Source organism: Juglans microcarpa x Juglans regia, chromosome 7D (genome assembly GCF_004785595.1).
Source record: "Juglans microcarpa x Juglans regia isolate MS1-56 chromosome 7D, Jm3101_v1.0, whole genome shotgun sequence".
Classification (NCBI taxonomy): domain Eukaryota; kingdom Viridiplantae; phylum Streptophyta; class Magnoliopsida; order Fagales; family Juglandaceae; genus Juglans; species Juglans microcarpa x Juglans regia.
Window position 1 is genome coordinate 22,159,033 of NC_054606.1, and position 72,089 is coordinate 22,231,121.

Below are 72,089 nucleotides of genomic sequence, written 5' to 3' on the forward strand. Positions count from 1 at the left end.
TACTGACATCGAGAAAGCTTCAGTTCCTATATGCTAGTTTTCATGGAACACAACGTCCCTACTTCTAACAATTCTCTTTGTCACTGGATCCCATAATTTGTATCAGAATTCTTCATCTCCATATCCAACAAAGATACGTGGAGTTGACTTGACATCGAACTTCTATCTCAGCTCCTTGGATACGTGGGCAAAGGCTTTGCACCCAAACACTCTCAGGTGAGAGTAAGAGACATCTTTTCCAGACCAAACCTTCTCAGGAACTTCAAATTCTAGTGGTGCGGAAGGTGATCTATTGATCAGGTAACAGGCAGCACGAACAACTTCACTCTAGAATGGCTTTGGTAACTTAGCCATATTGAGCATGCATCTTGTTCTTTCAATGATGGTCCGATTCATTCTTTCGACTACACCATTGTGCTGAGGGGTATATGGGACCGTCTTCTCATGTCGAATACCGCAATCAGCGCAGTATGCAGGGAACCTTTTGGAAACATATTCTCCTCCATTGTCTGTTCGCAAGCACTTCAACTCGTTTCCCATCTCTCTTTCCACTAGGGTGTGGAAATTCTTGAAGTGCTCGAAGACCTGATCCTTTGACTTCAAAACATATACCCAGACCTTTCGTGAAGCATCATCAATGAATGTCACGAAATATCTGTTACCTCCCAATGACTCTTCTTCCATGGGACCACATACATCAGAGTGTACCAGACTCAACAACTCTGATCTTCTCTTCGTAGAAGAAATGAATGAGACTCTGCGTTGTTTGCCAAACAAACAGTACTCACAAGGGTTTAACGCTATTCCTTTGGCAACCTTGATGAGTACCTTCTTCGCAAGCGTATCCAACCCTTTCTCACCCATATGTCCGAGTCTCTTGTGCCACAGATTCGGTGATGCCTCGTCTTCCGCTGCATTGAGGCTATCAGTATCAATCTTCACATGGGTCTTGTACAACGTACCGCAAAAATGTCCTCGGGCGACAACCATGGCACCTTGTGACAGCTTCCAAGTGCCATTGCTGAAGTAGCTGTCATAGCCCTGTCGATCAAGGGCTGTTCCCAAAATCAGGTTGAGCTGAAGGTCAGGAATGTGTCGAACATCTTTCAACACCATGGTACAACCAACGTTGATTTTTATCTGCACTTCGCCAACTCCCACGATCTTTGAGGAACTGGCGTTCCCCATCCTTACCGTACCAAAGTCTTCTGCTTTGTACGTAGTGAAAAATTCACTATGGGAAGTGGCATGGTATGATGCTGCTGTGTCTACCACCCACTCAACATCATGGCTTGCAATGTGCAGACACGTCTCGTCACTAGTGGAGAGTATTGCCACATCTCCCGAAAGAGTGACAAGGGTTTCACCATCTTCTTTCTTCAGCTTATTGCTTTGACCTTACTCCCTTAAAAACTTGCGGCAGTTTTTCCTTATGTAGCCTTCTTTGCTACAATGGTAACATTTCATGTTACCCGTCTACTGGTTCCTACTACTGCTGGACCTTCCACGTGGTTGAGACTTCCCTCTGTTTCTGCCTCCACTTCTCCCTCTATCATCACCTCGAGGCCTTTCTCTACTCTCAGTGACAAGGACATGAGTTTGATTCATGCTTGTCTCTTTTCATCTGGCCTCCTCATTAAATAGGGCATCCTTAACCATCGTCATGGTAAGTTTGCCATCTGGAGTAGAGTTACTGAGGGAGACCACCAGCGTCTCCCAACTATCTGGTAACGAACTGAGAAGTAGCAGGGCTTGTTCTTCATCGCCAAGATTCAGGTTGACGGATCCGAGCTGGTTAACTAGGTTTTGAAACTCACTAGTGTACTCGGCAACAGAGGTGTCGCTCTTCAACTTCAAGTTAACAAGCCGTCTCATCAAGAGGGCCTTGTTTCGAGCAGTCTTAGCTTGATACATATCCTCTAACTTTTTCCAGAGGCTATATGCATCTGTCTCCTGGGCCACGTGGTGAAAAACACTATGGTCAATCCATTGTCTGATCTGACCGATAGTCTTCTTGTGCATCTTTCTCCACACTTGATCCATAACTTCATCTGGCTTCTTCCCTTCATCTTCCAAAGGGTCAGACAGATCTTTACAGTTCAATAGATCCTCCATCCGAGGTCTCCAAAGACTATAGTTTGAGGCAGTCAGCTTTATCATGGCGCCTGATGCTGAATCCTCCATGGATTTAAACTGATTCTAAATACAAAATGCAAGTACAAGATCTTTGAAGTGGAATATCGCAAAACGGACAGCACCGTTGTGTCCGGAATGCTTGACTTTGTTGGAAACGAGTCTTGTTTTGTCAAAATCGGACTCAGATAGCACAAGGAATGAGCAAAAGAACCAAAACAGGAACACTATCGCGCGTGTAGCACGTGGCGCGACTAACAGCGCGTAGGAGCGTGTTCTTCACGCACCAGAACCTCACTGGAGCGTGTGGAACGAGTAGGCGCGTGTATCTAACGAGCCTCCTAGATTCAAGTGCGCGTGGACTTAACGCGCAAGACTCTCTCAGGAGCGCGTGTGGCGCATTCCGAGAGTGGGTTTCACGCACTCGTGCCTCTCCTGGGCGTGTGCGGCGCGTGTCGAGAGTGGGCTCACTCTCCGATATTCAGACGGCGCGTGGGGGAGCGTGCGGCGTTCGTCCGGACTCTGATTTTCACTACTTTTCTTGTCTCGATGAGACGAATACAGTGGTATTCTCAAATCCAAAAACTGAGCTGCACACTAAAAACGAGTTTTCTGTAAAAAAAAAAAACTCTTCCCAACAATTGCTCTGATATCACTTGTTAGGGAAATCAACACAGGGGAATGGATAAAAACGGTAATAAAAGAGTATACTCTACGCACTCAGTGACACCAAGAATTTAACGTGGTTCGGCAACTGCCTACATCCACAGAAAAGAGCTTCGCTATTAAATAGTGGTACACAATAAAATATTACAGAGGAGGAGGATCACACTCCACTCAACTCAACTCTCTTCTTTTCTCTCAGAGCTCTCCAGGCTCTCTCTCTTTTCTCTTCTTGGGTATGTCTAAAGCTCTCGCATGGAGTTTCAATTTATAAGCGAATATATATCGCATTATCGTATGAATGCATATAATATGCATTCAATAGACAGTTGGGCGTTGGGCGCTGCGCGCTGGAGGTTGAGAAGCAAGCAGTCATTGTTGACTGCTTGCTTGGGGTAGAGACTTCAACAATTATTTGGAAAACTAATGGAGAAGGAGACAAAATTCCTTTAGGGGGTATTCTGCAATTCGGCCGAAGCTAGATATGATTATATTTTGCCGGACCACACAACCAAAAGCCAGAAACGATAGCAGAAGGAAAGGGAAAAGATTCTTTGCCGCTATGTTTGACCGTTTTAGTTGACCGTTAGCCAATTTTTTTTTTTTTATTTAGTAATTAAATAAGTGATTTTAAATATATTAGTTTATTTTTTTTTAAAAAAAATATTTAAATATATTAAAAAAATATTAAAATATATATATATATATATATTTATTTATTGGACGGTAGCCTTACCCTTTTGGAAATGAGCCCAATTCGCTAAAGAAAGTTTTCCAGGTGGCCCACCACAAACTATCAAAATCGTACCAACCCAAAAAGAAGAAGAAAAGGCACATATAAGCCTACAAGTCATTAATATCACGGATCCAACCCTTTATATGGATTGGAATCTACTTCGCACGAGCCGTCCATAGTAGATACTTTTTTGTTCAAGTTGAGCCCCACCACGTATTAGATCTATAGTTCCCATTAGAGTACGGTCCCCACACTGAACAAAAACTTTCATTCGATGCGGCATCATGATCCCCAAATATTTCTTTTTTCAAATGATATATATATTTTTTAAAGAAATAATATATACAGTTTTAATATGTGTGCAACACTCATTTAGGAAAAAAAAAAAAGGTAAATTTATGATCTACATAAAAAATAATAATTTTTTTAATAGTAAACTCTTTTTTTTTTTTAAACGAGTAAGAGGAGTTTGAATCTAAGATTGTATCTAGTAGCATTAACTTTTTTTTTTTTTTAATTAAACATATTTTGAGTAGGAAAAGAAGTGTACCCTCGGTAAAAAACGCTACTAATTTAATTATTTTATTAATTATCAATTGTGTTATGTTTTTTATAATTTTCACCTAATTTCTGAATCGATGTCAACAAATAACAGGTTATAGAATATCCAACTTTTAGCACTTAGTTAAGCAATATAAATTTATCTCAAAATTCCCTGAAAAAATATACATATATACAATACATAATAATCTCTCATTGATTCTTTCCAATTTTTCGTTTAGAATGAATAGTCTAATTTAGAGATAGACAGAGACATCATTATTTTGTGAATCAACTCGACCCGCACCATGACTATTGAATGCTATTGAATCATCTCCCGCCATCAGGTATTGAATCCTCCGACGGTCATGATTTCTTATAACCAAAGAAAACTAATGACTCTTCTATGAAATTGCACCCTAATACTTCAGCTCGATTTGAGAATGAGTTCATGATCACACAATCCATCAAGTTTCCTTAATACCAAATATATAACTTAGATTAATGCTAATTAAAAGAAATTAATAGTGTGATTAGAGAGAGAGAGAGAGAGAGGAAAATGCGGTCAGTACCCGAAAGTAGCAAGCTGAGCCAGAAAGAAGGGGTAATGCTTCAGAGGAACCAGGGCCAGCTTATACAACACCCGATTCCCGACTCCCAGCACCACCGTGGATGCCGCTGCTACCGCCACCTTCACTGTCCGATCCCTACTGGCACTATCTCCATCCTCCTCGACCCTCTGATCCTCACTCCTACTCTTCTCCGCCAAATCTCCCACTGCTTACGAGCACGGGCTCACCTCCTTCTCCTCCCCATACCACGTACGTCCCTCCTGTCCCCACCGCTCCCACCACCAACAGCCGCGATCTCAGCACCATCCCCGGCCGCTATTGATTCACGTAGTTGAGAGGCAGCAGCGAAATATCTGCCGACCGTGATGACTGCCGCAACCATATCGACCGGTCCAAATCTCGCGCCCCGGCGGTTATCTGGCGACAATATAAAGCCATAATTTGTAATTTTCAACAATTTATGGAACAGATTTTGAAACTTTTCTCTACACAGAGAGGGGGGAGGGGGGCGCGGAGAGAGAGCCAAAAAATATGCAACGTTGTCTCCATAATTTGAGTCTCGATATGCAACGTTGTCTCGATAATGTGTGGAGATCAGATGCGCCCAGTTCTAGCGGGAGTGACGATTCGATTGACGTTGGGCACTTGCTTGAAAACCAATAAGGGGGCGCAGACTGATGAGCACGTGCCAGGATGATGGAGCTCACGTGGTTAAAGAAGAATAATGTTACTATGCCGCCTCATTTTGCCTCTTCATTTTGACCGTTCATATATTTATTTTTTTTTATTTTTTTCTTTTACTTACTGATTAAGAAAGTGATTATTTGTGTATTGGTGTATTTTTTTATTTTTTAAAATATTTAAATATGTTAAAAAATGTATAGAAAAAAAATAAAATGTAAAATTTATACTAATGGGCACGCCCAGCGGTCAAAGCTAAGTGGCACACTAGCACTACCCTTTAATAACAAATGTTAGGCACAAGTCAATATAAATTTCAAAAATTCTAAGTATAGTCAGTTTTGCATTTTTCTTGCGCACTTCACTAATATAATTGGTTACGGCATTTTTTTAACATAAAATAATTTCTTTAACTAAACACATAAGTAGAGTGCGCAAGAAGTATACAAAAGTGACTGTATATAACAGAGCTCTATAAATTTTGCATAAAAGTTTTTATAAAAAAATTGAACCCACCAATAAAAAGTTAATTTTATATTTTTCATGGTGGAATCTACATTTTTCTAAATAGCTTTTAAAAAATTTGTGTATTTAAAATTTGAGAAAAGCTTGGGCCGAATGAGTGCCAAAATAATTTTCACACATGCCAATAAAAGATAGCCACGTAGGCACTCCAGAAAAATTAGAGATGAGCGTACATGCACAGAACAAACGCTCTCCCTCTCATTTTTTCTTCTCAAAATTGTTGCGGCAAACACCTCACAATTTCTGGGGAATCAATATTATTTTAGGCCCGCACGCGCCGACGGGGGAGGCGAGAGAGGCACGTTGATCAACCCCAGAACAGAGAGCGAGGGGACGTGGAAGGCGAGAGCCGAGCAGAGATTTTGCACCGTAGCATTCGAGGTCGGTTTTGGGGGTGTTGGCTTCACCTTGGAGCTACATTCGGACCTTGAGCAAGTCCAGAGGGTGGGTGGAACAGCCTGTAACAATTGAAGCTATGCCTCCTTCAACAAAACCTTTCGGACCCATGATCTCGAAACTAAAAAATGTTCTATTTTTTTCCCGAGAAACAAATACAAAGAATAAAATAAAAGGAGGATTAATTTCAGAGTACTTAAGGGAAAAGCTTGAGAAATGGGAATAAAAAGATTTCAACTAATGAAAATTGCAACACCAATAGGAGTTAGGGTTTATATCACTAGACACAAGAAGGTGGGAATGGAGGCCAAAGGCTATGGTGGAAGAGTGAGCAACGCTGGGCCTCTAAGACATGCTAACAGAGAAAAGGGTTTGTTTGGTTGAGAAAACGAGAAGGAATGAATCGAAGGAGAGGGAGAGCGTTTGTTCTGTGCATGCGGGTTCATCTCTGATTTTTCTAGAGTGCCTAAGTGGCTATTTCTTATTGGTCCATGTGAAAATTATTTTGGCACCCATCCAACCCTCTGGTTGTGTGAATTTGATGTGAAATTGGAAGGAAGGGTAAAAAACAAATTTTAGACCAATGGATTAGATAAAAACATATTTGATTTTAGTTTGATTTTGGATAAAGAAAATGTGTTTTATGGATTGGTCTCTGACTTGTAGCGTTGTTGGTTATCTGATTGTATGTAATAAATGACTAGAGTAGTGAGGAGGAATATTTTTGGTTGAATAGCTCGATGGGCGAAGAGGATGATAAGGCATAGGGGTATAATGCTACTAGATACAATCTTAAGTTAATGCTACTAGACCAATGGATTAGATAAAAACATATTTGATTTTAGTTTGATTTTGGATAAAGAAAATGTGTTTTATGGATTGGTCTCTGACTTGTAGCGTTGTTGGTTATCTGATTGTATGTAATAAATGACTAGAGTAGTGAGGAGGAATATTTTTGGTTGAATAGCTCGATGGGCGAAGAGGATGATAAGGCATAGGGGTATAATGCTACTAGATACAATCTTAAGTTAATGCTACTAGACCAATGGATTAGATAAAAACATATTTGATTTTAGTTTGATTTTGGATAAAGAAAATGTGTTTTATGGATTGGTCTCTGACTTGTAGCGTTGTTGGTTATCTGATTGTATGTAATAAATGACTAGAGTAGTGAGGAGGAATATTTTTGGTTGAATAGCTCGATGGGCGAAGAGGATGATAAGGCATAGGGGTATAATGGTATTATCCAACCATTTGGGTCATATAGCACGGGTACATCCAAGTCCCTATTCTTGAACATGATGGGCCATTTACTCGATGTAAAAGACCAATGTCATGACGTAATGTATGAACCAAGGCCTTCAACACAAATAGTTCCCACTAATAGAAGTGCAGATAAGGGTAAAAAAGTTCTCAGTCCGAATATTGTAAGAGGTAAAGGAAGGTCGTCAACATATCGAAAAGTTTCCATAGTTGAAAATTTTGTAAAAAAGAAGGAAAAAAAAAGTAAGAAACAAAATGCTTGAAGCTTTCTTTATGATTTTTAGTTTACTTTGTTACTAGTGTATATATTTTGTTATATTGATACACTTTTAATTTCTACCAGCCCATCCAATTAAGTGGATCAAATGAAATACGACCAACCCCTCCAACTCAAGTTAGCACAGTTTATACGGTATGCTTTTCTATGCTTCTATACTCCTTATTAATAAATTTTTCCTTCAACTATATATGCAAGAAGAATGTTTAACACCCACTAGTGCCTAGTGGAGTAGGTTCTATATATATATAATATATATATATATATATATTTTGTTCTATATTTTTTCCTTCAATTAGTAGAAAATACTTCTTTTTCACCTATTGGGCTGGATAGTGAGTTCATAAATTGAGCACAGAATTGCATGGATTGCTACATGGATGAAAGCAAACGTGTTCTACATTGTTGACTTAAAAAAAATTCTTTGTTTTCTTAGGTTGTGCCTACCTCTAAGGGTCAAGCTCTTGCTAATGAGTATGGCATCAAGTTTTTGAAATTGTAAGTGGGCAACAGGCTATCAAGATATGGAGGAGGTTTTCTTCTCAATAGTAAGGGATATTAAGCGTAGGCTTGCAGAGACTGATTCAACACCTAGCGTAGATCGCCCCTCTACTTTTTCCAATCACTTGGATGGCTTTTGATTGTCCCATTGGAGTTTGTATTTGACAATAAAAAGCTTGTTATTTGAGAACTGGAATTTGTATTGAAAAATTATTTAAACATGAAGGTTTTTGATGAAACAGTTTTTGAAAGTCTGATGTAACATAAGCATGGTTTTTTTTTTTCTTTTTTTTTTTGCTTATACGGCTAGAGCAGCTTATGAACGTTGGTTTATTGGTGTTTGTCTTAGAGTTTAATATAACCTGAAACTTTAGGAAATCACCACTCCATGTATGAAAAAAGTTTTGTGGCTTTAGAAAAGAAAGGAAAAATACCACAAAAAAAAAAAAGAACCGAAAAGAAGTTGAACGAGCAATAGTCATGAAAACAAAAGTGCAATGATTGTTTGAAACTGATGAATCCTCATTCTGAAACTGATTAGTACAAAATATGCCTAATACAATACATTAATTAGCACTTTCTACAGTGATGAGAATGATCATAGTCCTAGGTCTGAAACTGATTAGTACAAAATATGCCTAATACAATACATTAATTAGCACTTTCTACTTCTCTCTTCAACTTTTGTCATCCATTTTATGAAGCTCTCTCTTCAAGACTTGCCTTTCAACTCAATAGGTAGCCCGTGACAATCCCAACCAGGTACAAAATTCACTTTGGAATATTTGCTCAAAGACAAAGAATAAAATGAGAAGAATGAACTGAAATTTATTTTCTTAACATAACATGAGGTTCATAAGAAATAAACTAAATCTACAAACTTAGTGTGTCAAATAAAGGTCATTTTGTCATTATTACTTAGGAGGTTGAAATGATGCGATACTGGTATGGGAAAAAAAAAACAAACAAACAGACAAACAAGAACTCTCATCATGTCAAATAAAGTTTAGCTTTGGCTCGATGGCATATCCTTCCATCGTAAGAACAAGGTGTAGTGTGAAATCAAGTGCAAATTGCTGAGTGTTTATGCTAAAAACAATAAAGTGACAAGTGCTACATATAAGAAGGGCAAAACATAATCTTCTCCCATGAACTTTTATATATATCCTCGAAGAGGATAAAGATTGTTAAGATATAAAATAAATAATAAAAATCTATCTCTTCTCATCAGCTTAAGCTTTTGGGACAAGTGGTAATTTCACAAGTTAAGATATAAAATAAATAATAAAAATCTACCTCTTCCTATTAACTTAAGCTTTTGGGACAACAGATGATTTCACATGGTATCAGAGCAGAGGTCCTGAGTTCAAACCCTGACTCTACATTCTATCCCATTTAATTAAACATTTCACGTGTTGGGTCACCCATTGAGGGAGAGTCTGCACGTGAGGAAGAGTGTTAAGATATAAAATAAATAATTAAAATCTATCTCTTTCTATCAGCTTAAGCTTTTGGGACAGCAGATGATCACAAAGATCAACGTCAAAAAGTTTTCATGTACTTTGATGCACACACCTCAATTATCAGGAACAATAACAACTACGATTGTGATAGAATCCAAACAGAGCCACCACAAATAAACACAATAGCAACAATGATATATTATGCAGAAAACTAACCGAACATCAAATGGACCTGTACATGGTCCCAATAAAACAAAAAATAGAAAAGACATTCAAACTCACATTTATATCCTTAAAAACGAGCTTTTTCTACCCAATAATTTAAAGACTAAAACGGAAAAACCTATAGTGATGAAAAAAATTGATCTGACAAATTTACAAAAATAAATAAAACAAGACAAAATAAACCAACAGGATTCACGTCTCATCTAAAGAACTCGATAAAACAAAAAAAAACACATGATCAATTCGCATTATCAATTTCATCATTAACTTATTTATTTACACATCCCTACCAAATTCACATCTAGATAAAAATTAGGTTAAAGCTAAAATTTTCTCTAATTTCTCCAAGGCCGCTTGATTTTCCAGGAAAATGTTTGTTGAAAACACATGTATCATGTATATGTGTACTCATAAACACATAGAGATCAGGAGAAATTCTAGAATTAAATAGAAGAGCGAAAAATGAGAGGATTCAGCACACACACACACAAATGAATAAGGCTGTAAAAAAAAGGAAAAGATTGAAGTACCTGAAGAAGTAGGGGAGCTAGTAGGGGAGGTAGAGCTTTGATTTTGTGGGTGCAAAAACAGAGCAGATGTGGGTGCAATAGACATGGTCGAGAAGGGTCTGATGCTCATGGGTGAGAAATGCGACTGATGCTCGTGGGTGAGGACGGTTTGAAAACACATGAAGTTTTGTTTTAAAGGAGGGTCAATTGGAAATTTCATATGTGCTGATGTGGAATGTGTGCCATTTCGTGTTTTATAAGTGGAGTGTGTTCTAGCATTTTGCTTCATGCAATTATTCAATTAGAACATCCTTAATATAAGATAAATCAATTGTATAACATAGAAATTGATAATGAAGGAAAATTCTTTAAAGAATTTTTTAAAGGTAAAACCCTACGAGGCAGCCTACTTAAAAAAGTCAATCTACTATTTGAAAATCGTTTACAAGCAACTTTTAATTATAAACATTTTTCAATTGATACTCTTACTTGACCAGACAAACGACCCGTTTGTCTCTACTATAGTAATAGCCAGAACTTCTGATGATCTTCAAATATTGACTTCTCTATTGGAACTCCAGTGGTTGAACCTATTACACTATCTGGACTTCGGATCACGATTATACTCTTTGAGAGAAACAATATGAAAACTATCACCAAAATAAGCATTGGAAAGTACTCTCAAAATCTCCAAAATTGAATCTCTACAGTACTAATTAGTAGGATAATTTAAATATATTTCTGGAAGTTGTCTCCAAGTCCCAATGAAATTCTATTGATGGATTTGTTAACAGTTTGTTGACAAATGGAACTATCTTCACAACACGATTTCAAATTCAAACTCTTCACTGGATAAGATAAGGACCTTAAAACTCGGATTTACATGTTTTGACTTAAAACACTTAATTACAGACTCTAGATAAATTAAAGTATTTTACATTCAACAACTCACAAATTCAAACTAAAGATGATATATATCATCTTAGTTTACCTAATCCTAGCCAAACCCTTGAAATTTACATTTTCAGTATATATCATTAATCTTTAATAATATTAGACTGAGTCATAATGTCTGTCTGAAACCAACAAGTTGAGAATTTATTAACAATGAAATCAACGACCAAAGATGTTATTATGGTGATCAGAGGCTAGGTGGAGAGAATCATGAAGTACGCGAGAAATGCATCGAAGTCACTTCTTCAAAAGAATCAACCACATGCAAGGAGAATATAATAGGCAAAATCCGTATTTAGAGGATCAATTAAGAACAATAAAATCTACATGAGATTAAGCCATGCATTAAGATAAAAACATTAGCATCCTTTCGAGCATTGCCCCTTCCTCATAATATATTGCATCACATTTTTTCCATACAACAGGATGGCCGATATTGGAGTTACAAACTCGACTAATATGATCTCGTTACAATAAATATAGCCATGCACACTCGAATTGCATCACATGAATTAACCTCATGTTCATCATGTCCTTATAAGTGGCGATTGAGAATAACCACAGTAAATTCGCAAACACTTAGCCAAGTCATTACTTCTAGACATTACAGCCACCAATAACTAATTATCTTCCATGCATCTTCTTTCTCCAATCTTGAAATTCAGAAAAGTACTCTTAGTTGGGTGGTCATATGAGGAAAAAAGCTAGTCCCAAAGAATTCCTCTTTTTATCTTCCGATCTCCCAATCAAGGGGTAGGGAAGGAGCCATTCTTCCAAATATCACCCAAAAAGGCAAACAGATTGCAAGATCAGGGATTGTCTCAATTCATCATATATCTCCGTTGCAGGCCTAAACATCGGATAATGTTGTTAAGATATAAAATTAATTATAAAATCTATCTTTTTTCATAAGTTTAAATTTTTGAACAAATAGTGATTTCACATGATATCATAGTATAGGCCATGAGTTCGAACTCTAATTATGTACTTCACTTCATTAATTGAATATTTCACGTATTGGACCCATTAATTGAGGATGAGTTTAGCCCACATGTAAGGAAGAGTATCAATTAAGATATAAAACTAATTATAGGTATATATATACGTATTCCTATCAGCTTAAACATTTGAGAAAAGTAATGATTTCACAAATAGCAAGTAATTCATTTCTCTTTTTCATCTGTTTTAAGATCAACTTTGTGATAACAGGTCGTGACATGTAAAAACACCTAGCTAGCGCCATGTACAAGTATTTACAGTAAATAGCCCAAATGAAAAGTCCAAAGAAGATGAGAAATAAGGAAGAAAGAGAAGAAGTAGCCAAGAAAGAATAGAAACGAACCAGTGTAAGGAAAGAGATCAAGGAAATGTGACCGAGTTTACCATCCAAAGAAGAAAGGAAGAGAGGAGAAAATATCTCCCCAAATTTTATTCCATTAGAATCTGTAACTTCTCTATTGAAGTACAACAGATCAGACAATTTACAAATAAAAACTTATAAATTGGGAGATTTGATTTGTTATGCATCGTGTAATACTCATCGTAGAGATCTTGTTCTTCTTTGGACGATTGAAGAGAAAGCACCATAGTCAAGAGCTAGCAATGATGAGGATGAGAGTGTTGGTAATGAAGAAGCAAAACTTGGTGGTGTTGAAGAGGGTGGAAGGAGACAATTAAGTTGAAGATCATATAAAATACAGAAATGTAAACAAAAGTGGAGAGAAGAAAGGCAAAGAAGGACATGTTCCCTTGGCTTTTTGAGGAAATATATATGATGATCCTTCAGAAGATTATAGACAATAAATGTCTCTCACAAACTGCTAATTGGCTTCAATTACTTGCCATATATGTAAAATGTCTATAATTTGCACATTATTTTTATTTAAGAATTCATTATAAAGCATATATGATCCACAAAAAAGCACTAAATAATTTGCACGAATCTTTAAAAAAGCATATATGTAAATAGATAAACAAATTAATTAACCAGACCATTAATCCATATGATCTATCAACGTCATTGGATATGATCACAATATGGCTTACCGTACCCAGCCAGCAGCTAGGCCATGCAATTCAGGTTCAGGTAACTAAAGAAGCCATATACACAAAAAATCAAACTTTGGAAGTTAAAAAGAATAGTAAACTTAAAAGCATATTATAATGTATATTAATTATATAGTAGTCTTGTATATATGTCCTGATCCCCCACCAACTTTATTTATTATCTAATATAATATAATAATTAATAGCTGCTGGTTGGTTGATTAATATTCATGGCTGCACAACATTGTCTGTCCACAACCTCAATGAGCTTGTTTGCTATGGAACTCGCGTACACAGAAGATCCTTCATATATCTGCACCCAAATGGCCCAATCAATCAAACCACAAACTATACCCTTCTTATACATAATGTATGCATATGATCGATGCAGGTTTTACCGACCTTGGTGTTGAACAAGAAGCTGTAGAAATCGCCACATTGGCCGCCGGCGACATGATGGAGATCCAGCTGAAGCTCGTCGAGGGCTTTGGATACAAACAGCAAGCAATTGTTCTTCCGCTGAACGAGCTTGATGGTCACCTCGTCGTCGATGATACGAACATCGACCTCGGTGTCTTTAGATTTCCTCTGGAGCCATGAGCTCCTCAAGGATCCATTGTAGGATTGGCCATCATGAGAGTCACCAACATGCTTCGTGTTGTAGTTCTCCACATCCCCTGCCGCGTCTTCTCCTTCAGTCTTTTGCCTCTTCCCCCTCTCTCTCCCACATCTCTTTTTCTCCACCAGCAACTTCAGCTCATTCACTGTCCTCAGAAGCTCTTTGATGTATTCTATTGCATCCCCCACCACAGATGCCCTATCAGTCTTTTTAGTTTTGATTGTCCACCCAAAACAAACGCAGACCCAAGAATCAAATATCGTCATCGAAAGAAAACCAATTACTGCAAATCATTTATCTTTCATCAAATTAAATCAGATAAATGTGGAACATTGATACCTTAGTAGGGTTAGGGACAAGGCTTCTCAAGGCATTGTATTTGTCATTCCAGCTTTGTCTCCTTTCGCGCTCAGTGGTAAGGTGTTTGGTTTCACCATCCCTGCCTTTTCTAATGCAGCCCATGTCCCTGCTGAACTCCAGCACTCCATTCTCAAACTGCCTCACATCCCCATCTTGGTACACACCCTCATTTCCCTCTCTTTCATCCCCTCCCGTGCCAAACAAGGAACCATTCCTTGAGCCTGGCAAGCTGTAGCCATTGGGTAGAGACTGGCCGAACAATTGCCTGAACAAAGGAGGCTGCGGAGGCAGGTTTAGATGGAATAGTGGGTCGTATAAAACGGAGGCGCCAGAGGCGCTGTCCTCCCCAGTTGGAATGTCTCCCAGATGGGAGCTCTGATAACTAGCGGTAGTCTTCTGTCCCGGGTTCGAGAAGGAGATTGATGAATTGGGGGGTAAAGAGGTGGCTGAGCATCTGGGCAAGTGGAAGAGATTGAGGAGGTCCGGTGTTGGGGGGTAAGGGCTGTTTGGTAGTGAAGAATAATCGTAGCTTTGGTGGCCATTTTGAATGTCAATGTGCTGCAACTGTTGCTGATCTTGATGGTGGTGATGATGGTTGAAAGGATCCATCTCTTGCATCTCATGGACACCGTAAGAGCTATCCACGAGATGGGTATTGCTGTGGATGTGGCCGTTGTAGGAGCTGTCCATGTTGAATGCCAGATGCTGCTGGAGTTCAATCTCCATGGCAGCAGCAGCAGCAGCATCCTGATCATGAATAGAAGTCTGGTTGCGGTTGTGGTGCTGGTAGGAGAGCTCCTCCATGGAAAGTCTCAGATTGTCTTCGAAACTGTTGTGGGTGCAATTTGGGACCGTTTGGGAAAACCCATCCTCTGCTACCGCTACAGCAACAGCAACTGCATCCTCCGACATGGGGTTGGGATCAAAGCAGCCAGTCTCCTCGTACATTTTTTGGACCAGACTCTGATATTTTGTCTCCTTCCTTTCTGGGTCCCTGTCTGCATCAATCAAAGCAAAAAAAGCCAAAAAGAGAATGATAAGTACAAGGATGTTGAAGAACAGCTCTTGAAAGCTCTTGAATTTGGATGAACAAGAATGATAAGTACGCAAAACAATTAAAAGCTCTTGAATTTGGATGAACAATGATAAACAAGGAGAACTCACTCAAGCAGAAATTTGCAATCAATTTAAGAGCTTACAGGGAAAACCCAGATGAAATCACCAATTTGGGAATATGAACTAAAGAGATCAAGAAAGAGAGAGGAAATTGTCTCCGGAATTCCACCCACATGTATATATAGAGAGAGAGAGAAAACAATACTTAAGCAGCTGCAGCAGCAACCGCAACAACAACAAAAGTGGAGGAGACTGGAGAGGGGTAGATGAAAGGACGAAAACTGCAAACATCTGGAAAGGAAATCTTTTCTATATTTTAAACAAAATTTTATTATTTTCCATTTTTATAAAGGAGAGGTTGTTACTGAGATTCCCGTCAGTGGGGACCATCATAATCTCCGTATTTTCTGAATCCTGATACTCAACCAGCATGACTTGGCTGTGGCGCCCCCCTCTCTTTCTTTCTTTTCTTCACCTTTATGCATGTCTGCACGTTAGCGTCTTCATGTCTTCTCCGCATTCCCTGTAATTGTATTACTCCAAGCTTTGTGTCATGGACGGTACTACTCGGCCGGTGTTTACCCTGCAATTTTTGTTTTCTTTCAATTTTCTTTTTAAAAGACATTAATTCATTAATAGTACTTCCTTAATCATCAAGTAAAAAAATTAAAAAATAAAAATCAAATACATAAACAGTGAAAATGAGAAGCCAAAATCACAGAAGAAGTTAATATTTTCCTTGTATTATTATGAGAAGTTAGTATTTTCCTTGTATTATTATGACTACCGGCTAAAGTGGTGTTTACAAATCGATTTATAAAATAAAATCATAAAATGTAGGAAAAACTATATTTTATGACTTTTTTTTCCTATTTGTCTCATAAATTAGTAAATCTTGATAATTTGTATCCTTGTTAATATCTGGCTGTATATTAAAATTAGTTTAAATATGTGACATAATTGTAACAATCGTATCTTTGCTGAATGTCATGTGTACCAAAATTTGAAAGTTTATAAGTGCAAATTGACTATTTTGATCATTTAAGCTCAAAAGCAAAGAGCCTATAACATCTTAAAAGTCTCCTTTAACTTTTCTCTCTTATCTCAACGGAAAGAAAAGTTAGGAGGTGTGGCAGTCTTGGTTTACTCGTGAGGGTAAGTGAAGGTTGAACTCACTGGTCCTCGAGTGTGCTTCACTTGTGGAAAATTGGTGCAAGGGTCATCTGGGTGCAACAAAAAAAGTGGGCAATATTCACAGAACTGGGGTGAAAAATCTCAATTTGGGGCACGGCTACATGCAAACTCAACCCCACGAATGAGGCTTTACAAGAGCCATAACAAAGAAGATCAACAAGAGAATTCAGGTGATAGTGATAGGGATACTCATCATGGGGAGGTTGATCGAGGTGAATCGGAAAATTCAAAGATTGTGATGTTGCTGGCCGGAGACACAGAGAACAGGGTCGATAACCAAGGGATTTCAACTTTTGTATTTAAAAATCCTAGCATTCAGGATGAAGTTGAGGCAAAAGGGGAACATAATACATATCCTGATCAAGGTAAAATTACAGATTTGAAATTAAATGTAGATAACTCGATGAAATTTGAATTTGGGGTGAATGTGGATGAAGGAAGTGACGTGAATATGGGCCATAAAAAATAGTGATAGAAGGGGCTTTGGACTTAGCTGCTGAAAATATAGGCTACAGGCCCAAGAGGAGTCAGTAGACAACTGATGAAGCTGTAAATAGTATTTACTGTCAAGAACAACAAAAACATACGATAGAGAGGATGAATAAAGGCAAAACAGGAATGAGGAAGTTTGACCAGGGCAAATGGAAGAGGCGAGCTCGTAGCAAAGGTAATGATTCTACTATCCGTTGAGTTCTGGTTTTAAACGTAGGCTGTTAGGGGGAGATGAAGAAGGGGAAATATGGTGATGATGAGGAGGTCACCAATACAAATCAGTTAATGGCGGAGACTGCGAGTCAGCCCCGCTAAGCATTATGAAAACATTGAGTTGGAACTGCCAGGAGCTTGGGAACTCGTGGACAATTCATGAACTTTACCATTTGGTAAAGGAAAAGAAGCCCCAAACAATTTTTCTCATCGAAACAAAACTACTTGCTAGTAAGTTTGATGGTATAAAAAATAGATTGAATTGTGTGGGTTGTTTTGTAGTGGGAAGGGGGTAGGGGGTGGGGGTTGGCATTATTATGGACAACATATGTGGATCTTGAAATCATTAATTACTCTCAACACCATATTCACTCTAAAGTAGCATGTATAGAGAAAAATATATACTGGCACCCCACGGGGTTTTATGGCCATCTAGAACTGATTAAAAGGAAGGAGGTTTGGAGTTTATTGTTGTTAATAAAGCCACCCACATACCAACCTTGGTGTGTGTTAGGTGAATTTAATGAAATACTAGCTTAGTCTGAAAAATCAAGGGGAAGGGTGAAACCAAAAAAACAGATGAAAGACCTTAGACATGCACTTGAGATAAATAACCTATCTAATTTGTGTTGGGAAGGTGATAAATTTACATGGAGCAATAAACATGTAGATGACTCCTTCACAAAGGAAAAATTGGACATAGGTGTGGCTAATGCTAAATGGATAGAATTATTCAATAATGGGGTGGTGAAAGTTTTACCAGCTGCTAGGTCTGATCGTAGACCTACAATGTTGGTTTTGAATGAGGAAAGCTATGCAAGGAGAAATCTATTATCTGCTGTAGAGTTTCTTAAAGCAGGGTTGTTGTGGAAGGTGGGCAAGGGGGACCAAATCAGGATATGGAAGGATAAGTGGCTGCCTATACCTACATCATTCCAGGTGCAATCTCCTATAAAGAATCCTTAGAGAAGAAAATGTAAGCGAACTTATTGAGCAAGGGATTGGTGGATGGAAAGAACTGTTGAGTATTTGGAGTCTGGTTCATGCCGCTCGAGCGGAGCGTCTAGCCACTCGAGTGAATACAAGTCAGAGAGCTTCGCTCAAAGACAGCTCGACAGACCGCTCGAGCAAAGGCAAGTCAAAGAGTTTCGCTCGACACCGCTCAACACACAGCTCAAGCGGAGGGAAGTCAGAGAGTTTCGCTTGAGGAGCCACTCGACACATGGCTCGAGAAATTGCGGAAAACAGGTTCTCTCGATGCGGGCTCGACACGCTGCTCGAGCGAACATCACTAATTCTGCTGAATTTAGGGTTTCCGCCACATGACATATATATATGATTTTATTTGACTTGTACTGTAACAGAATGAACAGTAGCCTCCCTACACACATTATATTGTGATTCCTCAAGTAATAAAAATCATCTACAGCTCCCGTGGATGTAGGCAATTTGCCGAACCACGTAATTACTGTGTCGTGTGTGATTGCTTGTTTTCCCGTGTTTGAATATACTTTATTGTCATCGTTTTTCACAACAATTGGTTTCAAGAGCCAAGGTTCGGGTCTGAAAAAAACGATGACTGGAGAAGAAGTGAAGGTATCGGGGATCGAGAGGATTGATGGCACGAATTTTGGGTATTGGAGGATGCAAATAGAGGATTACCTCTATGGGAAGAAACTTCATCTTCCATTGTTAGGGAAGAAGCCGAACAGCATATCAGTTGATGATTGGACCCTGTTGGATCGACAGGTTCTGGGGGTTATTCATCTAACCCTGTCGAGATCCATTGCACACAACGCATCAAGGAGAAGACGACTGCGGATCTCATAGCGGCTTTGTCAGGTATGTATGAAAAGCCGTCAGCAAATAACAAGGCACATCTGATGAAAAAGCTATTTAATTTGAAGATGGCAGATGGTATGTATGTTGCACAACATCTTAATGATTTTAATACTATCACAAATCAATTGTCGTATGTTGAAATTGAATTTGATGATGAGATACGTGCACTGATACTATTGGCATCACTGCCAAATAGTTGGGTAGCCATGAGAATGGCTGTTAGTAACTTTGCCAGTAAGTCAAAGTTGAAATATGATGATATTCGTGATTTGATCTTGGCTGAGGAGGTGCGCAGGAAAGATTCAGGCGAGACCTCAGGTTCGAGTCAGCATTGAATGTTGACTCTCGGGGAAGAGCACAAGACAGGAACTCAAACAGAGGCAGATCAAAATTAAAGAACAGGGGCAAGAGCAAGTCAAGGCCTGGCCAGCAGGCAACTTGTTGGAATTATGGCAAAGCTGGCCATATAAAGAAGAATTGCAGAAGTCCCAAGAAGACCGAGAATGATAGTGCTAATGTGGTAACTGAAGAAATACAGGATGCACTATTACTTGCAGTTCATAGTCCAGTTGATGACTGGATACTTGATTCAGGGGCTTCCTTCCATACATCTTCCCATCGGGAGATAATGCAGAATTATGTTGCAGGTAATTTTGAAAACGTGTATTTGGCTGATGGAGAGGCTTTGAATGTTGTAGGGATGAGAGATATTGATATTGCTCTTCCTAACAAGAACAAATGGACCTTACAAAAGGTCAGACACATTCCTGAGTTGAAGAAGAATCTCATTTCTGTTGGGCAGCTTGATGATTGTGGACATTCAGTGGTGTTTTCAAATAGCACCTAGAAGGTCACCAAATGAGCATTGGTACTGGCTCAGGGTAAGAAAACTGGTACACTTTATATGACTACTGGTTTGGATAACACTATTGCTACTACCGTTGCAGAGAGCACGGCAGATTTGTGGCATTGCAGGCTTGGCCATATGAGTCAGAAAGGCATGAAAGAACTTCTGTCTAGAGGCAAGCTATCAGAATTGAAGTCAGTTGATCTCAGTATGTGTGAGAGTTGCATTAAAGGGAAACAGAAAAAGGTCAGTTTCTTGAAGAGTGGCAGAACACTAAAGTCAGAGAGACTAGATCTTGTGCACACTGATGTGTGGGGACCTTCCCCAGTAGCATCTCTTGGAGGTTCTCGTTACTATGTTACATTCATTGATGACCACAGCAGGAAGGTATGAGTCTATTTTTTGAAACACAAATCTGATGTATTTAATGTGTTCAAAATTTGGAAAGCCATAGTTGAGACAGAGACAGACTTGAAGTTGAAATGCTTGAGGTCTGATAATAGTGGTGAGTATATTGATGGTGGGTTCAAGGAGTATTGTGCAACTCAGGGTATTAGAATGGAGAAGACCATTCCTGAGACACCACAGCAAAATGGAGTTACTGAGCGCATGAACAGAACCATAAATGAGCGTGCTAGAAGCATGAGGCTGCATATTAGGCTACCACCTACTTTCTGGGCAGATGCAGTTAGCACTGCAGTATACTTGATAAACAGAGGGCCATTAGTTCCTTTGGATTATGGATTACCTGAGGAGGCTTGGAGTAGGAAAGAGGTCAAATTTTCTCATCTTAAAATCTTTGGTTGTCTTTCTTATGTTCTTATTGATTCTGATGCTTGTAGTAAGCTTGAGACTAAGTCAAGGAAATGTTATTTCATTGGCTATGGAGACGAGGCATTTGGCTATTGTTTCGGGGATGATCAGGGTCGGAAGATTATAAGAAGCAGGAATGTGATCTTCAATGAGAAGATTGTGTACAAGGACAAGTCTAGTACAGTTGTTGGAGCAGTTCCTCAGGAGTCTGACTTTGTGAGTTTGGATGATCTACCAGAGGTCACAGTGCAGTGTAGAGAAATGAGTGACGGGGAGAGTGGGCCCAGTGCACCCATTCTTATTATTCTGCAGTCAGATCTAGCGCCGTTCACTCCTACAGCTACAGTTCGCAGGTCAGTTAGGACTATTCGTCCTCCACAGCGTTTCTCACCTGCTTTGAATTATATTCTATTGACAGATGGTAGAGAACCGCAGAGTTATCAAGAAACCTTGTAAGATGAAAATTCTAGCAAGTGGGAGTTGGCCATGAAGGATGAGATGGATTCCTTATTAGGGAATCAGACATGGGAGTTGACAGAACTTCCATTAGGAAAGAAGGCATTACACAACAAGTGGGTGTACCGGGTAAAAACTGAGCATGATGGCAGTAAGAGATACAAGGCCAGACTTGTTGTAAAAGGCTTTCAGCAGAAACAAGGCATTGATTACTCTGAAATCTTTTCACCTGTGGTAAAGATCACAACCATCAGGTTAGTTTTGGTTATGGTTGCTCCTGAAGATCTATTTCTTGAGCAGCTAGATGTGAAGACAGCTTTTCTTCATGGAGATCTTGAAGAAGACATCTACATGCACCAACCTGAGGGGTTTGTGGTACAGGAAAAGGAAGGTTCAGTTTGCAGACTGAAGAAGAGCTTGTATGGCCTGAAACAAGCTCCTAGATAGTGGTATAAAAGTTTGACAGTTTCATGTGCAGTGCAGGGTACATCAGATGTCAGGCAGATCACTGCTGCTATGTCAGGCAATTTGACAATTCTTACATTATTTTGTTGCTATATGTGGATGGCATGCTTATTGCAGGGGCAAATATTGATGAGATCAATAATCTAAAGAAGCAGATGTCAGAGCATTTTGCAATGAAGGATTTAGGAGCTGCAAAGCAAATCCTTGGCATGAGAATTGTTAGAGATAGAGTCAGAGGCACATTGAGACTCTCACAGGCTGAGTATGTGAAAAAAGTACTCAACCGGTTCAATATGGACAAGGCCAAGTCAGTTGGCACACCCTTGGGTAGTCACTTCAGACTCAGCAAGGATCAGGCACCGAAGTCAGAAGAGGAATAAGACTATATGAGTAAGGTTCCTTATGCCTCAGCTATTGGTTCACTTATGTATGCAATGGTTTGCACCAGACTAGATATTGTCCATGCAGTGGGAGTTGTGAGTAGATACATGAGTAACCTTGGAAAACAATATTGGGAAGTAGTGAAGTGGATTTTGAGGTACCTGAAAGGCTCCTCAGAAACGTGCTTGTGTTTCTCAGAAGAGGGCTTAGAGGTGCAAGGCTATGTTGATGCTGATTTAGCTGGAGATACTGATAGCAGAAAAAGTACTATAGGATTTGTTTACACTCTGGGTGGTACTACAGTTTCATGGGGTTCCAATCTATAGAAGACAGTTTCTTTGTCTACTACAAAAGCTAAGTATATTGCAGTTGCAGAAGCTGCAAAGGAGATGGTTTGGATACAGGGCTTCTTGGAGGAATTGGGTAAAAAGAATCAGAATGGCACTCTTTACAGTGACAGTCAGAGTGCCATATTCCTTGCCAAGAACCCAGCATTTCATTCCAGGACTAAGCACATTCAGATCAGGTATCACTTTATACGATCATTGTTAGATGGTGGACAGTTGCTACTTGAGAAAATTTGTGGAAATAAGAACCCTGCTGATATGTTGACAAAGGGTGTTACACTTGAGAAACTGAAGTTGTGCGCAACTTCAGTTGGTCTTCTTGCATGAAGACAGGAGCTGTGAGTTGCAGAGGTGGAAGATATCATGTTTGAGGCAGAGGGCGATACTGTCGGTGTACCAGTCTCCAAGTGGAAGAATTGTTGAGTATTTGGAGTCTGGTTCACGCCGCTCGAGCGAATACAAGTCAGAGAGCTTCGCTCAAAGACAGCTCGACAAACTGCTTGAGCAAAGGCAAGTCAGAGAGTTTCGCTCGACACCGCTCGACACACAGCTCAAGCGGAGGGAAGTCAGAGAGCTTCGCTTAAGGAGCCGCTCGACACATGGCTTGAGCAATTGCGGGAAATAGGTTCGCTCGATGCGAGCTTGACATGCCGCTTGAGCGAACATCACTAATTCTGCTGAATTTAGGGTTTCCGCCGCATGACATATATATATGATTTTATTTTACTTGTACTGTAACAGAGTGAACAGTAGCCGTCCTACACACATTGTATTATGATTCCTCAAGTAATAAAAATCCTTTGCAGCTCCCATGGACGTAGGCAATTTGCCGAACCACGTAAATACTGTGTCGTGTGTGATTGCTTGTTTTCCTGTGTTTAAATTTACTTTATTGTCATCGTTTTTCACAACAAGAACAATTGATATTTGCGACTTTTAACAAGTCTAAAGATGAAACAATAATGAGTATCCCTTTGAGTAGATTGAGCATTGACGATCAAATGATATGGATATATACAAATAATGGGAAGTTCTCTGTAAAGAGTGCATACCATTTAGAGCACTCTAGGAACAAAATGGTAAAAGGAGAGACATCAATTCTTGCTGACATAGATGAGGGCTTGAAGCAGATTTGGAATTTAAGGGTTGAAGGGAAGGTTAAACATTTCTTATGGAAGGCTAGACAAGAAATACTCCCAACAAAACTGAATCTTTTCAGGAAAACATTACTGAGAATAGCCTTTGCCCAGTTTGTGAAAGAGAGGTTGAGTCTTCTGTACATGCTATGTGGAGCTGTCCTGCAGCATCTGATGTTTGGGCTGAAACTGGTAGTGCAGTGTAGAAGTGGTCGAATAATGATTCTGGTTTTATGAGACTATGGATGAGGTTGAATGATAAACTAAGCTTTGAGGAGATTGAGTTAGTGGCCTACATTATGAGAAGAATATAGTTGAGAAGGAATTCCCTGAAGGCAACTTGCAAATTCAGATAGATGATCTTCAAGCACCTGGAAAAAACTAACTGGGTTGAATTGCAAGGCGAATTGGGATGTGGCAGTATTTAATCAATAAAAAAAAATTGGGATTTGGGTGATAAAGTGAGATAATGAGGGAGAGAGTTTGGCAGCTCTATGTAGTGAGACTTGTCATAGCAGAGGCTTTAGCTATAAGGAAAGCCATGGACTTTTGCAATGAACTGGGACTGATACGAGTAATTTTTGAAGGTGATTCTCAGATAATGGTGAAGGACACAAACAACAAGGAAGTCATAGACACAGATTATGGGAATGTGATCAGTGACACCAGAAGTATGCTCAATGCAAGGCCAAGCTGGAGTGTTTGTTTCGCTTACAGGGAAGCAAATAATGTGGCACATAAGCTGGCAAAGTTAGCCTTTTCATTCCTAGAAGATAAAGTATGGATAGAGGAAGTACGTATACACGTTTTGAATTCAGTGTTGAGTGATAAAAATGTAATGACATTGAGTGATTTGCATGAATAAAACATCTATCCATTATTTCAAAAAAAAAAAAAAAAAAAAGCAATTTTTTTTTAAAAAAAAAAATAATAATAATAGTTCAGAAGTGCATAATGTGATTTTCGACAAAACTAGCAACGAAGAATGTTTGTTACTCTATATTATCAATATGTGTTATTAATCATGTGGATTATCTCCTATATCATAAATCCACGACGAAGTAAGATATCTTACAATTTCTTGTAGGTGTATTAAATAGAAATCTTATGTACATTAGGATCGATGCATTTAGCCTTCAATGGTATTATATATAGAGAGACATCTAAAAGCATTTATATTGGATTCCCTATAAATTTTCCTATAATTTGGCAAAAAAATATCATTATTAAAGTTTTCTCCTAAATTTTACTCATCTTACAAAAATTTCATACATCTCATTCTCTATTATTTCTATATTCTATTAAAATAATATTTCTCTATTCTTTCTTCATTATTTTTTTCTCTCGCTTCTATTTACAAACTTAACTACTCATTCTTTTGTCAATTGCAGCGATTTTGCCTACTTTTTGCGACGAATTACGACACTGCCAAAAGTGTTTTTTCTTGTAGTGAAGTTAGGTTAGCTTCCATCAAAGGTACATATATATGTCTAATGAAGGAAATAAGTTAGAAAACTTGAGTGGAAAACTATCCTATATCCTTCTAACGTATACAACTCTAATTTTTCCAATTTTGGAGACACAAGGATCGGTTGTACAAAGAGAAGAGACATATACATCATGATCCAAACAAAATCTTAAATAGAGGATCGAATAATTTGGAAGTAAAAAGGCAAATGAACTAACCCCTAACTGGCATATATTCTCTCACATGAACAAAGCAAAGAAAACAAGGATTATAAAGATTAATTATTTGATTCAAATTTATTGGAAATTTTTCTATCTTTTTTAGTAGGAAATTAACATTCATATTTGTCATAAACATCATCAAAAACAAATTGCTTAAGATTGAAAGGACTTTTTAATCCAATACTATAGAATCGTGGTACACTAAAAGACTCGATGAAATAATGAGAATACTTCCGATTGTTGCAGATAAATCAAATTAAGAAGATGATCGAAACATGAAGGATGTGGGCCGGCCCAAGTTTTCTTGTAAATAAAAACCTGAGCATGTTCCATTACTATGATATTAAGAACTACGAAAAAGCCCTTAGATGAGTTTAAAAAGGAGTTCATGAGAATAAAAATGATGAAGACAATATTAAAATTAAATGTGACATTATTTAGACAAGAATGGCATAGTATGTAATTTAAAGCAAGTACTTCGGATTCATGCAATTCGTGATTTTACTGCAAAAGAGTGTGTTTAGTTTAATTAGGTGGGAGTCAAGATTTGAAACTACACTATCGATCGAGTAGTTAAGACTCTCTGTGGGGCCCCACATGGCAGTAATCCCCGCCATGCAAACCGTCCGACCAAACCAACCAATACGACCGTCTACTCTTTGACAACACGATCTCTATACATATAATATTATATCTACTTTCTCTATTTTGAGTATGTTGAAATTTTGTGAGTAGCAGCGAAGATATTTAGATATTTGAAGAATCTCATAATTTTGGATACTTAGAATTTCTTAAGGGTATGTTTGGACACTTTGAGTGTTTAAGAATTTTCTTAATGCAAGACTTTCCGTTATGAAGTAGATCTGATGTACTTCTACATCAAGCTACGCTAATTTTTTAATTTGTTTTTCTAAAATTTTTGTATAGATCTAATATTTTGATCAATTTAAATCCAAATAATTGAGAGAACTAAAATCGAAGTCACTTGTATTCTAAAACATAGGATTTTTCACTTTTCAAACCTCATTTCACCTTATATGCCTACATGATTTAATGCCGAAAATGGTTATTAGAAGTTTCACAAAACTACATCTCTCCAAAGTCTTACGTTGTAACTATGTACTAAAAAGACAATTTTATACTAGAGAAATGATTATTTATACAAATCTCAAATAGATAAGTTTCATACAAGTCATTTATAAATACGGTAGGCAAAATCATAATTGAGAGGGCTAAATCATCATTAAGAGAAACAATACTTTTATTAATAAATAGAACTGTTGTATGATAAATAGAACGGTTGTATGATAATTAAAGGGGTTACCAAGTATCTTTAACAACTATTTTCTTTTGAATTTTTGAAGTATTTCTATTAGAACCCTCGGGGGTTGGCTCAAATGGTAAGAGCCTTATCTTTAGTGGTAGCCCATTTCATATTTGAGGTTTAAACTCTTGGGTATATACAATTTCTAGAGATCATATCCCATTGGTAAAAAATTAATTAATTATTTGATCCATACCATGAGAATGCGTTACACGGATTTAGAATTTAACCGAGTTAATGGCATGTTGCATTTGTGAGATTGAGATTCCTTTTTCTAAAAAATAAATGAGGACCTATTGGATCCACTTGAAAAATCTCCTCCATCTCTCCTTTCCCTTATTTTGTCCTTTGTCAAACAAGAAAAATGTTGCATCTGCTATCCATTTTTGTCTATTGGTACATTTTCTCTCAATTAAATGTATAACAAAGCCCAAAAGTCTTTTACCATTTCACTTGGAAAGGGATTTCCCTTGGCGGGATGAGCGAAGACCCTGGGCCCTCCTAAGAGGTGTGCTGTTGGGTTCCGCATGGATAATAAGAGAAGACCCGGGCCTAGCCCGCAGGCACGTGCTAACCTTCAGAATGACCCACATGTATCACTGCCCACACACCTTGCAGGAGATCACGCCGCAATGATGGTACGGGGATAGCCACAAGCGACAACAACGACAGGAGCCACACCCTGGCCCAAGAGTTTGGGTAGCGGGCACACTTCCTCCACCTGATGCGAGGTGTAGACATGAAGAAGGACACGCCAGCATTTAATGCGACGGCGTGGCCATTGAGGAAGCAGGTAGCTACCCTACCAGGGATGTGGTGTTCAGTATAACTTAAAGGCAACTCGGCAGTAGTAGAGAGGGGACCAACTCAGCTGAGTATATAAACCTATCTAGGTAACGGTGGATTCTCTCTTCTTTTGCTCCCTCATTCCTTTTTTCTATCACCATACTCAACGCTAACTTTGGCATCAGAGGTGTCGTATACACACACACCCCGAGCCCTTAATTGTTGTTGTTTCGCAGGACACCACCATGGGAGGCGAGGAATGCTCTCTCTATTTCACTTGACATGAAGGGCATACATTAAGTGCAAAACACGAAACGACCAAAATGGCTCATCTCTTGCACTAAATGGGACTCTTCATTTAGTAGGCACTCTCAACACTCAGGTAATAATCAGATTGACTCAAAAGCAGGCACTTGTGCTTAACAACCTAACTTCTAGTACCATTGCAACAGACAATGGCTCCTGATTTTAACAAAAAGGAGAAAAAATTATTGCAGCCAACCCATGCAGCTTGAGATAATAAATATATTCAAATTTCTCTAGTAACTATTACATTCTCATACGACTTATTACATTATTCTTAAGTCGGTGTATAGAGTGCATCATTCACATGATCACTTAAATGGAAAAAATTTAATTTTTGATATTTTAATTTTAAAGTTTATTTCTTAATTCAAATTATGTAGGCATTTTCAACTCATACATATGATTGATGAAACATGAATATACATGAATATAACAAAATCACTTAAAATTAACATATCAATTATTGTCAACCATGAAAGCTCTATGGCAGAGATGAATCTTCAATATTGAAGTATATATGCTATTAGCCATTATGTATTCCTAATTGAAACCATCTACAATCCGTAGAAAATGTCAAGCAAATACATAAAGCTGCCAAAACTAGTTCATCCTAAATGTCAAGTCCAGTAATAATACTTTCGTTCCCTCAACAAATTAAAGATCAATCGTCAGGCTTGCCACTACCATCACTATCAGGAATATTATTTGGGACACTACAGGAAGATGCTCATACGACTCTTGGCAAAAGCTATAACTGCTACGATCCAATTACTATGGCAAACTCATCCACAAATCCTCTTGGAATTCACTCAGTTCATTTAGATAGTTATACCCAAATTAAGACTGTCTGATCTGTGGAATTATACACCCAGTTGGACCTAAACCCAATTGGTGGAACCATCGTGGCAGGAAGATTAGGAGGACTTGCATAATTTAAGTAGCCATTGAAAGTAGCCCTAGTATCGAGAGCATGAGTGTTACTACATTGAGCAGTAGATTCTGGCTGCTGGAACCCATTTTGGAAGTTTGGAAGGTACTGGCCGTGGCGATCCGCATATTATTCCTGGCACCTATTATTCATACTTTAACATCAGCTTCGAGATTTCCAAAATTCCTCATCAATCCCCCCCCCAATCGCCCCCACATCATAATCATTTTGCAGAGAAGTTGAACCAACCATCGCAGGGACGTTATCTTCAATTTGAATTTTGGTTGATTTAATAGGTTTTTTAAATCTTGCATAAGACCCAGTCATCCAACTGCATTGTACAAGATTTAGAGCTGATCATGGTTAGTTTTTGAGAATAGAATTAAGAGTCTTAAAACGAACATATTAATTAGTGAAAGGATGAAAAACAACATACTCTCATGCCATTTGAGCCCCTTTCGCTATAGGTTGAATCCTCTACTCTAAATTCGTGCATAATTCAGTCAGTCTTGTCACCCTTTGGATTTGATTTGCCTGTCAGCTCCTGTGGCTTTCCAATATCCATCACCAACCGCTCAATTTGGTCGGCTTCCATTTCAATACTTTCGATCTCTTGGGGTAAAAATGTATAATTGATCTTCTCGATAATCCTTGTATTTTGCTTTCAATGGAAGAAGTTAAAAGTGTTATTTTCATAGTTCAACTTCTGATCTTTAAGCTCAAAGTCTTGAATGTCATGACTGCGTGTATGCACCACATGCAGTGATTATGCACTCACAAGGAAGATAATTAGTTCCACTTGAATGCAATGAAACACGCAATGCCAGTGGATTATTATTGATATATATATATATATGTACTTAATTGATGCACTCACAAAGAGAACATGCTTAAGAAAAAATTTGCAAACAATTCAAGAGCTTACAAGGAAAACCCAGATGAAACCACCAATTTGGGAATATGAACTAAAGAGATCAAGAAAAAGAGAGGAAATGGTGTCTCTGGAATTCCACCCACATATATATATAGAGAGAGAAAATAATACTAAAGCAGCAGTAGCAACAACAACAACAACAACAAAAGTGGAAGAGACTGGAGAGTGGTTGATGAAAGGACGAAAACTACAAACATCTGGAAATGAATTCTTTTTCTATATTTTAAACAAAATTTTATTTTTTTCCATTTTTATAAAGGAGAGGTTGTTACTAAGATTCTCGTCAGTGGGGACCAGTCATAATCTCTGTACTTTGTTACGATCCCACGTCGACTAAGTATGAGATTGGTTGATGGTTTATAAGCCCAAGACACCCTTTCCTTGTAAGCTAATTTTCAAGAGTGAGTTCTACCTAGTGGATTCATAACAAATGGTATCAGAGTCACCCCACGTCTAAGGCCATGTTGCGACGGTTGCAATCATACGGCACGGGGGTAATGCCGGTTTCGCCCGGAGTTAGGAAAAGACCTAGCGCACAGCCAGTTCGTGTGAGCACCAAGACCGCCGTGGACATCGACTGTGGAGCATGTGTTAGACCCCTACGTCGAGTTGCCTCTAGAGATGCCGCACATGCCCTAGTCATGGTGGGAACAAACACCTTGGCTAGCCCACAACCATGCCTTTGTGGCGCCCCCAATCCCCCTTATATAAATACACAGGGATCGAGACGCCAGGATGGTGACAACACGGTCACACATCCCAACGAAGTGCCAGTGTGTGTACATGCAACAGTGTACAAATAAAATAACGCAGCGGATAGTCAACTAAGTACCAGAATTTATTTACAATCAAACATCAGTAAAAAATTTAAATAGCAGTTATACAGTCATCCATAAAATATAATACAATAGTTTTCAAATAAACAAACGAGTGATCCCAGATCACTCCTCGGGCGGAGCCGTCTCCTCAGGCTCGCCCTCCTCCTCCTCATCTGCATCAAAATCTGCGTTACCACAAAATGGTATCGCAGGTAAGTATGACCCCAAATAACAACGTAATATAAAATGCATTAAATGCAACTAACATGCATGCATATGATGAAATATGCATTTTTCCACAAGATATCATTTTTCCCGAAAATGATAATTTTCCAACACACGCCAAAATCCCATTTTGGCCCAAAATAACCGTAAAACATTTTCCCAGAAAATGATTTACCCAAAAACCAACTCGCACTATTTTCCCAGAAAATAGTGCATTAATTCCAAATGCACCATGCATTATTTCCATATGCACCATGGTCTCCCCTATGGACCATCCGCACGTCCTGGCTTCGTAGCGGTGCTCAGTTCCGCGCCCAGCGCGTACATGGCCAAGCACCCACACTACGCAACGAGCGATGCCCAGTTTCGCGCCCAGCGCGTACGTGGCCAGACATCCTCTAGTCCCCGCCAGCAGAAGGACCACGGAGTCGGCACGAGACCATCTCGTCTGATCCCATTGTCGCCCGGCGACAATCCAGGGGACGTTACTCAGTATATTCCGCTCTCGAGTAACCAGAGGAGCTCCACTGAGTTAATACCCCATCTCGGCTTGGGGTCGTGATACACACGCACCCAAAATCCATTCTCACATGAAAACCCAGTTTTCATAAACACATGAACATGAATGCAATACACGAAATCCCAGTTTTCTTTACAAACATGATCATGCATGAAATAATGGTATGAACATGCACCAACACTGATCCAACATCCATCCAGAACCAATCCCAACAAATCCAATCAAAACAACTCATCAACAACCAAACCAAATAAACCAAACAACTCCAATCACAAATCCATCCGACCCCCGAACTCCTCGGACTCAGTCCGGCATGCCAAAAATACAGTGAAATGGGTTAGTGCAAAAATACATTTAAATTACGAAAGTTCTTTGGAGAAATACTTACAATGCAATATAACAATTTCCGAAGGATCACGAAGTTGAAAAAGGCGACGTTTGAGCAACACCACAGTGTAAAATACACTGTGGCCGTGGGTCACAATTACCAACTTTCAAACGGAGGCAAACGAAGACCCAAGATTGATAGGGTAGGGCCTAGGGAGGTCGGTGAAGCTAGTGGTGGTGGTGGTTGGCCGTGGGTGGCGGCGCAATGGGCGGTAGAAGACCAAAATGCCCAAATCGGAAATGTAGATGGTGGAGCTTCACCGGTGGCGGATCGGAGCTGGGGTTGGGTCCAATGGGTTGCTAAGAGGTCGAGGATGAAGTGGTGTGAAGATGGTGGCCAATGGTGGTGCGACGGCGGCCCTGGAACGAAAGTGACGCCGCGGCTTGAAGGGCTGGTGGTGGTTAACGGCGGCGCGGATGGAGGTGAGGTTGGTGGGGTGAGGTCGCCGGCGGCTGGGGAAGCTAGCGGGCTGGGCGGTGTCGACCACCGCCGACGCACGACGGCGGGCTGGGGGAGAGGAAGAACGGACGGAGAGAGAGTGAGGGAGCTGGACGTCGCGCGAGAGAAAGCCAGGAAAGAAAGAAAAGAAAGGAGGAAAAGAAAAAGGAAAGAAAAAGAAAAGAGGAAAGAGAAAATGCAGAGAAAGAAATGAGGTCTAATCCTCATAACTTGGGTCACAAAAATGATCCAACGGAAACGATTTCAAAACCTCAAGTTAAATAAAATAATTTAAACGTAATAGTAAAGTCAAATTGAAATAATTAAATCCCACAGTAATTAAATAAATATTAAAAGCAATTTAAATGCATAACAATAAATAAATATTAAGAAAGCACGTAAAAATAATTTTCACCAAATTAAAAATCATAGAAATAAACTCATTAAAAATCTAACCAATTTTAAAATAAGAGAATAAATTTTTAAATAAATAAAAATAATCCTTTAGTAAAAATACACTAAAATGCGGGGTGTTACAGCCTTGGCTCATGGGGTGATGCGTGCGGGGCGCCCAGCATGCATGCATGCCTTGGCCCGCGCGCTAGCACACACGGGGCGCCCAGCATGTGGGCTGGCGAGGTTAGTAAGAGTGCAATGTGCCGCGCCCATGGCACGCACGCCCGCCGCATGCTCATGCGCGCAGCTCTTGACCGCGCGCCCATGAGTGCGGCAATGCAGGCCGCAACGCCACGCGCACCTGTGAGTTATTGTGCGCAGGCCCATGCACTCTTCGATGGACCGCGTGGCCCTTGTGCGCGCCAATGCACCGCAAGGCCTTGCGCCACACTGCCAGTCCACCCAGCGCGTGCGTGCGCACACTTGCCTAGCCATGTCGCACTCCAGCGAGGTTAGTGGCATGCCTCACGGCATACCAACCAGCGCATGGCTCCAGCCCGTGCCTTGCAGAGCAGGCCAATGGCATGCCCACCAGGCATGCCATCCAGCGCATGGCTCCAACCCATGCCCTGCAGACTCAGTGCCTAGGCCATCGGCCTGGGCCATGCCGTGCACCACCTTGGCTCACCATCAGCAAGCCATGTCGCACCACATGACCATGGACCAGCCCGAAGACCACCATGCACCAACCTAGCCCATCATAGGCCATGCATGCCACGGCTAGCCTTGGTCCATGAGCACTATCTTGTTATTTCTTTTATTTAATTAATTTGATTTAATTATTTATTTTCAAGGGACCTATTGGGGGTTTTCAATTTGTATTGCTTATAAATAGGACATCTTTCATTTGCTTTAGAATCTTTTGGCAAAACTCCTAGAGGGAAGACTATTGTTTGAGAGATCACAAACCGGTGCCATTGTACTTGGACTTTTTGGGTGAAATTCGTGAATCCCAAAAAGAGAATCACACTTTGCAATTTTTTGAATAAGTGTAATTCATTTATCTTGTTATTTGCAACTTGGTATAATTCGTGAATCCAAGTTGAGTTTATCAATATATGAGGTTTATTCATTACTTGTGCAATTCGTGAATCAAGTCTTGAATTATTATTGTTTATGTTTTTATTCATTCAAGTTCACAAGTATTTGCTTGTGTTCTTGAGTGATCTTCATTTTATTCTTGGTGTTCTTCATAAGTTGCTCTTCCAATCCATTCCCTACATCAAAGTCGACCAACACTTGTGTTAGTCAACTTTTCATAAATTGTTTGCTTCATCTTTGTTGCCCTAGCCGAACCCTACTTCCATTGGAATTTGAATTCAAATTTTGGCAACCTCTTGCCTAATTTGAATTGTCCTAGCCGAACACTTCACTTACCAAACTAGGTTCCTATAATTTAGGAACCCTAGTTGATCCAAACACTTCACCATACTCGGCCAACCCTTTCCAAATTGAATCCCTAGATTTTAGGAACAACTTCCTAAAATCTCTCCCTAACCTTGTTCGGCCAACCCTAGCCGACCACATACTTTCCCATCTTCCATACACTAAACCTAAACCCTAGCCATCCATCACACAACTTCCCAATCCTAAATTCCATCTTCCAAGTGGCGCCAACCCTAGCTCACTCTAGTGCCGTGCGCCCTCATTCATTGAACCCCACACAACTCCTTGACCCTTACCACCACTCCATACACCCATCTTAGCCAAAACACCTAACCTCACCGTACCCAAGTAGTCATCTTGACCACAATTGTTCGAGAACCAAGCAAGAGAGGAACAAGAATTCGATCATCACAAGACCACCATTGGCGTGGAGAACATAGTGTTTAGGGACTTGACTGAGGTCCCTAACAGCATGGTGGATGTTACGATCACATATCCACTAAATATGAGATTAGTTGATGGTTTATAAGCCCCTATACACTCTTTCCTTGAAAGTTTTCAAAGATGAGTTCTAACTAATGGGATTCATAACATATTTTCTGAATCCTGATACTCAACCAGCATGACTTCCTATGGCACCCCCCTCTTTTTCTTTCTTTTCTTCACCTTTATGCATGTCTGCGACTGCACGTATTGAACCTTCCAAGTTGGCATCCAAGTCACAAGTGAAATGTCAAAACCATGACACCTCGGCTAAAGCTTCTGGAATAGCCTAGGAATTGTTGATGAGTGTTCTCTGGACACTCTTGTAATTGTAGTGGCAGAGTCTCTAACAAACTCTGCCATTTGCTCTGTAATTTCTGTTATGTACAACACATGTTTGTAAAATGTCCATAAGAATATTCGCTTTGTAATCTCTATAAAGGCGCACTGTAAAATGTCCATAAGAATATTCGCTTTGTAATCTCTCTCAATTCTGGGTATGTAAGGAGCCCTTTCAATATCACTCGAAAAGGCAAAGAGATTGGGGGATCAAGGGATAGTCTCATTTCATCATATATGTCCATTGCCTCCAAGGGCAACTTGCTATCTAAAAATGCTCTGATAATGTCCCCAAATGTATGCTGGTCAAAGAGAACTTCCTCTTTCTTCAGGTCTTCCGAAACCTGCTTTGCTTCATCAACCTTTTCGTTTCGTGTAAGCATCATAAGCATGTCCCTGTAAAAGTACATGTCTGGCCGGTACCAAATTTCTTTACGAACCACATCATATAACTGAGAAAGCAAACGATTTAAGATACTCAATCATTGCACACTGCAGATTTGGTATGGTTGATTTAAAATTACAGTATCAAAGGGTAACAAAGTTATCAAGTACCAGAGGAAAAGCCAGAATTCACGGGTTTCCATAAAGTAATTGTAAAACGAAAAAGATTAGAAAACATCCAATACACTCTAATATGATGTCAATTTCACCCCACAAAAAACTGACGTGAAGGGTGAAATCGACCGCGGGGGGGGGGGGTGTGGTGTGGGGGAGCTGGGGTGGTTGGGAAAGAACAGCACACAATGTACTCTGCTTCGTCTTAACGGGCCATACGTAAAAGTACCTAACCCTGGTGCTAAGGTAATACAACAAATAACATGACTGAAAATTGTACAACGTGCTTGCAAGGCTAGTAGGTACAAATTTTTCTAATATTAACAACGGTAAGGATTATACGTTTCCCATCCACGAAGAGTAATGCTAGTAGGTATAAATTTTAAATAGACAAACTCCTTTCAAATCTTTTATAAAAAAATAGATTTTACTAATAAATAATAATTTTTTTTATACTTTTTCTTTGTGGGATCCGCTTTTTACATGGGTTTGTATAAAACTTATCTATTTAGAACTTGTACAAATCATTTCTCAAGTTTCATATTGTATCCTCTATTCAAATTTTATGGTAAAGGTAGATTAAATTATAGAGAAATAGTGTAGATTAAAAAATTATAAGAGTTTTAAGATGCTAATTGAAACTTTTTGTACTTAAGATGTAAAATTTAAAGCGCAAAGTGTAATAGTTTCACTTGGTTTATTCTCTATATATTAGAACAATAATAATTTCAGGCCAACATGCAATCCTTGTAATAGTCATTCTAAGCTGTAGCTTATTAATTTTTTCAACATTGAGAACATCATGTTGGGTGTGCAAATTGATATCATCACAAGTGAGGGCTTTTAATAAAATGGAGAGGGATCACTCTTGGACATGTGACATTTGACTATTTAAAAAAAACAAAAAAAAAAAAAAAAAAAAAGCAAGAAATTGTTCTTCCGCTTGATGGACACCTCGTCGTCGATGACACGAACATCAACCTTAGTGTCTTTGGATTTCCTCTGAAGCCATGAGCTCCTCAAGGATCCATTGTAGGATTGGCCACCATGAGGGTCACCAACAGGCTTGGTCACCATCTCTCTCCCACATCTCTTTTTCTCCACCAGCAACTTCAGCTCATTCACTGTCCTCTGAAGATCTTTGATGTATTCTATTGCATCTCCCACCACCGCAGATGCCCTATCAGCCTTTTTAGTTTTGATTGTCCACCCCAAACAAACAAAGACCCAAGAATCAAATATCGTCATCGAAAGCAAACCAATTGTAACACCCCGTATTTTAGTGTATTTTTATTAAAGAACTATTTTTATTAATTCAAAAATTTATTCTCTTGTTTTGAAATTGTCAGATATTTTTAAATGGTTTATTTTATAATCTTTAAATTGTGAAAATTAATTTGAGATGTTTCCTTAATATTTATTATTGTTATGCATTTAAATTGTTTTTCGTTTAAATTAATTGATTGTTGGATTTAATTATTTTATCTTCATTTTATCATTACGTTTAAATTATTCTATTTAACTTACTGTTTTGAAATGATTTTCGTTGGATCATTTTTGTGACCCAAGATGTGAGGATTGGACCTCGTTTCTTTCCTTCCACTTTTCTTTTTCCTCCTTTTTCTTTTCTTCTTTTCTTTCTTTTCTTTTCTCTCATTCTCTCTCTTCTCTCTCGCGGAAGCTCTCCTCTCTCTCCCCGCGTCCGCGTCGTCCTCACCCAACCCGCCGCCGCCGCGCCGTCCTGGCCGGCACCACCCCTCCCGTTCACTTCCCCACCGGCCGGCGACCACCTCCCTTTAGTTTCAGCCTCCCTCGCGCCGCCGTTAGCCACCACGAGCTCCTCAAAGCCGCGGCATTCCTTGCGCCGCTGCCACGCCACCTCCGGCCACCATTTCTTCACCACATCATCATCGACCTCCTAGCAACCCAATACACCCAACCCCAGCTCCGATCCGTCACCGGTGAAGCACATCCAACTCCATTTCCGTTTTGGGCATTTTTGGCCTAAAACCGCCCTCTACGCCGCCACCCACGGCAAACCACCACCACCACTAGTTTCACCGACATCCCTAAACCCTACCCAATCAATTTTGGGTCTTGGTTTGTCCCCATTTAAAAGTGGGTTTTTGAGACCCACGGCAACAGTGCATTTTACACTGTTCTGTTGCGGTGCCGCCACTCCTAGCACCTTCGTGATCTTTCAAAAATTATATTATAGTATTGTAAGTATTTTCTCAAAGAGCTTTTAAGATTTAAATGTATTTTGCGCTAACTCATATTTACTGTGAATTGGTTGGTTGTGCCGGACTGAGTCCGAGGAGTAAGTGGGTCGGTTGGATTGGATTATGGAGTTGTTTGTGTGATTGGTTTATGATGTGAGATTTATTGGCAGTTTCGGGTTTAAATATTGGTGTTTTGAGTTTGACATTAGTTACGGTGGATATTGATGATTTTAGAAAGTGGTGATATATTTTAAAATTATGAAGATTTTAAGTTTTGAGGAATTAAAATAAGTTATTTTAGAAGTTTAGGCTTAAATATCGAAATATGTGATTGATTGGAAACTTACGAAAATTACGTGATTATTTTTATAGGTGACGATTTATAGTCAACTCGATATTTTTGAGGAAAATTCTGGAAAAGCTAAGAATTCCAAGTAAGCGGAGTTCCTATAATAGGTTTTATACGAATTATTGAGACTGAGGTTGACTTTCTGAAAACTTTGCATATTTTGTGATGAAATGAAAACTTGAGAAAAACCAACCTCGGTCGTTTATTTGCATCACTCATGAAATCTGTACGGAAAAGAGAAAATATTTTTCTGACATGCATTGTGTAGACATGAGCAATATTTGACATGTTTCTAAAATATGCAAAAGAGCGAATATGATATCATTGAGATATTTTTTTTATACATGTGATATGAAATGATTTGGATAAGTTTTTGATCAAATGGAAAGGATATGAATATGTTTCGCACGTGTTTTGATATGATATGGATATGATAAACCTTTGGCATACTTATATGTTCTGGATCTGATTCTGAATATGGTTCTGATATGATGATACTGGTTCACGTGATATGGTTGGTACCACATTGATATGATATGATATGAGTGCACCCACTTTGAAAACAAAGTGGTCTTTTTACGTGTTCTTTCCTGTGTGCACACTCGGGGCTCCGAGATTGAAAAAGTGAAAGTTCACCATATGATACCGCTTGGTTTAGCCACCGGGGATAGCACAACCCTACCACGGGGGTTAAACATGGTATATGATATGATACGATATAACATGATACGATAAGATGAAGAGGTTCAGTTATGTTATGCCAAAACGATTTTTAATATGAAAATGATATTTAATATGTACAGTTGTTTTTCGAATATGAAAATGGTTTTTGAATGCCAAAAAGGTCTTTGATTGTGAAACGGATCTTTGAATATGAACAGTTGGATGTTGAATATGAAAATGGTATTTGAATATGAAAATAATCTTTGAATATGGAAAGTGTCTTTAAATATGAACAGTTAATTTTTGAGTCTAAAAGTTTGAAAAGTCGCTCTGATTTTCTGATAATATGTTTCTGAGATCTGCATAAAAAAATATAATGTTTTGTTTCTGCATAATGAACTTTCTGAAAAGGCTCATGCTTGCACGCTAGTATATGTTCTCTGCTTACTGAGTTGTTGATAACTCACCCCCTCTTATCTCCAATATTTTCAGATGATTTGAATATTTCCAGTTGAGGATCAAGAATATGGAGCATAGGTAAGAGGAGTTAAGAATAGTGGTTTAAGCATAGGAGGTTTGCATGACTATTGAGGATTTTGTTATTCAGTAAGTTTGTTGCGTTCTGATGAAATGAATTGTTGGGAGGTTGATGTTTTTATTAAGACTTTGTATTGTCTTGGATTAATTATACTGGAGTATTTGATGTGAATTAATGAGTAGTTTGTGAGATAGAGAAAAATTTGATTATGTACTACGTGGATGGAAAAATGATTTTTAGCGACATAAGTTAACTCTCCGGACCCTCGGGGACAGGGCGTTACACCAATTACTGCAAATCATTTATCTTCCAACAAATTAAATCAGCTAAATGTGGAACATTGATACCTTTGTAGGCTTAGGGACAAGGCTTCTCAAGACCTTGTATTTGTCATTCAAGTTTTGTCTCCTTTCGCGCTCAGTGGCGAAGTGTTTGGTTTCGCCATCCCTGCCTTTTCCAATGCAGCCCATATCCCTACTGATCAACTCCAGCACTCCATTCTCAAACTGCCTCACATCCCCATCTTTGTACACACCCCCATTTCCCTCTCTTTCATCCCCTCCCGTGCCAAACAAGGAACCATTCCCTGAGCATGGCAAGCTGTAGCCATTGGGTAGAGACTGGCCGAACAATTGCCTGAACAAAGGAGGCTGCGGAGGCAGGTTTAGATGGAATTGTGGGTCGTATAAAACGGAGGCGCCAGAGGCGCTGTCCGCCCCAGTTGGAATGTCTCCCAGAAAGCCGAGCTGGGAGCTCTGATAACTAGCGGTTGTCTTCTGTGCCGGGTTCGAGAAGGAGATGGATGAATTGGGGAGCACAGAGGAGGCTGAGCATCTGGGCAAGTGGAAGAGATTGAGGAGGTCCGGTGTTGGGGGGTAAGGGCTGTTTGGTAGTGAAGAATAATCGTAGCTTTGGTGGCCATTTTGAATGTCAATTTGCTGCAACTGTAGTCGCTGATCTTGATGGTGGTGATGATGGTTGAAAGGATCCATCTCTTGCATATCATGGACACAGTAAGAGCTATCCACGAGATGGGTATTGCTGTGGTTGTGGCCGTTGTAGGAGCAGTCCATGTTGAATCCCAGATGCTGATGGAGTTCAATAATCTCCATGGCAGTGGCGGCAGCAGCAGCAGCAGCAGCCTGATCATGAATAGAAGTCTGGTTCTGGTTGTGGTCCTGGTAGGAGAGCTCCTCCATGGAAAGTCTCAGATTGTCTTCGAAATTGTTGTGGGTGCAGTTTTGGACCGTTTGGGAAAACCCATCCTCTGCTCCCGCAACAGAAACTGCATCCTCCGACATGGGGTTGGGATCAAAGCAGCCAGTCTCCTCATACATTTTTTGGACCAGACTGATATTTTATCTCCTGCCTTTCAGAGTCTCTGTCTGCATCAATCAAAGCAATAAAAGCCAAAAAGAGAATGATAAGTACAAGGGATCGATGTTGAAGAACAGAATATTTCACAAAACGATTAAAAGCTCTTGAATTTGGATGAACAATGATAAACAAAGAGAACTCGCTTAAGAATAAATTTGCAAACAATTCTAGAGCTTACAAGGAAAACCCAGATGAAACCACCAATTTGGGAATATGAACTAAAGAGATTAAGAAAGAGAGAGGAAATGGTGTCTCCGGAATTCCACCCACGTATATATAGAGAGAGAGAAAACATTACTAAAGCAGCAGCAACAACAAAATAGGGGAGACTGGAGAGTGGTAGATGAAAGGACGGAAACTGCAAACATCTGGAAATGAATTCTTTTTTTATATTTTAAACAAAATTTTATTATTTTCCATTTTTATAAAGGAGAGGTTGTTACTGAGATTTCCGTCAGTGGGGACCAGTCATAATCTCCGTATTTTCTGAATCCTGATACTCATGCAACCAGCATGACTCGCTGTGGCGCCCCTCTCTTTCTTTCTTTTCTTCACCTTCATGCATATCTGCGACTGCACGTTAGCGTCTTCCTGTCTTCTCCGCATTCCCTGTAATTGTATTACTCCAAGCTTTGTATTATTATGACTACCGGCCAATGTCGTGTTTACAAATGGATTTATAAAATAAAATCATAAAATGTAGGAAAAACTATATTTTATGACTTTTTCCACTATATATTTGTCTCATAAATTAGTAAATCTTGATAATTTGTATCCTTACTAATATCTGACTATATATTAAGATTAGTTTAAATAAGGGAATGTGACATTATTGTAACAATCATACCTTTGCTGAATGTACTGTGTACCAAAATTTGAAAGTTTAAAAGCGCAAATTGACTATTTTGATCATTTAAGATGTAAATTTCAAATTATGACAACGACGAATTAAGATATCTCACAATTTCTAATTATCGGTGAATTAACTAGAAATATTATATATCGAGAGACATCTAACAATTATGACAAGGCCGGGTATGCATAAAACTAAAAGATTTTCACCAATAGTATTATATATATACATACAATTAAGAAGCTTGGCATTAGTACGTGTAATGATCAAAAAATATTTCGTTAACAGATGAACAATAGTAAGAAAGCCAAATATAAAATGAGAATTTTTCGTTAACAATTATTTGACCTTCCTCCTATTGCTCCTTCTCCGGTCATACTTTTTCTCCACTATGTGTTCTACGTTCTTACTGACTCCTTACCATATAAGATTGCATATATATTAGCATTTGTTAGCTCTAAAAAGGGAAGAAAAATCAATTAATTTATCTTTCATGATTTCAGTCTTCAAGGATTCTACCGGACTAGCATTTCTTAATGCATGTGACTATGTGTGAGAGAGAGAGAGGGGGGGACAAGTTGGTCACTACAACATATCAAGGTTTTTGCGGCCGTTTTTTTTGTTGGGTGGTGATCCGTCGCAAATTATGGCGGGTGGTGCTTCACAATTCTTTGTTTCTTGGGGACTGAATCAATCAGGGTCAAACACGATTATTTACGGTGAGTTCTACTCACGAATTCGCTGCAAATAATGTATGCAGCAATAGATTGGTTTATTTGGCAGTTTGTCTGCTCGCCGCATCTTATGTTTTATTGCGGCAAGCAAGTTTTGCTGCAAATTTGTTGTTGACAATATCTTGGTTGAATTTTTCTCCCCGCAAAATTATGAAGTGCAGCAGTTATGTATTCGCCGAAATATCTATTAATAGCGGCAAGCAAGATTCGCCCCAAAAGTTGTTTGCCCAGTATTATCGACGACTTTTTCTGGCCAATAATTGTAATATGCGGCAAAGTGAATTTGTTAACCTGGCAGTTATGTTGTCACTGAAATAATTCTTATTAGCGGCGAATCAGATTCGCCAAAAAAAGTCTTTGAGGGTACGAAATACTGGCAGTGACTATTGTTGTGGGCAAAGGAAATTTTATTGCAGTGATTGTGGGCAAAGGAAATTTTATTGCAGCGATACTGTGCTGCTGCAATAAAATTACCCTAAGAACTATCATGTTATTATGGCAACCATATTCCATGCTTGGCACGGTTTGCTACGGCAAGATGGTATCTGCCGTTATATGTTGGGTATATAATGGATTTTCAACCAAAACGACTGCGTATCTAATTAATTCCATAGATTTTTATTTCTCACTTTTTCTGTCTTCCCAAACCCGTAACCCTCTCTCATCTCTTCTCTGCGTAATCGTAGCTGCTGCTCCTGCACCGTCACTTTTGTAGCCGCGTCGTAGCGTCTCCATGACTGTGAGTCTGCTCTGATCTCTCTCTCTCTCTCTCTCTCTCTAACTCTTCTCTTACTCTGGCCTCTCTCCCTCTGTTTTAGGCTTCCCCACCGTCGTCTGGCCATACTCAGTCCATTACAGTGCACCACCTCCTACGGTAAGCTCTCTCCTCCGATAGATTTGCTTCATCATTAAAACTTTTAGGCATATACTAATTCTACCAGTATATATTACTTATAAAAAAAATCTGATTTGTATATATATATAAGCGTAGCTGTTGTTGTTAACCATGTTTAATTATTTCAGGATCATCTTTTGACAAGTAGACCAAGAACCGTGGTAAGACCCATTTTTGCCGAAGAGCATTGAGGGCAGTTAGGTTCATAGGTTGAGGGCCAAAAGTGGTAAGTTCGTAGGACCCTGAGATGAAACCGTCTGGTTAGATTTAGGACAAAATGAATAGAATGTTTAGATCTAGTTCAACAATTAGTTCCAGGTCGGGTTTGCCGCCTGACATTGTTAATGAAGAAGACTGCACTTTTGAAGAGGCAGAACCACTTGTGCTGGAATCTTGGAAGATTCCAAAATTGAATGTTAGTTCGATTTATCAAACTTCTTGGTTTGAAAAATCTTTACATACTGTTTTTAATGTTCGAACTGTCGAACAAACTTATGCTCTTTCAAAATCTCAAGAAAAATGTTATCTTTTTCACAAAGATAAGATAACTGAGTTTTTAAAGAATGGTTACAAATATATTCATGTTGGATCTATTCAAATTGCTGTCAAACCCTTAACAAAGAAAGGCATCAATGCATTTGTTTTATTTTGTTTAAGAGATGCCAGATTCAATCATTTTGAAATAAATATTCTTGGAAAGATCTAGTCCTCTTTAACAGATGGACCAGTTCATTTCAATTGTTATCCTGATTTAACTCTTTCACTAGATGATAAACATATTCTCAAAGCTTTAACTTTGAATATTTTAACATCTGGTTATGATATGATCGAGGGAAGTAAATCCCTTGCTTTGATTTTTCGGATTTATTATCGTCTTTTAAAAACGAATTTAAATCCAAAAGCTATTGCAAAACCCACTGCGGGAAGCACTCTACTGATCTAGAGTTCAACCCCAGATGCGGATGTTCAAACCCCAAATATGGTTTTTTGGAAAGACATTACTCTTCCCAAATAATGGACTTTGGAACAGGAAGTTCCACCAATTCCCAGAAATCATGTTGTATGTAATCCAGATTACATCCGACAGTACATGGATGGAACTATTAAAATTAGTTTTGATCAGACTAGTACTTCAGGCTTAAGGAGAAATTCTTTTGCTAGGTCTAGATCTTCTTATGCTGGTTCTGTTTCTGAAAACCCAGTAAGACGAGATCACCATCTCAAACAATTTCTGGAAGATTCAGTCCAAACAGCCCAGCCTATTAATCATGTTTTAAAACTGAAAGGACTCTCTACATCCTCTCAGATTACTTCTGCATTGTATTCTGCACAGGATGCTGCATCCTCTAAAGATAAAGCTGTAAATGAAGAAGCTGATTAAGAAGATAATTCATCTTTATCACCAACAGCTTCAGATATGGTAGCTCCTGTAGCCCCCTTATTCACCATAGTTTGACTGTTTTAAACAAACATTTTGAGTTTGATTTAGTTTATCTTTTTTAAGAATATAAACTTTCAAAAAACCATGATAAGCGTAAAGCCTATCACGCGAAATATTCTGAAAAAGAAAAACAACGTGTTAAACGAAAATGAAAAAAAGAAATGAATAAGCAACAAAAGCATATTATTTTCTTCGATTTTGTTGAACATTATTATGTTTCTAACAATATTTTAAATGTTGTTAAAACTGATTTTATCAATGAAGAATGCAAGATGGTAGTTCATGCTAGCCATCCACCTTTGGAGACAGTACTCATTCCTTATAAACTGAAGTACCTGCATCCCCTTTCAAAATCCCTGAAACTGTTTCCAGAGATCCAGAGAATGATAAGATTTTGAAAGAAACAAAAAATATTATTTCTCAAAATAACTTTGTAAATCTTGCCCTTCACACGATCGGACAACAGTTGGATCGGATTGAAGAAAAGGTTGAAAAACCTGATCCTAATCATTTGATTTTTATCAAAGATCAGCCAAAGAAAATTTCTGAAAAACCTTTGATTATCTTACCAGATAATCGGGCCAAAATAGATTTTAAAACCTCTCAGGCCAAAACTCTAAAAAAGATAGATCAAATGCTTTCTGATCTAAAGAAAGAGCAGCCTTCTACTAGTGCTCTAACAAGCAAAGAAGTAGAAGAAGTTCTTGTTGAAACCACAGATGAATCATATAACGATCACTTTTCTGAAGAAAATGATCTTGATTTACTTGAAAAGAATTTTCAAGATATTGTTTTAAAACCTGAAATTGCCAGATTTTCTTCAAAAGGACCCAATCCAATGAGTCTGGCAAAGAATTGGTATTCCAGGCCTACTCCAGCTGATTTACAATTTAAAGAAAAAGTTTTCCAAAACCAATCTTCTTACTCTGCCGACAAAGTTTACGAATGGAATATTGATGGATTTTCTGAACAATAAATCATCAATACCATGAGTAAAATGTCACTTGTTGCAAATGTTTATATTAACAACAATATTAGACAACCTGATATTGTTATGATTTTAACACAAGGATTTTCCGGTGTTTTACGCAATTGGTGGGACAAACATCTCACTGCTAATACAAAGGAAGCCATTTAGAATGCTGTCAAGCTTAATGATGAAGGGTTAGCTATTTTTTATGAAACTATTGGGTCTGTACAATCTGATGGAATTAATACTTTGATATATACTATTTTAAAGCATTTTATTGGAACACCATCGGACATAACTAATCGCATTAGCGATCAATTAAATAATCTAAGATGTCATCAGATGTCAAATTATAGATGGTACCAAGATATTTTGATTTCCAAAGTTATGCTTCGCGATGAAAGTCAGAAGCCACACTGGAAAGAAAAGTTTTTTGATGGATTACCTCGTTTGTTTGCTTACAAAATGAAGGATAAACTTACTAATACTTCTCGGTCTCTCAATTACGATAAATACACCTATGGTGATATTTGTAGTATAATTAAGAAACTTGGTATTAGTATGTGTAATGATCAAAGGATGCTTTAAGAACAGATGAGAAATAGCAAGAAAGCTAAATATGAAATGGGAACTTTTTGTGAACAATTTGGCCTTCCTACGATAGCTCCATCAAAAAAGAAGTATAAGTTTTCTAAATCTCATGGTAGTATTAGGAGAAAACCCCATGATGAATTTTATAAGAAAACTTATAAAAAATTCAAACCATTTTCTAAGCCATTTTTTAAGAAAAAGAAATCCAAAAATTCTTCTCAAGGAAAATGTTTTATTTGTGGCAAACCAGGACACTTTGCAGATAAGTGCCCTAAGAAAGTTAAAAAATTAAAAAAGAAGCTTAATCAGTTGGATATTGATAAAAATGATAAAGAAGAACTATTTCAACTCCTAGAAATAGCCTCGTCTTCATCATCTGATATCCTCGAATTCAGTTCTAGTGATTCAGAATATCACTCTGAAACTGGATTTCTTGATCCTACTGGTCCAAAGCTTGGTTGCAATTGTAATGATACTTGTTGCAAGCCTAAAGACAGATCAATTAATGTTTTGACTAAGGCTGAGGAACAAGAAAATCTTTTACTAACCTTAATTTTCCAAATTACAAATCCTGAGTTTAAAGAAGAATATCTTCTTAAACTCAAGAATACAATGGTTCGCCAAGAACCTGAGCCTTCTAAGCAAAGGATTAGTTTTCAAAAAACCTTGGAGAGATTTTAAAAGAAAAAACCCAAGGAAATTTCTACTTCTGATTTACAACACGAAATTAATCTTGTTAAAAAAGAAATCGTTGAACTCAGAACTGAGATCAACAGTCTCAAATCTGAAAATGAGATTTTGAAACAAGAATTTTTGATGTTTAAAATTGATAAACAACTTGATCAAGACATCCCTTCTGATAATGAACAAACAAATGATTATGGTTCAAGCCAACATGAGTTAGCTACCGACAACCAGATTTGTTTGATCCATAATACTATTCCTCCTAAATGGTTTTCTCGGGTTACTATTGTCATTGCCCATGATTTCCAATTCTCTGTTGTTGCTATGATTGATTCCGGATCAGACCTGAATTGTATTCAGGAAGGACTCATTCCTAGCAAATATTTTGAAAAATCTACTGAAAGATTGTTTTCGGCAAATGGATCTCAGATGAAGATCAATTATGAACTAAACAACGCTCATGTTTGTCAAAACAATATTTGTTTTAAAATTCCTTCTGTTTTAGTCATAAATATGTCTGACAAAGTGATATTAGGAATTCCTTTTATTTCTTCTTTATATCCTTTTTTTACTGAAAAAAATGGTATTACTACCGACCCTTTTGATCAAAAAGTTAAGTTAAAATTTGCTTCTCGTTTTGAGATTGACCAAGATAAAAGTTTGAAATCTTTAATTCTTGCAAAAGAAAAACATTGGAACTTCCTCCAACAGGAAATCAAATATAAAAAGATTTCTGAACAATTATCTTCTCCTTTACTTCTTTCAAAAATTGATGATTTTAACAAGCGTCTTGTTATTGATATTTGTTCTGATTTACCCAATGCCTTTTGGTATAGAAAGAAACACATCGTTTCTCTCCCATATATCAAAAGTTTTAATGAAAATAATATTCCAACTAAAGCCAGGCATATTCAAATGAACAGCCAGACTTTAGAATTCAGCCAAATTGAAATTGCAGATCTTAAGAAAAAAAGGCATAATTAGAGATAGCAAGTCTCCTTGGTGTTGTCCTGCTTTTTATGTCCAAAAATATACTGAGCTAGAGAGAGGTACCCCTCGTATAGTCATTAATTACAAACCCTTGAACAAAATCTTAGAGTGGATTAGGTATCTTATTCCCAATAAAAATGACTTAATTCATAGGTTGAGTGATGCAGTTGTATTCTCCAAAGTTGAAGTCGAGTTTTTGGCAAATCTAAATAGCCGAGTCAGATAGGTGCAAGACAACCTTTGTTACACCTTTTGGTCACTACGAGTGAAATGTGATGCCATTCGGCCTCAAAAATGCCCCAAGTGAATTCCAAAACATCATGAACGACATCTTTAACTCGTTCACTGCTTTCACCATCATCTACATAGATGATGTTCTTATTTTTTTCAAATCTATTGATGAACACTGGAAACATTTGAAATCGTTTCTAGACATCATTAGAATCAATGGTCTTGTCGTTTCTGCGAAAAATATCAAATTATTCCAAACCAAGATCATATTCCTTGGTTATGACATTTCTGATGGCAAAATCAGGCCCATACAAAGAGCCATTGAGTTTGCTGACAAATTCCCTAATGTCATTACTAACAAAAAATAATTGCAGAGATTTTTAGGATCTCTCAATTATGTTGTTGATTTCTACAAGGATATGAAGAAACAATGTCATCCTTTGTTCAAAAGACTTCTCTCCAATCCTCCTCCTTGGAAAGAAATCCATACTAATCTAGTAAGGAAAATTAAGGCACATGTCAAAACTCTTCCGTGCCTTGGTATCCATACTTCTGATTCTTTTAAAATCGTTGAGACAGATGCCTCTGACATTAGTTATGGTGGCATTCTGAAATAATATGTTTCACCAGGCTCTTCTGAACAAATTGTTCGCTTCCATTCAGGAGTCTGGAACCCCGCACATGAAAAGTATAGTACTATTAAAAAAGAAATTTTGTCTATAGTACTATGTATTTCAAAATTTCAATCTGATCTTCTTAATAAGAAGTTTTTATTACGTATTGATTATATGAGTGCTACATTTGTTTTAGAAAAAGATGTTGAAAACATTGCATCAAAACATATTTTTGCACGATGGCAAGCTATTTTAAGTGTTTTTTATTTTGATATTGAATTTATCAAAGGCACCAATAATTCTATTCCTGATTTTCTTACCCGTGAATTCTTGCAGACACCCAACCATGAGCAAGAAAAAAAGAAAAGAAAAACAGAAAGCTAATCATCCCCCCACTAATGCCCAGTATAAAACTCATCAAGAATGAGTCTGGATCAACACCTATGCCCAGTGCTCCCTCCACAGCATTGGATATTGCCAATAGGTTTACCCCTCTTGGTAAACTTGTGCAACCAGCGACTTTTTCGTCAACGGTTTCTACGACCTTTGATCTATATGTGAAAGCAATTGCATCAAAGGAAACTGCTTCCATTACTCCTCAGTTTTTCCTCCCAAAAGGAAAATCTGAATACTTGCACAAGCCTTTTGTTACAAATCTGTTCTATGTAGAACCAAACAGGTCTGCATACACAGATCTATTCAAACTTGCTACCTCATATTTCCCTTCCAATTTCCACTGGATACCTGAAGATTCCTCAAAAAATCTTCAATATTATTCCAGTGTTTTAATCCTCACTAATTCAATTGTCATAAAACCTATTTATGACAAAAATGATTCCACAAAACTGATTTACCACAGTGCTTACATCCTCCGAGTCATAACAGAGGCAGAATGGGGAACAAATCCCTATACTCCCAAAAGACTCTCAGACACAGCACTTTCTTTTACTTATTTTGATTGAGAATTCCTTAGGACCAGTCCGGCTGTTATTAGCCAAATAACAGCCTGCCAATCACATAGTTACATGTATAACTTCCACCACACTTATCCTAAATCAGCAAACATCAGAAAAGTGCAATCTCTCTTCTGCCGATTTCAGCCCAAAGGAACTCCCCTCGCACCCCCTTTCGTCGAATCTCAACCCGAAGGAACTCCCCATGAATCACGTTGGCTTTGTTGAATCTCAACTCGAAGGAAATCCAGAACCCCTAAATCTCAACTCCCAAATCTTCTCCCCGTGCCCTCACGAAACCTAGAGCCCATCCACCAGTCCACCAACGTTGACCCTTCTCCTCAAACCACAATCTGTCAAATGTATTTGATTTTAAGAAAATAATTTTTCATTGTTGTTGTTGTGAATAATCGAATCATTTGAGATAAAAGGTTACAAAAGTGGATTGAACGAACCAAAGATGAAGGTCTTCGACACCAATGTTTGATGGCTCGAGGCAAGGAGTAGCAGTGAGGAGAGGGATGCCCACGCCGACGCCCACTCCAAGTGCAGTGGCGGGGTTGGAGCCTTTGATGGAATGACGATTGGACATGATGGGGTTATGCTGATGGTGGTGGTGGTGGTGGTTGTGGTGGAAAGATGAGGTAGGTCCGACGACGAAGAGGTCGCGCAGGCCCACCATGCCCATCTCCGTGGAAGCAAGGCCGTAATTGATTTGCCTGGAGGGCGCAGCAGACCACATTCCAGAGGTGGGTTTGGTGTTGGTTCCTGCGGCCGTAGGTCCAACATTGAAGCCAAGGGAGAACTCATCCGGGGCGACGTGGCCCACAGCTGAAGAGGACGTAGCCGCCTCGTCTGCGAAGGCTCCAGAATCTGAAGGTAACCTCGTGAAGTCGAGCTCCGTTGCGGCTCTTGGTCGATCTCTGTTGCACAGGTTGGGTAGGGGAATTTCTAGGGTTGGGGGCTTTGGTGGAAGAGGGAAGAAGAACAGATGAGGGGCTCGTGTCTTGGGTGGTGCAAATGAGAAAGGGATTCTCTATGGTCTAGCCTATTTCTCTTTCAGTATTTTTCCTTACGTGTCTTGAGTTGAATGGAGGGCTTTTTTGTGGGATTAACAGCCAAACCGGTCTGAAGCGCTTCTCATTTTGATTATATTACTGCCTGGAATCTTTTTTTGTTCTTCCAGGTACCTGATATGAGCCATTCTTGGTTCATTAACTTTGATGCAAGATTTAAAAGAACTTTTCCCTTTTGGTTTCTCCAATGGCGGAACCAATTTGGTTTAATTTCCCAGAACCTCCCTGAGCAGCTTTCCCAAGCTTTCAAACACTATACCATGATTGTCGGCACCAAGCTAGACCGACACTTAGCTATGTTCCCTTATGAACTCCATTTTTACAAAAACTACAAACTTCCGTGGATTTTCAAATAGAGTTATGAGAAAAATGCCAATATTGTATCCCGTGCTTATTTCACAAAATGGTGGGATAAGTTTGGATATATTGAAAAAACAATCAACCGGATGATCGAGGACTTCCCACAAACTACACCTAATTTGCAGAACAAAAAGGAATTCCCAGCCATCAAGACCGGATCACCTGCTCTTGGATATCCATTAATCCAGGCCCCTGCTTCACCAATAACATCTCAGCGAGGACAAGCCACCAGCTCATCCTCCAAGAAATCCTCAAAGTCTAAAAAGAACACTGACATTCTGGATAGACTTGATAAAAAGGATTTAATAAAAATACTTGAGAAACAAATGTCCAAGTCCCTGAGTAATGACTCTAAACAAGATAATTCAGATGCATCATCAGAGGTTTCGTACAACAATGTATTTGGTCACGATTCAGAAGACACCCCAAGGTTGACTGATGACTGACTACCACTTGAGATATTTTTCGACTTGTGCCAAGAGCTGCCACCCACAGAGACAGCTGGAAGACACAGAGACGACCGAATGATAATTTGTCATCTTATGCCGAAAGCAGCCACAGCTGGAAGACATAATGATGATTCCTTATGCCCGTGCTTAAACAGTTCCCATTGTTCACTCACGGATTTACTTTTACTGTTTCACTTTAGTGATTGTAAACAGTAACTCCTTATGTTATAAAATGAGAACCTTACATTGTGCTAAGGCAGAACTCACCCCCGGAGAAACCCTTCTATCCTTTCTCCCTATACTGAGAACTCCTTAATTTGTAAGTGCAAATCTGCACTACCTTGTGCCTGTACATTTTAAGCTTTGTAATTTTAATAAAACTTATATGTTTATTAATTTCTATATCTATTTGTGCATTCCATACATGCATTTGGCTGGTTTAACCGCCTATTTATTTTATGCTGCATAATTTAATTTTTGTGCAATTACTCTGATTTTGTTCTCTCCTTCTCTTCTTCTTCAGTCTTCCTCCCATTTCCGCTGTTTTTGGTAAATATATGTAAATAATTAAACATGAATGTAAATAATTGTATGTATATAAGCTTTTGTATGTATTTAATTGTATGTATTTACATTGGTAAATAATTTTATGTATTTATATAGTTTTTGCTAAGCGTCTATATAGTTGTATGTTAAATGGTATAGCTTTTCCTATTCATTTTTGTACCCACATTTTTTGACTATCCAATTTCGTGCTTGGAACATATTTCTTTCCCAATCCCCACTACCCACACGATTATTTTCATGTTATAACATCAGAGAAGCACGACTGAACATTAGTCTTGATTTTGGTTCACATTGAAACAGAGGTTGAAGGGGTTAACTTGACTAATGTGGGTAATGTGGTTAGTTTTTGTCAATAAGATGGACCGAAAAAACCCAAATCCATCTAATTATGTCAGTTTGCCCTTGGGTGCATGAAAAACCATTGTTTGTGGCCAATTTTAAATGTGGCTTGTGATGGTTATGTAAACCCCTTAGAAATGAATTCATTAATGTTTGATAAATGTTCTCGATTTTGGTACTTTGTTTCCTTATTTTACCAATACATAAACTGCGGTATTCAGCATGCTTCAGAAATACATGGCCCATGCATATTGATATGAGAGTGAATATACCTTACTAAATGGACATCGCTGGTTCTAACATTAGGAAATAATTTTTTCTTGTCACTTTAACCTCCCCATGTTTGATACCATTTCCTTCTTCTGATCTTTATTAATTAATCGTTTTGATCAACATGCTTAATTATATATTTTTATATGTGCTTGGTTGAAAAAGTTGAAAATCGATTGAAGCTCAAATGGACAAGACTTGAATGCACGTTCCAAACAGATTCACATCACGTGAATATGGTGAAGGGATTAATAAACTCCTGACAATGGCAAAAGCCCATGCACCTGGAAGAACTACCTTCAGGTGTCCATGTCGAAGATGCCATAATAACCTTTTTCCTGCCAATCAATAAAGTTGAAGATCATCTATCCACGATAGGTATTGATCCAAGTTATACACATAGGATATTTCATGGGGAGGTTGAAAATTAGAGTGTGAATTCGTCAGACAGTGATGAAGATACAATTGATGCAAGTGAGAATTACGTTCATGTTATGAATGAGATGATAGACGACATCCGAGCTGGATCATTCATGGACCATGCAGGCGGGGACCATGGCACTACTTCGGAGCCTTCAATGACTGAAGGACAATCAAAAAAATTTCACCAATTGTTAGAGGATGTGAGACGTCCACTTTATCCAAGTTGCTGAAATTTCTCAAAGCTTTCATGTATAGTAAAGCTGATTCATATTAAAATAATTGGTGGGTGGACTATTAAGTCATTTAACATGGTTTTACAATTGTTAAAAGCAGTTTTTCTCGATATTGAGATACCTAACTCATACCACGAGGCCCGACACTTAGAGCTGGTTTGAGTTTTAGTTATGTCAAGATCGATGCATGCCCAAATGACTGCATGCTATTTTGGAAAGATGATGCAAACAAAGAAGCTTGTTCTAAATGCAATGAGTCAAGATGGGTGTCAACGACGATGAAAAAGGGGAAGATTCCCCAAAAGGTATTACAGAAACTAGGAATGATGGCACTGCTTTGAGACACTAAATGGTAGCTGTCATCACACAATCTTGTAAATAGATACGTCAGTTTTCCCCTACAATCCCAGTACAATAGCCCATGCTTTGAGTGGAGTCATCAGAGGCAACCCAGTACTAGTCCCTATGATGGATACTGTTGATGTCGTGTTTCGTAGCCTGAACAATTCCGCAAAGCCCAAGTTTCCAAGTACCTGCAACTAAGAAGAAGATAAGGCTCACGTGGCCTTCGAGATCACTTCGATGCCTAAGTCAGTTGATTATTCTTTGGAGAAGAGAAAATACAATGCAGAATAAGAGTTGCACCAATTGAATCGGGATCCTCCCATAAGAAGGTTACCCTTATTTATACCTGAGTCGGGCCCTCCAGTCGAGGGAGATCATGGCGCATATGATGCCAGGCCTGCCACCACTCATTCGTTGTCGCCTTAGTGGGGTCTAGTCTGAGGCCTAACGAGGGTCGTGCCGTGTCTACTGTCTTACGTCTGTGTGGCCACCACCTCTCTGTCATGCCGGGAAATGTCAGATTGCAGGTGAGTCATCCTTGGCTCGTGGGACGCACCACTATGCGCCAGATTTCCTGACATTGATCTGGGTTGGCTCGTGCCTGGGATTTGAAACTCTGGGGTCGAGGGTATGACGATGTGTTGCCACCGGGCCTAGTAACTCGATTTGGCAGACCCCGATCATCCCGAAACCTGAATGGACAGGCCTGGATACACAAGATGGACAGGCCCGGATAAACTGGTCCCGTGCTTACTCGACTTCCCGACCCTCTCGCCCCGAGTCCTCAGCCCCCTACTCGGGCCTGGACTTCACGGTTCAGCCTTCCTAGGCCTGGGCCCTTCAGGAATGGGTCTCGGCTTTCTTAGGCATGGGCCCTATGGGAATGGGTCTTCCTTCACAGTGGGAATTCCATCCTTCCTCATCCCTATCGATTCCTCTAGTTCTCGTCACTTCGGGTCTTCTGAAACCCTTCTCCCTCTGTTTCTTGGAGACGACTCGATATCTGCCGATTCGGCTTCCCAAGGGTTGTTGAGAGGAGCGGGCGGCTCCTCGTTCCCGAGGGTTAGTAAATGTGTCTCTTCGCCTCTATAACCGTCTTACTTCTCGAGGCTTGATGAGATGTGCAGACTATGCCTCTGACTGCCCTGACACCTTTTTGGTGCGTGTCTGGTGTTCCTTCGCCCCTCTGACTGCCATCTGTGCAGCTTGGCGCTATCGGCCATCACTGACCCTGGCATTGTTTCGCTTCTCGAGCTTCCTCCCACCTATTTCTTCGCTATTTAAGCCAATCATCCTCCCCCAGTCTTCTTTCTTTCTACCCTTGCCTTCCCGACCGTTGCTTCGCTTTCTTCCTTCGCTCTCAGTTTCCCAGCCACTCTTTCCTTCTTGTCGTTCCTTTTGTTCAACAACCTTCTCCTCGCACACTCGATGGCTTCCATGGATGTCGCTACTTCTCTCTTTGGTGGTAGACATTGGGTATCCTCCGTTATTGGCACTGACCTTAGGACGTTTGGCTCTAAGTATGGGATTCCCTCCTCTATGATTTTGGAGATGCCACGGAGTGAACACGCAGTGGGTTCAGACGGCACTGTGACGAGGGTAGCTTTGTTCCAGTTGATGTTCGCCAACGGCCTCCGCCTCCCGTTCTATCGCCCTGTGCAGGAAGTTTTGAACTTCCTCGGGTTGGCTCTGGCTCAGCTGCACCCCAATGCGTGGCGTCTCTTGATCTCTAGTTGCATCATTTACAGGATGGAGCTGAGCAAGACCCCCAAACAGTATCCCAATTTGACGTCAAGGGAATTCTTCTATGCTTACCGGCTCGTCTACTGCCCTCGCAGCATCGTCAGCTTCCAAGCCCGGTCTTCTGCTTGCAAGATAGCTTCTCTCGAGCAGCGTCATTCAAGTATCAAAGAGTGGTCGCGTAAGTTCTTTTTCACGTCCGAACCGGGCTGGGAGTACCCTGAAGGGGAAGCCCTTCACAAAGAGTTCCCTGTTCAGGCAAGTTGGGGGTACCCTCTGTTAGCCGAGAGCTTGGAGCTTACCCTCAACCGGAGGGAGGAGGCTCGGTACGAGTTCGTCACGAGCTGGGTGAGAGCCCATCCCGGAGAATCAAACACTGAAGTCGTTCTCTCCGACGAAAACATCCACGGCTACTTGTCGTCCCCCGACCGTTTGTACGTCTTAGGAAAGAATTTTCTGGGTAGTGTCCAGCCTCCAGACGCCCACCCCCTCACCGAAAGAGAGCTACACGCCCTTCCGATGGTCAGGCCAAGCGGCCACGGGTGCGGCATGATTCTCCCCTGCCGAGCAGCGTTGCCAAGGGTTCAATTCCATCCGTGAGCCGAGCTGGCGAGTCAGGACCAAGCGCCCCCTCGTCTCAGTGCCGGGATGTGCCCCAGCAGATGCTCCGGCCCCCTCATCATGCGCTACCAGCTCCTTTCAGAGGGGCCCAGTTTCTGCCGACGGTCCTTTCGCTTCCACTAGTTCCCGCGTCACGGAGCCCTTTCAAAGCCCGCTACCCCCCTTTCAAGAAGACTTGGAGGCTTGCAACCTTCAAGAGGCCTTCATTGCCTCCCTGGTGCACCCCTTTCCCCACTAGCCGAGCTCGTTTGCAACCTTCTCCTTCTTCGAGGACACTCTCTATGAGGAGATTGCTGTTGTGCCTGCTCGAGACAACTTGCCGACCTGGCTACGAATGGTTGAGCTTCCTCCTTCCAAAAATCCAGTCTCCGGCAAAAGTGGAGACAAGGAAGACGATGCCTTTTTGGGATCCAGGCTTCTTAAGGGAGTGTGAAGCTCTTCACCAGCCTCCGGTTCAGGGGGCAGCAAGTTGGCCCTTACACCACGCGGAGACAAACATTCCCAGGGACTAGGCGGGTGACCACGGCAACTCTATGTGTGAACCGGGATTGTGGGAGACAAAGCCTGGTCCCTTCGAAACTGGAAGCCCCAACGAGGGGTCTAGCGGGTCTTCCCTTCAAGACGAAGAAGGATGGAGCGTTAAGGGTGATAATGCAGAGGATCCGGTTCCCGAAGCTTCCCCCGCCTCGGTTTGGATCATGCCAAAGGTTGCTCCCCCGGTCATCGATCTCAGCAATGATGAAGAGTCCCCAGTTTCGACTCTAGTGGCACCCAGGCAGTGTGACGAGACTTGGGAGTCTCTTCCAAATTTTTCTTGGCAGTTGGTGACTGCCAGCCCCTCATCCTCTTCGGGAGCAGAAGGCCCGTTGCCTCCGCTCTCAGGTTTGGATCAAGCCAGGGCCGAGGCTACCGAGTGGTTGGCCTCATGCTGAGGCCCTTGTTCGCCCACGTATGCTTGTACTCTGCAAACTAGCTTTATTCCTGGCTACGGTTTATGTTGTCTTGTGACTGAGCCCTTTTTTTTGTTTCCTGTCTTCTTAGGCCACAGGCCAACTTGCCGGCTCGATCGGGAGCGAGCTGGGGGAGCTGGAAGAGGCCAATAGAGGGCTCAGTTCCTTGGGTCGCTTCAATTACTTTAAGCGGAAGTAGGCGAACCAGCGGATAAAGGAGCTAAAAACGGAGCGAAGGGATTTGCAGAAGGAGATAATGCTCCTTAAGGACCAGAACTGGGACCTGGAGGTCGCTATCGAGAGGCAGAAGGACAAAAAGATGAGGTTGAAAAGCCTCATTCATGACACCGAGCTGGAACTGTCTCGCGTGGCTTAGGAGAAAAAGGGACTCGAGGAGGCCCGCCTCTCCTCCGAGAGCGCCCTAATCACCCGGGAAGCTGAGCTGAATGCTTCCCAAGCTCAATTGGGGTCGGTCAGGGAAGAGCTATTGAAGACCTGAGAGGAGACAGAATCCCACCAGAATGAGGTCAAAGAGTTTGACCAAGCTCAGGCCTCAGCGGTCGGGCAGTGTTCGAGGTTGCTGTTTCAGACCTTTAGGCATTCTCATGAAGCCCGACACCTGAGAGATCAGTTGCGACGAGCGAATGCTCGGGTCAGCGAATTAGCGCAGTCCGGGATCTAAAGAATCTCGACCTTCTCTCCCGTGATCGGGAGATTGCCAATCTGAAGTCTCAGCTGGGTGATGTCGACCGGTTCGCCAAAGAGATCCGGACCCGAATCGAGAATACTAACCCCATTCGTGATGCCTCCTGGTCCTATGGTTATAGCGACGACCTGAAGAGAATGCAGCAACATCTACTACAGCATCCCGAGCTGGACCTACGCACCTTGTCCTTGGCGTCTCTCCCTCCCGGTCCTAAGGAGCAGGCTTTCATTAGATTTTTTGGGAAGCCCGGATATCCTCCGTTCCTCCCTGGTGGTCCCTTAGCCCCTCCATCGTAGCGATTAGGCCTTCCAAGCGTCTCTTGTAATAGTTACATATGTATTTTTTTTTTGTTTGATGGGCACAGACCTTGTACTCTGTATACTTTGATAATAAAATTTTGATAATGCAAAGGACTTTGTGATCCCTTTCTCTTATATTTTTCCCATATTTCTTCTTCCTTGTAAGGACTCGACTTATCTAGGGCGGGGTCCAATTCCAAGTCCTGGGACACAGAAGGTACCCCGTAGCTTTAGCGGGTCAAGGGACCCGTCTTCTTGCGAGTGTTAGGACTCGTCTTTTTACCGAGTCAAGGGACTCGTCTTCTTGCGAGTGTTAGGACTCGTCTTCTTATCGAGTCAAGGGACCCATCTTCTTGCGAGTGTTAGGAATCGACTTTGTCAGGGCAGGGTCCGCTTTCGAGTCCTGGGACAGGGAAGGTACCACGCAGCTTTACCGAGTCAAGGGACCCGTCTTCTTGCCAGTGTTAGGACTCGACTTAGTCGAGGCGGGATCTGGTTCCAAGTCCTGGGACAGGGAAGGTACCCCGCAGCTTTACCGAGTCAAGGGACCCGTCTTCTTGTGAGTGTTAGGACTCGTCTTTTTATCGAGTCAAGGGACCCATCTTCTTGCGAGTGTTAGGACTCGTCTTTTTATCGAATCAAGGGACCCATCTTCTTGCGAGTATTAGGACTCGTCTTTTTATCGAATCAAGGGGCCCGTCATAGGCTTCCATCTGGGAAACTTTGAATTTGGGAGGAAGGGGCATAGCCAAGATTTCTTCACTGTAAGGGAGTCAGAGCTGATTAGCAGTTGGTATTTTGAGGTGCATTTCGCGCCTTTCCTCTTCCGCCGCAGTGTCCACCAAGATTCTTCGCAAACCCTCTTGCTCGTTGCCACTTGGCTCTGCGCCTCCCGCCATCTCCTCGTTCGTAAACTTAAGGGCCGTGTTTTCTTGGCAAAGCATTCCGATCTTTTCAATCAGCTTCCTAATGGTATCCTCCATGCTTGAAAGTCGTGCTTCCATTGTTTCTTCCTCGCGGTCTTCCCTTCTAGTAGCCTGGGACCACATCGCTGCCGGCATGCGAAGTATACGTTGTTATGGAAAACTTATCCCACAGACGACGCCACTGTTGATGTCGTGTTTCACATGTACCTGCAACTAAGAAGAAGATGAGGCCCCGTGGCCTCCGAGATCACTTCTATGCCAAAGTCAATTGATTGTTCTTTGGAGAAGGGAAAATACAATGCAGAATAAGAGTTGCACCAATTGAATCGGGATCCTCCCGTAAGAAGGTTACCCCTATTTATACTTGAGTCGGGCCTTCCAGTCGAGGGAGATCATGGTGCGTCAGATGCCAAGCTTGCCACCACTCATTCGTTGTCGCCTTAGCGGGGGCTAGTCTGCGGCCTAGCCAGGGATCGCGTAGTGTCTATTGTCCTACGTCTGTGCGGCCACCACCTCTCTATCATGCCAAGAGATGTCAGATTGCAGGTAAGCCGTCCTTGGCTAGTGGGATGCTCCACTGTGTGCCGGATTTCCTGACATCGATCTGGGTTAACTCATTCCTGGGATTTGATACTCTGGGGTCGGGGGTATGACGATGTGTTGCCCACGGGCCTGGTAACTCAATTTGGCAAACCCTGATCCTCCCAAACCCTGAATGGCAGGCCCGGATAGACCGGATGGACAGGCCTCGATAGACTGGTCAAGTGCTTACTCGACTTCCCGACCTTCTCGCCCCGAGTCCTCGGCCCCCTACTCGGGCCCGGACTTCGCGGTTCAACCTTCCTAGGCTTGAGCCCTTCAGGAATGTGCCTCGGCTTTCTTAGGCATGGGCCTTACGAGAGTGGGCCTTCCCTCACAGATACAATGGAAGCATACAAATTTTACTAAATATTAAAGAAATAATCAATGAATTGAAACACACTAGCAAGTTTATATAGCACACTTGATTAACATGTATAGAATTTAGGTAAGTTCGAAATCTTGAATGAGGATAAAATTGTTTCAGTTCATTGAGACCTAACTCATTTCATACTGCCTTTATCATGTAAGACTACTTTTGGCCTTCCCAAATATTTTACCTTTTCGATATGTTGTCATCATTTGGTGGTGGGTCTTATTTATTGTTAGAGAAATGATATCTACAGTTATGGAGTGCGCAAGCACTACGCAATCTTTTTGAAAACATTGAGTAGATACATAAAAAATAATAATTTTTTAATAGTAAACCTCACTCTTTTTCGAAATGATTGTGTAGCGTTTGCATATTCCACGACTGTATATAGCATTATTCTTATAGTTATAGACCCCTTCTTTTCTCCCCAATTCAATTTCTATAGTATAGATCTGGTTTAAAATGCAATAAGGGCAAAAATATTGAGGTCATTTAGGTTCCTTATGATGGGTAAATACACTAACACATCCTTATTGCAAATGAGATTTCACGGCCAATCAAGGATCATATGATGAAAGGAGTGTATCCACCATCTTCCATACTTTTAAATGCTGGGCAGCATCCAAAAAGATTACTTCCTACAAAGGATAAACATGCTGCCTGTTACTGCAGAGCAATACAAGGTAGAAAAAACTGGGGAAGTTCAATAATCAATCAGAACATCCAACAACAGATAAGTATCAATCCGATTCCACATCAGCTACTAAAACCAGGAAAAAAAAAAGCCCAATCTCTACTAAGCTTCCCCAGGAGAATAGTTTTTGCTTCTCAAACAAGAAGGAAGAACAACCTTCACCGAAAATAGACATAGAAACAGGTGGCAGTCTCAGATTCTATGTCTATAGCTACAACTTGCATTCTAATCCTTCCATAATTCAATTTAGAATCTTTTCATACTATTCTTCATAAGTTTTCTTATTAATCACCAATCAAATACTGACTATGATCAGTGTCATACAACTATGAACAAGATACAACAAAGGCATTTGATTCAGTTTGCTTCAAAATTTTGGCAGGAGTATAACTATTACTGAGAAAAGATTCTACTATCTTAGCCAGAAGGCACAGAAGAATACCGAACCTATGTCATTAACACTGCAAAGCAATTTTAAAATCTCAAGCTCCTCATACCATAATCTCTCAACACACCTACTGATTCAGGAGAATCCAAATCAAATGATGCTCAGTTGTCAGATTGCACGTTGATCGCGCTAGAATACCTTGAGGTGAAAGATCAGCGCAAATATATTAGGAAATCTTGATTTTTCCATGATTGGGGCAGTTTGGACATGTTTCGGTATTTTGGCTATAACTTTGGCTTTGGGTATCAGAATCGTGCATATGACCCAATTCGTCGTCAGTGTGCATCATTTTTTAGGCCAAATTTCACTGTTTTCCCCTCTGAATTCCTATTTTTAGTTAATTTTTGCCTTTTATGGTAATATTTCATTTATCGTTTAGGAAGTGATTTTGAAATCAATTTAGGCCAGATTTTTAGCAGATTACTTCTTTTATTACGTATTTAGTTTGGACATGTTTCGGTATTTTGGCTATAACTTTGGCTTTGGGTATCAGAATCGTGCATATTATCCCAATTCGGCTTCAGTGTGCATCATTTTTTAGGCCAAATTTCACTATTTTCCCCTCTAAATTCCTATTTTTAGTTAATTTTTGCCTTTTATGGTAATATTTCATTTATCGTTTAGGAAGTGGCTTTGAAATCAATTTAGGCCAGATTTTTAGCAAATTACTTCTTTTATTACGTATTTATTTTTGGTGTGAATATTGAGATTTTGCTATTTTTTGTAAAATTCTGATATGGTCGATTTTCAGCTATTATAGCCCGGCTTGTGGTTGATTTCATCATTCTTGGATATTGATAATTTTGAATTGAACATATGAGTCATTTTCTTTGAGTTTGTGGACGATTCTCTTGCATTCCTTCCCTGTAAATTATCTATTGAAACTAGCGTACAGAATAATTATTATTATGTCCAGCGTCACCTTCCCCATTCCCCATATTTTGGTCCATAGTATCTAGGGGTGTACAGGAACCGACCGAACCGGCCACAACCTACTGGAACCAGCTGCCGGAGTCAAGAACTGGCTGCAACCGGTGAAGAACTGGTCGGCGTGCGACGTATATTTACTCAAACCGAAGTTGGTCGGTTCGGTCTCGATTTGAACCACTATCAAACTACCAAACCGGCCGATGGTATATATTAGTTTGTCTTATATATGAAATGAAGTTGTTCCACTTAAGTTGAACGACGTCGTTTTTACCTGTATTTGTGTTTTAAACACAACTGAAATGACGATGTTTGGTATGTATTAAACCAAATGGAGTTGTTTTATCCTTTACTTATGGAAAAAAAATAAGTGAAACGACTAAATCAAACCAAACGGCGTTGTTTCGATATTATATCGTCTTCTACCTCCCTTCTTCCCCAATTGATTTCAGTTTCTCTCATCCTCTCTCTCTCTTCTCTGCAACTCTCTCTCTCTCTTTACTCTCTCAGACCACCATCGCCGCTAGATCAAACCGTGAACCGACCGAGAACCACTGGAGTCGATAAGGCCGGTTTCCCTCCTCTCCATCGACGAGTTACGGTTGGTTGCTCCTCCCTATTTCCTCTCGTCGATTGGCGTCAGTTTGGCCCAAAAACCTTTCCCGAGGCGTTGGCTTTCACCCCTAATAGTACCTATTCTAGGTAGGGCAACTTTAGCTTGAAATCCCAAAGAATAGGGAAAGTCAATAAACTTGAGAGCGTGGCCACTCCGATGATTTTGTTTCTAAAATTAAACATCTCCCAAGCTTCGTGTACCTTAGAGAAACAGAAACAATTGTTCATTGATGAGCCTCAACAATTGTTAATGAATGCATGTACAACTTGCCTTGCCACAATTATGTTTACACACCAACTACCACAAGAAAGCATCCGAGTAGCTGGTAATTTACTCTATATCTCCTTCCAAGGAAAATAATTGACAGCAGAATTTCCAAGCAAGAAAAGTCTGAAAATAATTAAAAGAATTTCAATTGGTGAAGTAGTTCAATATTACCTTTTAAAAAAAAACATAGTTAAATGGTCTAATGCCAGCATGAACTAGTGGGCCTATCAATACTAGATTTTGCGTAGATAAATATAGGATGAAAAAACTGATTGGATCACCCCTTTAAACCTCAAACTCCTAGCTTTAGCTCTTCAAAATCAAACAACGTGTTCCGCACAACAACATTAATGGAGCACTAATGAAACAAACAAATTAAAAAATTGTTATAAAAAATGCCTTTTACCTGAGACAAAATTGGAATTGATGCTCTAGAAAGAATTGCTGATCCAAAAAAGGAAAAGTAATAAAATATATCAGATTAATGACCACAAAGAAGAAATAGCTAGATATCAAAGGTACATTTTAAAGGCATCAGAAAACAAATGAATGCAGTAATGCACATAGACCGGCCCCAAATCCAGCAACAGTAATCTTTACAGTATGCACTCAAACAAAAAGTATTCATTTAAATGAGTATGGCTTTTATCTCTCCATCATCTTTGCCTTTTATCTCTAGCTGCCATTCCAGTAGCAGCACCAAGGGCCTCCAAGAGACCAACAGCAAGAAATGGAGCTTTTTGCATGGAAAGCATTTCATCTGTAACAATGCCAGCATAATATTGGAGATACAGTATAGAGAAGTAGACAACTACATATCTAAAAGACACAATTTAGAGTAAAACACAGGGTAGCCCATAGTGGAGAACTTCAGGGCTATTCTACAATTTGGCCGAAGTTAGATATGATTATATTTTGCTGGACCACACAATCGAAAGCCAGAAACGATAGAAGAAGTCTAAGACAGCAAAGTAGGAAAGGTACAAAAAAGTAGGGGTGACAGTTGACACATAAAAACTAATTGGGAGATCTGAATGGTGAATGGTGAACCTAGGGAGAAATTCCTACCATCTGGAGGACTTAGGCAAGGGGATCCACTATCCTCTTACCTGTTTTTGCTATGTGTAGAAGGATTTAGTTTGTCATTGGAGCAAACTGAAAGTGCAGGTAATATTAGAGGGGTAAAAGTGGCTAAGGGGGGATGAGGATTTCTCATGTCCTTTTGCAGATGACTGTATTATCTTTGGGAAAGCCAGGTTAGCTGAATGGAGAAGGCTTAATTATTTGTTGGAGATTTATGAAGCTGCCTCAGGCTAATGTATTAATAGAAATAAAACTGCTATGTTCTTTAGTTATAATGTGAGTGTGGAGTTGAAATTGCAGTTGTTAAAGGAAGTGGGAGCCAGCAGTAGCAGTAGTTATGAGAGGTACTTGGGGTTGCCAACTATAGTAGGGAGATCTAAATACAATGCTTTCAGAGGCATTAAAGATAAGGTATGGTAGAAGTTGAATGGTTGGAAAAACCATTTCTTATCCTTTCCTGGGAAAGAAGTTCCTTTAAAAGCAGTGATGCAGGCCATTCATACTTATCATATGAGTGTGTTTAAGCTTCCTGTGAGACTGTGTAAGGAGTTGGCTTGGATGATGGCTCGCTTCTGGTGGGACCATATGCAAAATGATAAAAAAAAAAAAAAAAAAAAAAAAAAAAAAAAAAAAAAAAAAAAACTCATTTGAGAAGTTGAGACAAGATGGGGTTGGCAAAGGATAAAGGTGGCTTGGGATTTAGAAACTTGGAGTGTTGTAACCAGGCTATGTTAGCTAAGTAGTGCTAGAGAATTTTCTCAAATCCATTTTCTCTGGCTGCCAGGGTTCTTAAAAAAAAATATTTTAAGAAATCTAATTTTATGGAGGCAAGGTTAGGGAATAGACCCTCTTTAATTTGGAGAAGTTTGTTAGGGGACATTTGATCTGTTAAAGGAGGGGCTTGTTTGGAGCGTGGGAGATGGTCAAAGTGTGAGGATTTGGTGGGATAGATGGGTCCCAAAACCTACTATTTTTTGTATTCAATCACCAGTTAAAATTCTTAACAAAGACTCTTAAGTTAATGAATTGTTTGTTGAGGGGGGTCGAGGTTGGAATGAGGGTCTGGTCAGAGCCATTCTTTGTAAAGAGGAAGCTAAGCTAATGTGGGGTATCCCTGTTAGCTTAACTGGTCTTCGTGATAGGAGGATTTGGTTTCACTTAAAAAATGGAGTTTTCTTTGTAAGAAGTGCATATCACCTAGAGATGGAAAGAAAGCAGAGGGAGAGAGGGGAGTTCTCCGGTGTTGATGATTTGAAAGATGAGTGGAGGAGGTTGTGGAGGCTGAATGTTCCTGGTATTATGGAGACCTTCTTGTGGAATGCCTTGAATGAATGCCTTCCAACTAAGAAGAACCTGTTTATGAGGAAGATATGAGTCCCAACTTTGTCCTGTCTATATAAGGGGGTGCAGTGCTACTTCAGATGTGTGGTTGGAATTCCCTGGCCCAATTCAGAAAGGGTATTGCTCAGTAGGGGTGGGCAGCGGGCCTTGTCCCAGTCTGCCCCGCCCTAGTATGGTGCGGGGCGGGGGCAGGTAGCACCCCTGTTGTTCAGATGAGGATTTTATGATGATGTGGGGATCTCTAAGTAAGAGCTTATCATAAGTATTAGAATGGGTGGTTGTTACTATGAGATGTATATGGATGCGCAGGAATGAGTTTGTTTTTTAACAAACTTTCACAAGTCCAAGTGTTTTGTCACAAGGTGCAAAGAGAAGCCTAGAGGAGTTCCATAAGGCACGAGAGAGGCCTAGATCAGTAGTTGATTCCCAAAAGGTGGAGAGAGATCAGATCAAGTGGAAGGCACTAGAAGATAACATAATCAAGCTGAATTGGGATGTTGCTTTGGATTTGAAGTGCAGAAGGATAGGTGTAGGTATCATCATCCAAGACTTAAGGGGGGAAGCATTGATTTCTCTATGTATGAATAAAGATGGTGTGTTTACACCAGTGGTGGTTGAGAACCTAGCTCTGTGGAGGGCAATGGAGTTTTGTGTTGAGTTAAACTTGACTGATGTTATATTTGAGGGGGATGCACAGGTAGTGGTGAAAGTTGTTGATAGTAAAGATGATATGTGTTCCTGGTATGGACAATACTTCACAGAGAGAGAGAGAAATTAACCAAACCAATCCATGGCACTCAGCAACAAATTAAGGTAAGGACAATGATACCCTTCCAACTGGTTAACAACCAGTTTACAATTAAGACAATAAAATCATTTTGCAAAATTATAAGATAATATTTACATCATTTTTTATTAAACTTTTTAGATTTTTATTATCTAAGTTGTAAATTGGTTGTCAACAAGTCGGAAGGCTTTCATTATTCATATAAATATATATATATATATATATATTTATATATACAACCTGCAGCTATGCCATGCATGCAATTGTTCAGGTAATTAAAGAAGCCATATATACACAAAATCAAATCTAACGAGATGATGGTCTTGGGGATGAAGTAGCTAGTAACTAGAGCATCAAATCTGGAGTTGTGACTAATAATGTGCTATATATAGCCTTGGTCAACTATTAGATCAAAATCAATGGCCAAATTTAGATATGGAGCTTCAAACAATGCTCACAACAAAACGCTACTTTTGTAACTTTATAATTTGACGTAAGTATGTCGGTTTATTTTTATAAAAGTAATTTCACAATCTGACGTACAACATCGAGTCGTATCAGTTAGTGGATTTATTTTTGTATAATCTCTTTATAGCTAAAGTGTTTTCCTTTTATTTTATATCATAATTAAAAAAGATAGTAAACTTAAAAGCATATTACATAATTACATAGCAGTCTTGTAAATATCATGTCCTCCCCCACCAACTTTATTTATTATATTACCTAATATATATTGCCATGTATATCATGTACGTATCCGCTATATATCATACTGAACATTGAAAACTCGGAAGATCAATCGGAATTGGACGGACATCTTCTTCGATCGTCCACGACCAGGCCATGCAGCTAATTAATAGCTGCTGGTTGGTTGATTAATATTCATGGCTGCAGTACAACATTGTCTGTCCACAACCTCAATGAGCTTGTTTGCTATGGAGCTCGCGTGCACAGAAGACCCTTCATATATCTGCACCCAAATGGCCAAATCAATCAAACCACAAACCCTTCTTATATATAATGTATGTATATGATCGATGCAGATTTTTTTGGCGAGCTGACGACAATGAAGTTGGAATGTATATATACCGACCTTGGTGTTGAACAAGAAGCTGTAGAAATCGCCACATTGGCCGCCGGCGATATGATGGAGATCCAGCTGAAGCTCGTCGAGGGCTTTGGATACAAACAGCAAGAAATTGTTCTTCCGCTGAACGAGCTTGATGGTCACCTCGTCGTCGATGATACGAACATCGACCTCGGTGTCTTTGGATTTCCTCTGAAGCCATGAGCTCCTCAAGGATCCATTGTAGGATTGGCCATCATGAGGGTCACCAACAGGCTTCGTGTTGCAGTTCTCCACATCCCCTGCCGTGTCTCCTGCTTCAGTCTTTTGCCTCTTCCTTATCTCTCTCCCACATCTCTTTTTCTCCACCAGCAACTTCAGCTCATTCACTGTCCTCAGAAGCTCTTTGATGTATTCTATTGCATCTAACACCACAGATGCCCTGTCAGTCTTTTTAGTTTTGATTGTCCACCCAAAACAAACACAGACCCAAGAATCAAATATCGTCATCGAAAGCAAACCAATAATGCAAATCATTTATCTTTCATCAAATTAAATCAGATACATGTGGAACATTGATACCTTTGTAGGGTTAGGGACAAGGCTTCTCAAGGCCTTATATTTGTCATTCAAGTTTTGTCTCCTTTCGCGCTCAGTGGCAAAGTGTTTGGTTTCGCCATCCCTGGCTTTTCCAATGCAGCCCAGGTCCCTACTGAACTCCAGCACTCCATTCTCAAACTGCCTCACATCCCCATCTTGGTACACACCCCCATTTCCCTCTCTTTCATCCCCTCCCGTGCCAAACAAGGAACCGTTCCTTGAGCACGGCAAGCTGTAGCCATTGGGTAGAGACTGGCCGAACAATTGCCTGAACAAAGGAGGCTGCGGAGGCAGGTTTAGATGGAATAGTGGGTCGTATAAAACGGAGGCGCCAGAGGCGCTGTCCGCCCCAGTTGGAATGTCTCCCAGAAAGCCGAGCTGGGAGCTCTGATAACTAGCGGTTGTCTTCTGTGCCGGGTTCGAGAAGGAGATGGATGAATTGGGGAGTAAAGAGGAGGCTGAGCATCTGGGCAAGTGGAAGAGATTGAGGAGGTCCGGTGTTGGGGGGTAAGGGCTGTTTGGTAGTGAAGAATAATCGTAGCTTTGGTGGCCATTTTGAATGTCAATTTGCCGCAACTGTTGTTGCTGATCTTGATGGTGGTGATGATGGTTGAAAGGATCCATCTCTTGCATCTCATGGACACCGTAAGAGCTATCCACGAGATGGGTATTGCTGTGGTTGTGGCCGTTGTAGGAGCTGTCCATGTTAAATCCCAGATGCTGCTGGAGTTCAATCTCCATGGCAGCAGCAGCAGCAGCAGCCTGATCATGAATAGAAGTCTGGTTGTGGTGCTGGTGCTGGTAGGAGAGCTCCTCCATGGAAAGTCTCAGATTGTCTTCGAAATTGTTGTGGGTGCAGTTTGGGACCGTTTGGGAAAACCCATCCTCTGCTACCGCAACAGAAACTGCATCCTCCGACATGGGGTTGGGATCAAAGCAGCCAGTCTCCTCGTACATTTTTTGGACCAGACTGATATTTTATCTCCTGCCTTTAAGGGTCTCTGTCTGCATCAATCAAAGCAAAAAAAGCCAAAAAGAGAATGATAAGTACAAGGGATCGATGTTGAAGAACAGAATATTTCACAAAACGATTAAAAGCTCTTGAATTTGGATGAACAATGATAAACAAAGAGAACTCGCTTAAGAACAAATTTGCAAACAATTCAAGAGCTTACAGGGAAAACCCAGATGGAACCACCAATTTGGGAATATGAACTAAAGAGATCAAGAAAGAGAGAGGAAATGGTGTCTCCGGAATTCCACCCACATATATATATATATATGGAGAGAGAGAGAGAACAATACTAAAGCAGCAGCAGCAACAACAACAACAAAAGTGGAGGAGACTGGAGAGTGGTAGATGAAAGGACGGAAACTGCAAACATCTGGAAAGGAATTCTTTTTCTATATTTTAAACAAAAAATTATTATTTTCCATTTTTATAAAGGAGAGGTTGTTACTGAGATTCCCGTCAGTGGGGACCAGTCATGATAATCTCCGTATTTTCTGAATCCTGATACTCAACTAGCATGAATTGCTGTTGCGCCCCCCTCTCTTTCTTTCTTTTCTTCACCTTTATGCATGTCTGCGACTGCACGTTAGCGTCTTCCTGTCTTCTCCGCATTCCCTGTAATAGTATTACTCCAAGCTTCGTATTATTATAAGTACCGGCCAATGTCGGGTTTACAAATGGATTTATAAAATAAAATCATAAAATGTAGGAAAAACATATTTTATGACTTTTTTCCACTATATATTTGTCTCATAAATTAGTAAATCTTGATAATTTGTATCCTTACTAATACCTGACTATATATTAAAATTAGTTTAAATAAGGGAATGTGACATTATTGTAATAATCATACCTTAATTTGCTGAATGTACTGTGTACCAAAATTTGAAAGTTTAAAAGCGCAAATTGACTATATACATATCCCTTGTCATATATATCAAACGAGAGAAAGATTTAGAAGTTGTTTGGGAATAGAGATGATTTCATCTCGTCTCAAAAATTTTCGTCTCGTTTTCTTTTTAAACATCACTCAAACATAAATACTTTTTAATTTTAAATATTAAAATTAGGTAAGCTTCCATTAAGAATATTACATATATGCCTAAGGAAGGAAATAAGTTAAGAAAACTTAAGTTAGAAAACTTGAGTGGAAAACTGTCCTACTCCTAACTAGCCTTCTAGCTAACGTATGCAACTTTAACTTTTCCAATTTTGGAGACACAAGGATCGGTTGTTCAAAGAGAGGAGACGTATACATCATCATCCAAACAAAATCTTAAACAGAGGAATTATAAGTTGGAAGCAAAAAGGCAAATGGACTAACCCCTAATTGGCATATTTCTCTCACATGAACAATGCAAAGAAAACAAGGATTATAAATATTAATTATTTGGTCAAATTTATTGGAAATTTTTCTATCTTTTTTACTAGGAAAATATTCATATATGTCATAAACATCATCAAAAACAAATTGCTAAAGATTGAAAGGATTTTTTAATCCAATACTATAGAATTGTGGTATACTAAAAGACTCGATGAAATAATGAGAATACTTCTGATTGTTGAAGATAATATCAAATTAAGAAGATGATCAAAACTTGAAGAATGCGAGCCGGCTCAAGTTTTCTTGTAAATAAAAATCCGAGCATGTTCCATTACTATGATATTAATTATTATGAACTATGAAAAAGCCCTTAGATGAGTTTAAAAAGGAGTTCATGAGAATAAAAATGATGAAGACAATATTAGAATTAAATGTGACATTATTTAGACAAGAATGGCATAGTATGTAATTTAAAGCAAGTGCTTCGGATTCATGCAATTCGTGATTTTACTGCAAAAGAGTGTGTTTAGTTTAATTAGGTGGGAGCCAAAATTTTAACCTACACTATCGAGTAGTTAGACTCTCTGTGGGCCCCCACACATGGTTGTAATCCCCGCCATGCAAACCGCCCGACCAAACTAACCAATACAACCGTCTACTCTTTGACAACACGATCTCTATACATATAAGAGAGAAATGACAGTAGTAATAGTGTGCTTTTAAAAATAAATAAATATTTAAAAAATTAATTATTTAATAGTAGACTCTATTTTTTTTTTTAAAAAATACTCTGTACTTACATAACTCATGACTATATCTAATATTACTTTATAATATATTATATCCTTTTTTTTTTAAAGATCGAAAAAATTTACAAATTGATTTGATTGATATAAGATATTTTATAAAGTATATCTAATGTCTTACGTCAAGCAATGTCAGCTTGCAAACTCAGTTTAATAAAAAAAATGATTTATACACAATATTTTTCACAATACTTTATCTAATTATATTTTAAATGAGAGATATTTTTATAAAATATCTTATAAAAATAACATCATTTTATAAAAATACTTTCATTTTATACTATTTGCAGTGGCTAGGCAGCTTTAATCATAATTGGAAGGTCTAAATCATCGTAATTAAGAGAAATAGTTTTATGTTACACTTTTATTGGCCGAGGGGTACTTGCTCCCTTAAGTACCCTTAGGGATTGGTTCAGTGTAAGAACCTTTGCCTAGCCACTGCAAAGGGTTCTAGCACTATTAGAACCCTTAGATATTGGTTCAAGTGTAAGAGCCTTTGCCTTGGTGGTATGTCCATTTCAAATCTAAGGTTAAACTCTTTGGTATAAACAATTTCTAGAGACCATGTCTTATCGGTAAAAAAATAATTATTTATTTGATCCATACAATGAGGATGCGTTGCACACGAATGTGGAATTTAACCGTGGTAATTGCATGTTGCGTTTATGAGATTGAGTAATGGTGGCAAATCATGTTAACGGGTTATGTTCGTACTGTGTTAATGCATGAATATTATATTATATGGGTCAACACAAACACGACCTATTAAGTTTAACGTATCAAAATCTCAAACCCTAACATGACTTATTAATATAACAGTTTGACACGACACGACTTGTTATGACTCATTATTAATTAATCAAAACATGTTTTATGTTAATGGGTTAAACTGACCCATTTCAACCTATTTAATTTTAACCTAATTTACATAATTTCACATAAAAGTTAAAATCACAATATATTTCAAAAACATAAAACTAACTACTAATAAAAAATATAAACATTTTTCATCTGTTAACATCTAATACAACCAATATGACAATCCAAATAATAAAGACACAAATCCAAAATAAAATCTAAACAATAAAAACACAAAAATCAAAATCACAACAAAACCAAATATTAAACATAAGTCCAAACTTACAATAAACAATACAAATATAAAAACCAAAATAATAATACTAAAGTACAATCCCAATAATAATAAACAAAACTAAACATTTGATTGATTTATAGAAGGAATTGAAGCATCCTTCCTGATCTTGTTGATATCTAGCTCCATAACATCTTCAATTTGCTCCTTAATAATATTGTTCTCACCTACTATCTTAGACATTTGACATAACAAAACAAAAAGGAACATGAAAAATCAACATGGTGAGAAACCATACAATTATTAGAATAAGTCTACTAA

The 72,089-nt window shown here is 39.5% G+C and overlaps 4 protein-coding genes across 5 annotated transcripts in view; all 4 read right to left on the bottom strand.

Annotated features, from left to right (window-relative positions):
* LOC121238199 (protein CLT1, chloroplastic-like) overlaps positions 1 to 5,026 on the bottom strand; it is an 18,684-nt gene extending 13,658 nt beyond the window's left edge. The window contains exons 1-2 of the mRNA XM_041135037.1: positions 4,891 to 5,026; positions 4,645 to 4,849 (exon numbers count right to left, since the gene is read on the bottom strand). Coding sequence (XP_040990971.1) covers positions 4,645 to 4,849; positions 4,891 to 5,026 — 341 coding nt within the window. The remainder of the gene's footprint in view (positions 1 to 4,644; positions 4,850 to 4,890) is intronic.
* Positions 5,027 to 13,410: 8,384 nt separating this feature from the next.
* Positions 13,411 to 29,830, bottom strand: LOC121238357 (transcription factor bHLH91-like). 2 transcript variants are annotated; one of them, XM_041135201.1, is made up of 4 exons: positions 29,724 to 29,830; positions 14,443 to 15,461; positions 13,887 to 14,309; positions 13,411 to 13,797 (listed from the first exon to the last, which is right to left on the bottom strand). In XM_041135201.1, the coding sequence occupies exons 2-4, from the start codon at positions 15,409 to 15,411 to the stop codon at positions 13,684 to 13,686; spliced, it is 1,506 nt and encodes a 501-aa protein (XP_040991135.1). In that variant the 5' UTR covers positions 15,412 to 15,461; positions 29,724 to 29,830; the 3' UTR covers positions 13,411 to 13,683. The 2 variants fall into 2 exon arrangements, with proteins under 2 accessions (XP_040991135.1, XP_040991134.1); XM_041135200.1 differs by lacking the exon at positions 29,724 to 29,830 and adding an exon at positions 15,663 to 15,891.
* A 5,050-nt stretch (positions 29,831 to 34,880) lies between these two features.
* Positions 34,881 to 40,451, bottom strand: LOC121238200 (transcription factor bHLH91-like). Its single transcript, XM_041135038.1, has 5 exons — positions 40,144 to 40,451; positions 39,463 to 40,053; positions 36,287 to 36,531; positions 35,578 to 35,584; positions 34,881 to 35,237 (listed from the first exon to the last, which is right to left on the bottom strand). Exons 1-5 carry the CDS (start codon positions 40,414 to 40,416, stop codon positions 34,881 to 34,883), a joined length of 1,473 nt encoding a protein of 490 aa, XP_040990972.1. The 5' UTR covers positions 40,417 to 40,451.
* A 25,869-nt stretch (positions 40,452 to 66,320) lies between these two features.
* LOC121238408 (transcription factor bHLH91-like) lies at positions 66,321 to 68,538 on the bottom strand. Its single transcript, XM_041135258.1, has 3 exons — positions 67,516 to 68,538; positions 66,961 to 67,383; positions 66,321 to 66,837 (listed from the first exon to the last, which is right to left on the bottom strand). Exons 1-3 carry the CDS (start codon positions 68,488 to 68,490, stop codon positions 66,721 to 66,723), a joined length of 1,515 nt encoding a protein of 504 aa, XP_040991192.1. The 5' UTR covers positions 68,491 to 68,538; the 3' UTR covers positions 66,321 to 66,720.
* Between the last annotated feature and the right edge of the window lie 3,551 nt (positions 68,539 to 72,089).

Excerpts from the sequence above, each read along its gene's own strand:
- LOC121238357 (XM_041135201.1), bottom strand. The coding sequence starts at position 15,411 with ATGTACGAGGAGACTGGCTGCTTTGATCCCAACCCCATGTCGGAGGAT. Across the intron at positions 14,310-14,442 it reads TTGTCCCTAACCCTACTAAG|ACTGATAGGGCATCTGTGGT; the intron begins GTATCAATGTTC and ends AAAACTAAAAAG. Across the intron at positions 13,798-13,886 it reads GCTTCTTGTTCAACACCAAG|ATATATGAAGGATCTTCTGT; the intron begins GTCGGTAAAACC and ends ATTTGGGTGCAG.
- LOC121238200 (XM_041135038.1), bottom strand. The coding sequence starts at position 40,416 with ATGTCGGAGGATGCAGTTTCTGTTGCGGGAGCAGAGGATGGGTTTTCC. Across the intron at positions 40,054-40,143 it reads ACCACAGCAATACCCATCTC|CAAATTGACATTCAAAATGG; the intron begins GTGGATAGCTCT and ends CTACAGTTGCAG. Across the intron at positions 36,532-39,462 it reads TTGTCCCTAAGCCTACAAAG|GCTGATAGGGCATCTGCGGT; the intron begins GTATCAATGTTC and ends AAAACTAAAAAG.
- LOC121238408 (XM_041135258.1), bottom strand. The coding sequence starts at position 68,490 with ATGTACGAGGAGACTGGCTGCTTTGATCCCAACCCCATGTCGGAGGAT. Across the intron at positions 67,384-67,515 it reads TTGTCCCTAACCCTACAAAG|ACTGACAGGGCATCTGTGGT; the intron begins GTATCAATGTTC and ends AAAACTAAAAAG. Across the intron at positions 66,838-66,960 it reads GCTTCTTGTTCAACACCAAG|ATATATGAAGGGTCTTCTGT; the intron begins GTCGGTATATAT and ends ATTTGGGTGCAG.